The following is a 71,406-nucleotide window of genomic DNA, read 5'->3' as shown; positions in this document are numbered from 1 at the left end:
GCTCTAGCTTCTTAAGGGCCCACACCATGGCCAGGCATTCCTTCTCGATGGCCGCGTAGCTTTGTTCCCGGGGTAGCAGCTTCTTACTCAGGTACACGATGGGGTGTCTCTCCCCCTTTTCATCCTCCTGCATTAACACCGCCCCCAGTCCCGTGTCTGAGGCATCGGTGAACACCATAAAGGGTTTGTCAAAATCTGGGTTTGCCAGAACTGGGTCGCTAACCAGAGCCTCCTTCAGCGCCCGGAAAGCCTCCTGGCACTGCTCAGTCCAGATCACCTTGTCTGGCTTCCCCTTTTTGCACAGTTCAGTGATGGGGCCGGCTATGGCACTGAAGTGGGGCACGAACCTTCGATAGTACCCCGCCATCCCAATAAAGGCCTGGACCTGCTTTTTGGTTTGGGGAGCAGGCCAGTCTCTGATCACCTCCACCTTGGCTGGTTCCGGCTTCAGGCAGCCGCTCCCCACCCGATGGCCCAGGTAAGATACTTCAGCCATCCCCACCTTGCACTTCTCAGCCTTTACTGTTAACCCAGCCTTTCGGAGTCGGTCCAGGACTTGTTTAACCTGGGACACGTGGTCCTCCCAGGTCTGGCTGAAGACGCAGATGTCGTCAATATACGCCACGGCAAAACTCTCCATCCCCCTCAGTAGCTGATCCACCAGGCGCTGGAAGGTGGCCGGCGCTCCCTTGAGGCCGAAGGGCAGGGTCAAAAACTCATAGAGCCCCAGAGGGGTGATAAAGGCCGATTTCAGCCTGGCATCTGCGTCCAGCGGCACTTGCCAGTAGCCTTTGGTAAGATCCATAGTGGTGAGGTACCGTGCACCTCCCAGCTTGTCTAGGAGCTCGTCAGGCCTGGGCATAGGGTAGGCATCAGATACGGTGATGGCATTGAGCTTTCGATAGTCCACACAGAACCGGATTGACCCATCCTTCTTGGGAACCAGCACTACTGGCGAGGCCCAAGGGCTGGAAGACGGCTGGATCACCCCCAAAGCCAGCATGTCCCTGACCTCTCTTTCAAGATCCTGGGCAGTTTTACCAGTGACCCGAAAAGGGGAGCATCTTATAGGGGGGTGTGACCCGGTCTCCACCCGGTGGACAGTCAAATTAGTGCGTCCAGGCTGGTTGGAAAACAGCTGTCTGTACAGATGCAGCACCCCTCTGATCTCAGCGTGCTGGCCCGGGGTCAGCTGATCAGAGAGGGGAATCGCCTCCAGGGGGGAACCAGTTTTTGTCCCAGGGAATAGATCCACTAAGGGGTCATCTCCCTGCCCCTCCCAATGTCCACACACGGCCAACACCACATTCCCCCTGTCATAGTATGGTTTCATCATGTTCACATGGTACACCCGACGGTGATGTGCCCGGTTTGACAGCTCCACCACATAGTTTACCTCATTCAGTTGCTTGATAACCTTGAAGGGCCCTTCCCAGGCGGCCTGGAGTTTGTTTCTCCTCATGGGGATGAGAACCATCACCTGATCCCCGGTGGCGAAGGCACGGGCTCGGGCTGTGCGGTCATACCAGACCTTCTGCCTCCTCTGGGCTCGGGCCAGATTCTCCCTGGCCAGGCCCATGAGCTCGGCCAGTCTTTCCCGGAAGGTCAGGACATACTCCACCACTGACTCTCCCTCGGGAGAGGCCTTCCCCTCCCATTCGTCCCTCATCAGGTCTAGGGGCCCCCTCACCCGCCTTCCATACAACAGTTCGAAAGGTGAAAACCCAGTAGATTCCTGGGGTACCTCCCTGTACGCAAACAGCAGGTGAGGTAAGTACTTGTCCCAATCTTGCGGATGCTGGTTCATAAATGTTTTTAGCATCATCTTCAGCGTCCCGTTGAACCTTTCTACCAGCCCGTTGGACTGGGGGTGATACGCTGAGGCCCAGTTGTGCTGGACCCCACATTTCTGCCATAAGGACCGGAGCAGGGCCGACATGAAGTTGGACCCCTGGTCCGTTAAGACCTCCTTGGGGAACCCCACCCGGCTGAAAATTGTCAGCAGCGCATCTGCCACTGTGTCTGCTTCGATAGAGGACAAGGCCACCGCCTCGGGGTAGCGAGTGGCAAAATCCACCACCACCAGGATGTATTTCTTCCCTGACCGGGTCATCTTGCTGAGAGGTCCCACTATGTCCATGGCCACCTTCTGGAAAGGTTCTTCTATGATGGGTAAAGGCCTCAAAGCTGCTTTCCCCTTGTCCCGGGCCTTCCCCACCCTCTGGCAGGGATCACAGGATTGGCAGTACTGTCGGACATGGGTAAAGACCCCAGGCCAGTAAAAGTTCTGTAGCAGCCTCTGCCTGGTGCGCCGGATTCCCTGGTGCCCTGCGAGAGGGATGTCATGGGCCAGGTACAACAGCTTGTGACGGAACTTCTGGGGAACCACCAACTGCCTCCTGATCCCCCATGACTCTACTTCCCCTGGGGGAGCCCATTCTCGGTACAGGAACCCCTTCTCCCACAGGAACCTCTCCTTGCAACCTCTCCTCATGGTCTGTACCGCACTAAGGTCAGCCCGGTCCCGGTGCTTCCACAAGGAGGGATCTTTCTGCAACTCGGCCTGGAACTCAGCAGCTGGGACAGGAATGGGGACCGGCTCTCCCTTGCTGGCTGGGTCTGAGGCCGCAGCCTCTCTGCACCGTGCCCCTGGGCGTTCCCCGCTCCCTGAGTTAGGGTCCTGCACCTCAGGTCGAGTACCTTCCCCGTTTTCGGGGTGCAGTGCCATTTGCCGACTCTGACTACGAGTCACGACCAGGGCACTCTGGGTGTTAGTAGGCCAGTCCTCAAGGTCCCCTCCCATTAACACGTCAGTGGGCAAATATTGGTGTACCCCCACATCCTTGGGGCCCTCCTTGGCCCCCCATTTCAGGTGTACCCTTGCCACGGGTACCTTGAATGGGGTCCCGCCCACGCCCATCAGGGTCAGGTAGGTGTCGGGCACCATCCGATCTGAGGCCACCACCTCGGGCCGGGCCAGCGTCACCTCTGCGCCCGTGTCCCAGTACCCAGTGACCTTCCTCCCATCCACTTCCAGGGAAACAATGCACTCTTTCCGGAGGGGCAGCCCCGCGCCCACCCGGTAAACCAAAAACCCGGAACCGGGAGCATCCATAGGTGGTATGTTGCCAACCCCCCTTTCCTGGGAATGTAGCCCCTCCTCCGATTGGGTTTTTACCCAGTCCACCCTCTGCGGGTTGGGTCTGCTTGGTCTGTCCCTGAGCTTGGGGCACTGGGCCCGTATGTGACCTCGTTGGCCACAGCGATAGCAGCCCATATCTCGTGGGTCCCCTTGAGTGGGTCGGAGGGACCTGCCACTGGATGTTCCCCTTTTGGGGGGGTTCTCCATAGGCCCCCTTTGGGAGGTCCCATGTTGACTCTCTCTCTGCGTTGAGGCAGGCCTGCTCCTTCGAGACTCCTCCCTGCCATCCCCTGCCCGACTGTCCACAAATTGGTCGGCCAGCTGGCCTGCATGCTGCGGGTTCTCCGGCTTCTGGTCCATCAACCACAGCCTCAGGTCGGACGGGCACTGCTCGTACAGGTGCTCCAGTATGAATAGGTCAAGCAGGTCCTCTTTAGTTTGGGCCCCAGCTGTCCACTTGCGGGCATACCCCTGCGCCCGGTTGACCAGTTGTAGGTATGTAACCTCACGGGTTTTACGCTGGCTCCGGAACTTTTTCCGGTACATCTCAGGAGTCAGCCCAAACTCGCGGAGCAGGGCCTGTTTGAACAGTTCGTAGTCCCCTGCCTCCGCCCCTTTCAGTCGGCTGTACACCTCCACGGCTGTGGAGTCCAGTAAGGGGGTGAGAACTGCGATCCTGTCTGCAGGGTCAACCCTGTGCAGCTCGCAGGCATTCTCAAAGGCCGTCAGGAAGGTATCTATGTCCTCCCCCTCCTTACGCCGGGGCAGCAAGTGCTTATCAAAGCTCTTTGTAGGCTTGGGTCCCCCCTCACTCACCGCAGCTGGGGCCTCACTGCTCCTCAGCTGGGCCAGGTCCAGCTCATGTTTACGCTGTTTCTCCTTCTCCTCCCGCTCATGTTTACGCTGGTTCTCCTTCTCCTCCTGCTCACGCTGGCGCTGGTTCTCCTCATGTTCACGCTGTTTCGCCTTCTCCTCCAGCTCTCGCCTCTTTAACTCGAGCTCCTCCCGTCTCAGCTCCCTTTCATATTCCAGCCGCATCCGCTCCACGGATGCCGAGCGTTGCCGGGAGGATCCCCTGCTGGGGGGTGGGCTTCGCCGGGCAGATCCCCTGCTGGCCGGGGGTGTCACGGTGCCCTCGGTATACACTGGGCTCCTCCCCGCCCTTCCTCTACGCCTAGGAAGGGGGGGTCTCGGGAAGCCCTCGTCCGCCGGCTGACCACTCCCAGCGGGGACAGACACTGGTGCCTGCGCTGCATCTGCTCGGCTGCTTCCCTCAGCGACAGGGCTCCGTTCATTCATGCGGTCTCCCTCCTCCAGCTGGGCAATCAGCTGGTCCTTGGTGCGTCTCCCTGGGTGCAGCCCCCTCTGCTTGCACAGCTCCACCAGGTCACACTTGCGCCGCTTGGCATACATCTTCCTGCTGACCACTCACAGGCCGGGGTGCTCGCCGCTCCCCACGGTTTCCAGGGGACCCCTAGTGCACCAGCCCTTCTTGAGGTCACCACCTCTCTGCCAGGGTCGAGCTGCAGACTCCTCCGCCCCTGGGACCGCTCGCTGCAATCCCCCGGGGGACCCTGTTACTGCAAAGTCCTTCTCACTGGGCACACACTCCCAGGGGTTAACCACCCCTTCGTTTTACTGCTCCCCAGTCACTTACTGCAGGAAGCGCCGTCCACGGGGTGCAGTATCTCCCGCCGCTGCCACCAGTTGTCACGGAGTGTGGGGGAGTCCGGCCCTGCACCCCTCTTCCTGGGACCCACAGTGACTCTCAGCCAGTCAGTAAAACAGAAGGTTTATTGGACAACAGGAACACAGGTTACAGCAGAGCTTGCAGGCACAGTCAGGACCCCTCCACCGAGTCCTTCTGGGCTTTCAGGGTGCTTGGATCCCAGCTAGGATACCCTGAATTCCGCCCACACAGCCCCAAGCCCAAACTCAAACTGCTTCCCTCCTGCCACTCCCTTCCTTTGTCCCCTTCCCGGGCAAAGGTGTTGACCTTTCCCCTCCCTTACCTAGCTCAGGTTACAGGCTCTGGCATCGTCCATCTCCTAAAGTCCTCCCCTGCTCTCCCACTCCCCACACAGACAGTCCCTACTGCATCACACCTTGAAACAGCACTGCTGGGTTCAGGCTCCCTTCTCCTCCCCCACTTGGCACAGACCTGCCTCTGCCCCTATGTCCTGCTGGCTTGTAAACCCCAGTGGGCTTTCCTCAGTACCACCTGGCAGCCTAAGGATGGCCAGGCATCTGTATTTGTGTTGGGCAGGCTCAACCTCGCAGCCACGCCGTCCTCCTAGGTGACCCGCGCCACACTCCTGAGGAGGAGTCAGCGGAGATGAGCATTCGTCCCCGCTTTGTGCCTCCTGCAAGTGCTGGGCCTGATCCTTCGCCCAGTGGCTTCAGTCCACATCCAGTTCTCAGTAGGTTCTCATGCAGCCGGAACCGAGTTTGGCTATTCACGTCAGTGGGTGCAGGACTGCGCTTGTAACCCAGGACCACACTGCCCCCCACTGGCAATGAGGAGGCTCAGATTTTGCAGGAGCCTCCAGCTGAGCGGAAGGGGGGTGTCCTTTCAGAGGGGTTTTGCTAACGAATCTCAGGCTACCCACTTCTTTTCTTCCCTGCCTGAATCAGCATTGTCTGCTGTGCCCCTTTGAACCCACTTCTCCTGCCCCTTCCAGATGCGCGCGCGCACACACACACACACACACACACACACACAGCTGCCACGCATCACCCTCCTTTCCATGCCCATCACTGCTCTCCAGGCTACCAGGTCCCATAGGGAGACACGGCTTCCCACTTGCTCTTCATTCCTTCAGCACCCAGAGAACAGACTGCTCCGGACGGGTGGATGGTGCTACCTAGCGCTGCGCTGCATCCCAGCTGCTTCCCCTTTGCTGTAGCTGTCACAGTGCCAGCCCGCTATCGATCCAGTGCCTGAGAGAGAGGAGCGGCTGGATTTACATGGCAGCTGCCGGGTGTTTACACAGCAATTACATGCCCTACAAGGCAGGAGGCTCAGCATATCGCCAAGGAGCTTGTCAATTGCACTTTATACCATCCCAGGGTAAGGCTTGGTCTCCTCAGCCCAGAACAGGGTGACCAGATGTCACAATTTTATAGAGAGAGTCCCGATTTTGGGGTCTTTTTCTTATATAGGCTCCTATTACCCTCCACCCCGTCCCAATTTTTCACACTCGCTGTCTGGTCACCCTAGCCCAGAATGGAAAAGCAAATGGGCTGAATCTTTGTCAGGGAAGAACCAGTGCTGGCAGGTAGAACCAGCCTGAATAAAGCATGCAAGGCTACTCTGCAGGGATCCACCCCACACAGCCAGGAGCTGGGCTAAACCTCATAATCCCCTAGGCCTTTTCCATCTCCAACCTGCGTCTATGAAGATTTCCCCTCCTCCCCGCCACGTACACAAAGCGGGTGGAATATTAGACCGATAGGGAGCTAAATACCAGGCCCTCGCCTCAAGGCTGGGATTGCACAATTGCCAGCGTAAAGCCGGTTTTATATTCTAAGCCATAAAATTGGAGCTTCGAGTCACTAGAGCTTCATTAGAGCAGCGATCGCTCCCTTTCAGGAGCTTCTGACGCAGCACGCAGGTCCTGTTCCTGAGGGCCCAGCCACGAATTACAGAGGCTGCGGAAGCGGCATGTTCTATAGATGAAATGCTGTTGGATAACTAGGTGATAAAACTGTCTGAGCCTTGTGTGCACAAGCATTTTCACCAGTGTGCACCCCCCCATGTTGGTGAATTGTTAGTGTCAATGCACAGCCGGTAGCTCTGCATAATTTGATGCATCTTCTTTGCAGAGGCACTAAGAGATCTGTTGCCTGTCTCAGCATTGTGCCTGGCCTTGGATCGTGTAACGAGTCCAGCTGGAAAATGATGGCATGGCAGCAGCCATCTATAGTCTGTGACTCTACAGAAATAAAGAGTTTGGCTGCTGACCTGGTGCAACCGCTGATCTATCTGAGAATCTACAGAAGGGCCCCACATAGCAATGGCTTCCATGTTCAGATAGAGCAATAGCCACATTGTTTGGTGAGTGCACCTAACACAGCCTGGGTTACACTGCAATCGGGCACCTGCTGTGGGGGTCACAACGCAGCTCAGGGCTCCTGCTGGAGCAGTTGGCTAAACCAATTTTGCAGTAGAGCTGGATGCCTGGCTGGGAAAGGCGCGTGCAGGCCAGCGCTGTGAGGTCACTTCAGAGCCCAGTTCTGCTGACGGCATGGCCGGGAGTGAGATCAACCAGGCAACGACCACTTAGAGAGGGTCTGGGATCAGAGAGGAAGGGGGCACGCTCACCAAGCAGTTACTGAAAGGGTGCAGTCCTGTGTCATAGCCAGGGCACCTGTAAAGCGACTGAACTCCTGCCACAGCCTCCAGAGGCAGCACCAAATGGAACACGTCAGCTGTGACATAACAAGCACTAGCTCTGAGATAGCATTTCCCATCAGTAGATCTCAGCGTGCTTTACCAACGAAGGCAGTAGCATTATCCCCATTTTACAGATGGGGAGAGTGAGGCACAGAACGGTGACGTGACTAGTCCGATGTTACTCAGCAGGCTAGTAGCAGAGCCAGGAACGGAAGCCAGGTATCCTGAGGCCCCGGTTAGATCATCATCCATTAGGTCATACTCCTTCCCCTAGCAGAGCTACCTGCAGGCAGCCTGCTAACACTGGCCACATTCAGTGATTATAGGGGTGCCAAAGGGAAATGGCCGACCTTGTCACGCTATCCAGCAGAGATAACCAGAGGTGGCGAGGGAGTGGGTGGAACGCTCCCCATTTGCCCTTAGCCGCACCAACATCAGGGTTTCCATAGGCCAAGATCGTTTGGGTCTGCCTTCACTGACAGTTCGTAGCTGTAGACATGCGGACTCACCCCTGCGGCGCCTCCTGCTGGTCACTTCTGGGAATTAGCTTATTCCAGCTAGGAGCCCCTTCTGCAGGCCAGTGATCCGCCTGTCCTCTTGGCCCCTCGTGTCCCTCCCTGGACCCTGGTGCCCTTTTAACTGGGGTGCTGCCCCCTGGCAGTACCCCACCAATCTGGGTCTCCCCTCCCTGGGGAACCCCCAACCCACTATCCCCACTTTGCCTCAGTTTTGGCTACTGCCCAGTCTCCATCTAGGCCCTGTTCACTGGGGCAGGCTGCAGTATCAGCCACTCATCATAGGCAAAGGGGTTTGGACCTGCTGCCTTGGCCTACCCCTGGGCTGCCCTCTGCAACCCCCAGTACCTGCTGGCCTTGTGCTAGGTCACAGCCTGGGGCTTTCCAAGCAGGAGCTCCCTGTGTCGAGCTCCCTGCAGCCAGGCTCATCTCCCTCTGCCTGCAGAAAGAAACTGTTTGCTCCTGGCGTCCCTGGCCTTTTTATACAGGCCAGCTGTGGCCTGATTAGGGTGTGGCCCAGCTGTGGCCACTTCCCCAATCAGGCCAGCTTTTAGAGCTCCAGCTTTCAAGCCCTCCCAAGCCACTTTTTAAACCCCTCAGGGCAGGAGTGGGTAACCACCTCGCTACGGTAGCCATCAATCAAACCCAAACCAGAGTGGGTTGCCTGCACAGACAGTCTGGCCACTGTAGTTACCAGGGTCTGGAAATAAACAGCTCGTTCAAACGTTGCTTGAAATGGCCGTGGCATTTCAAGAAAGGTTAACACAGCATGTGTAGCTATTCATGGAGCTGGAAAGCCACCAGGCAGGCATGCCGGAGTACTCAATCCTCCTTCATAGGGGACGAGCTCTCCTAGCCCTGAGCAGCTCCTAATATAGCTCCGGCCCTCCCAGAATCAGAGCAAAGAGGTCCCAGCTCAACAGGCCTCAGCACCAGGTATTTCAGGCGACTCACCTAAAAGTAGCTCCCCCTCTCGGGGCTCAAACCAAGCAAAGGAAAACGGAGAAAGTGAGGGCTGTGACTTAGCTGGAGAGCCGCAGGGCTAAGGGGAAGCAGGAGCCATAGAATTCTAATCCTACCTCTAACACTCCCCTGCTTCCATGACCTTGGTCAAGCCCCCTGTCATTGTTCTCATTTACTGCACTTGCTGCTGTCTTTGCTTCACCTACGTAGAGTCACTCACGGCAGAGGAGAAACACAAATTTCCCCATCGTGTGTACTATAAAAGCCTCTTGATTGAAGCTGCTAGACACAGCTAGGCCTGGTGGTTTCCTCTGGCTCACAGCCTGTGCGGCCTGGTGGTTCCCCCTGGCTCACAGCCGGTGCTGTTTAGCATCAACACACCTTAAGTCTTAGCCTAGTAAGCAGTCATGGACTGTTAACTGCACCACAATTTGCCCATCTGTAGATTAGGAACAACAGAACCTGCCTCCTCAGGGAGAGGCCAGAGTCAGGGCTTGTAACACATAGCAAAATAAAATGCTCCTTTCCAGGCTTGTCAGAGGGGCTTTTAGAAGTAGGGCAAAATAGAGTTTAGCCAGGAAACTGACCACTAAAGGTCACTGTACAGTGCTGGTATGGCCACTTCTCACCGTTTTATTTTTTGGTGTGTTTCTTAAAGCTCCAACTTCAGGAATCATGTGATTGCATCAGACGTTGAGCTTTCGTTGAGGGAAAAAAAAATAAGAAGTAGTTTCTAGCCCACCTGGCTGCAGAGGAAAGCTTGAAAACAGGATCCCTAAGGGCTCAAAGACGATAAGAATACCACATCTATTATTGGTTTAAATCTCACAGACTTTGGGGTGGCAGAGGGTTCTGGCCATCATGACTTATCGTAAGGCCTAGTGCAAACATGCTGTGGAATTTTCAGAGTAGCAGCCGTGTTAGTCTGTATCCGCAAAAAGGACAGGAGTACTTGTGGCACCTTAGAGACTAACACATTTGAGCATAAGCTTTCGTGGGCTACAGCCCACTTCATTGGACACATAGAATGGAACATATAGTGAGGAGATATATATACATACAGAGACCATGAAAAGGTGGGAGTTGCCCAACCAACTCTAAGAGGCTAATTAATTAAGATGAACTGTTGTCAGTAGAAGAAAAAAAAACTTTTGTAGTGATAATTAAGATAGCCCATTTAAGAGAGTTTGACGAGATATTTAACATGGGGGAAATAGATTCAATGTGTGTAATGGCTCAGCCATTCCCAGTCTCTATTTAAGCTTAGGTTGGTAGTATCTAGTGTGCATATCAATTCAAGTTCAGCAGTTTTTCATTGGAGTCTGTTTTAGAAGCTTTTCTGTTGCAAAATTGCCACCTTTAAATCTGTTACTGAATGGCCAGAGAGCTTGAAGTGTTCTCCATCTGGCTTTTGAATGTTATGGTTCCTGATGTCAGATTTGTGTCCATTTATTCTTTTGCATAAAGACTGTCCGGTTTGGCCAATGTACATGGCAGAGGGGCATTGCTGGCACATGATAGCATCTATCACATTGGGAGATGTGCAGGTGAATGAGCCCCTGATGGTGTGGCAGATGTGACTAAGTCCTATGATGGAATTGTGAGACTAATCCATGGGGCTGAAATCTTGTTATTCGGCATTGTCCACTCACTAGCACCTAGTGCTACAATGGAGGAGTGTGTTGGAAGTCTCTAGGCTAGATAGCGATTGGAGAGCAGCAGAATGATAATTGCACAAATAGGATAAATCTCTGGCCTGTGTGAACGCTCTAATTCAGAGCAGTTACTGAAAAGCTGCCTAAAGGCCCTGTAGAGTGAACATACCCTGAAACTGGACTCTGCAGCCTTCCTATAAACAAACCAGGACACCACAACGTCCCCCTCTTTGTGAACTCAACTAGTTAGCTAGATCCCTAAGCAAGATGCTATTCAAGAGCTACACCATGTGGGCATTTGTACAGCACCTCATGAATAAGGCTCTGATCTCAGCAGAGGCTCCTACGGGGGCTACTACCACAGCAATAAACCATAACAGCCAGATACAAGAGACAGAAAACCAGCCCCCTTTGTAGTATTTGTATCAGACTAATGCTAACACCAGCTACAGCAAAGTGAGACCCCTTTGTAATGCAGTCAGCATGGTCAACACAGAAGCAACCCCTTCCTTATTGATAGTCCCTGTTAGCTCAGCTCCACTGCAGCGCTGCCTCTTTACAGAAACTTTTGTTCCCAGCATGCCTTTCTGGTGGGGCGGGGCTGGCCCTTTAAATCTAGTACAGTCTGCTAGCTGCAACCTTAATAGTACTGTTCTCCTTTCCTCTGGGTTGGGAGATGTTCTTCTCTTCTCTTCTTATTTTTGAGGGAAGGGCATGTTCTCTCATCCTTCTAGAAGGGGTTGGTTTGAGGGAATTTTGCCCATTAAAGTCCATGGCTATCAAAAAGGCACTAGCAATATGGCTGTCTTGGCTGACTCAGCAGGCCTGGGATAATGTAGCAAGTGAGGAAGCAACAGATGGCACAGGGGTGGAAGGAAATAGCCGGCTGTTGCTAAGGAAAGCAAGAAAACTTTGTCCCAATAAGGTAACTTTAAGTGATAAATTTTGACTTTGGCTGAAAGCCTTTTCCTTAGAGGCGCTAATACATTTTTAATGCTCCTTGATATAGCTATTAAGGGTGTAATTGAAACAGAAAGTCCTCCCTGGTCTGGGACCCAGAAGATTTATGATTCTCCCTTTGGCCCAGTGTAACCCTTTCTTCCTGAGTTCTCCCTTGGAAGATGCTGTGGGCCCTGTCCACTTGGTATTTGTTGCTAATGTTGTTTCAACCCCTGTTGGGAAAGCATTGTCTTCCCATGAGGCTTGTGTTGTCTTCTCTCCCTTCATTCTGACCACTGGTAGTGAGACTGCTGCCCAAAGATGACCATCCCCTGCTAAATGGTGCACGTGGATGTGGGAAGCCAGGATTAGAACCCTGCTCCTTCCTTTCTGCAAAATACACAGCCCCAGCAGTGAGTAGAGCAGTAGATTCTGTAGGCTGCCTAGGAGTCAGCTGCTAGAGGGCAGCATTATTCTCACCCAAGCACACCCAAAGCCTGCTCAGTGTAATGGGGTGCTGGAGATGGACAGTCTCTCTGGGGGTTTTCCTGACCCCTGGCCAACCTGTCTAGCCTGTCATGGGCCTGGGGCCATTTGCCACACACATGCGGGTGCTCCTCTGGCTCCTTGGAGCAGAGGGAAGGCTAGTAAGCCAGCTGCATGTTCTTTATCCATTGACCTGACAGTGCTGCTCCCTCCTTTGACTGTGTTTGGGGCTGACTCAAAAGCAAAACATCCATCCCCAGAAGCAAACCCATGGGTGAGACTCCCTATCTAGAGTGGAGCTGGCTGCATGTGTTTTGGGGGCTCCCACTTTTCCTGCCTTCCTCTGGCCCTACAAAGGCAGAGAGCAGCAGAGGGAGGAAGGTGAGACAGCTGGATGGACAGCCAGCCTTTTTCTGCCTGGTCATTCTGATTACTAAGCAGCCTAATGATCACTTCCAGCAAAGCATGCACTGTCCTGCCTATTGGAGGGGTCCCTTGGTGCCCCACCTCCAGTAATTAGGGCCTGGCAGCTCATTGAAGTTGAGTGCTTCCAGCTAAGGGGATAGTGGAGGCTGGTTCAGGGAGAGCATGAGGCCTGCTCCAGGCACATGGGAGACAGCCCTGTGGCTAGCAATGTTAAAGCTCATCTGGGCAAAGTGCTGATACTTGACCTTTCTCTACTGCTACAACTTAGGATTCTGCTGGTGAAACAGGCATCAATTCTACAGCTGAAATGCAGCTGCCTCTGGGGTGCAGCCCTGCAGCTCTCTAACAGCACACAGCAGTTGAGGGCAGGAAGTGAAGAATGCTGTGGGGGAAGGTACTAGGCAGAGTGTATTTTGGTCAGGATGCTGGGGGTAGCATCCTTCTCATGTGCATGGCCTACTGGACAGGGCACTGCACTAGACCTGGGTTCTTTTCCTGCCTCTGCCAGTGGCCTGCTGAGTGACCTTGGGTGAGTCACTGCCCCTCAGTTTTCCCACCTGTAAAATGCAGGGAATGATAGTGACCTCCTGTGCGAAGTGTCTTGTGATCTACTGCTGAGAAGGAACTAGATGCTATTCTACAAAGGGACCTTTCAATGCCCACTTGCGGTCAGGACCTGTTCCCCTAACCCCAAGTCTATACTGACACAGAGATGAACCACATCACCTGACTCTCTAATACTACTTCCTGCAGCACCTGATTTGTCTTCCACTGCCCTCTACCTCCCATCCAAGCACTGACCAGGCCCCCTGGGCTTAGCTTTAGAGCAAACCAGCTCCCTATCAGAGTGGCACAGCTGCATGTTAAGAAGCCCCTTGTAGGCACCAATCCTAGGTGGACTCCAGAAGCCATGAGGTCCTTTCCAGCTTGACTTCCCACTGAAAAAATTCTAGGGCTGAGTTTGCAGGTGGGACTAGGAGGGTTGAGCTAGCCACACTTCTACGACCTGGGCCGTTCCTGCTGGAGTTTTGCAGAGCTCCCACCTCCCTATGCCAGACTTTCCAAGCAGATGTATGAGCATCTGCCATCCCAGTCCAACCTGGTGCTCGGTCACCCCCACCCTTGTAAGAGGGATGATGGGGTAGCACCGGCCATTCACTGATGGGAAGGATCTCAGCAGATAAGGCCTCAAGTGTGGGGCCCACCTGTCCCTGAGCAAGCAGATTGGGGGATGAGAGGGCTGAAGGCAGCAGAACTTCAGGTGCTCTGCAGGGGGTGGAGGCAGGAAGTGAACCAGATAGTGGGGGAGACATTCTTCTCCCCTCCCACCAAAATGCAGGCAGGAGACTGGACAGGGGAAATTGTCTCCCCGCAACTCAGCCTTTGCCCTAACCCCAAAGCTCCTTCACCTTTAATCTCAGATAAAGGGAGCAGGGCAGGCAGAGCTGACCCCAGCCCCTGCTCCCAGCTGGCTGTCCCCTGGGGGTTATTGGGCCTCCTCTCACTGCAACTTCAATCACTTAGACAATGAGAAAGTCTCGCTCTAATTACACGGTCTGGGGGCTGCAGGGCAGCCCCTCTCCTAGATCTGTGAATGCCAATCCTTGGGCTAGAAAACAATGGTGGATTCCCCCCACACACACACCCACGGCCTGATACTGACATGAAATGACCTGAATGAAAACAAACTCCCCTATGCCCAAAGCGCAGTTGGGGCCACTCCTTTGACATTACCCCACGCTGCTCTTCTGCTCTATCCCCGAGAGATGGATCAGGCCTTTCCTACTGCTGACAGAGGTGCTGGGCCCAGAGCCAGGTGGTGAGGGACAGGCTGGGGGTACTGGGTGCTCCAGGGCACAAGAGCCTAGGAGGGCTGGTAAGTTTCAGACAGATGCCTGATTTTAAAGGCAAGAGAGTGGCAAAGCAGCTAACACCCAGCCCTGGGAGTCAGGACTGCTGGGTTCCGTTGTTGGCTCTGCTCTGCTGACCCCCTGCAAGATCTCTGCCAACTTCTCAAAAGCAGCCACTGCAGTGGGTGCCCAGCTGGAGACACAATGGGCCTGATCCTGCAGAGGTCCCAAGCACCTGCGGGCAGGGTGGCTGTTCAGCATCTCTTGACCAGAGCCCCAAACTAAGCAGCAGCTTTGGGCCCTTTGTGCCATTGGCCTGTGGGGCCAGGACCACTGGCATCCCAGGGCGGGAGGCAGCATGTCTGTAAAATACAGTGAGCTCCTGGGTAGGAAGGCAGACAGGAGCAAGGCTGCAAAATAGCCTGATCACGGCTCTTGCCAGCTCCTTTGGGGGCCACGAGGAGTCAGCCCAGTCTCTGATCAGCAGCGCCTCCTAGGTGGCCCATTGCTTGGGGAAGAGAGGGATGCTGCCACTGAAGGCTGGCCTGCACCCTCACGCTGAGTCAGCGGATCTGTCTTCTTGCCCTCTCTGCTGGCAGTAACACTAGCTATTTGGGACAGGAGGGCTCCTTGCATCATCTTGGCTTCCTCTGACCCAGTTTCTGTGGGCACGCCAGTCACCCGTTTCCTGGGGCTGCCCCGAGCAGAGCCCCGAGGATCGCCGCTGCACTTCTCACCCCTTCGGTGCACAACAGCAAGGCAGTGTCGGGAAGCCCTACCCAGGCACACTGTCCTGCAGCGCCAAGGGCGTGTGGGTGGGTCAGATACAAATACAGGCAGCAGGTGGCAAAGGAGTGAACGATTCTGCCCTGCGATGGGGCCGCTTTGCCATCTGTTCCTCCCTCTGCTGTGCTAGGTGTGCTCATTAAACCAGGTAACGATCACACCTGCTGGAGGTTTCAAACGGCTGGATGTGGATTCAGTGCTGCTGCAAGAGGCAACTCGCTGAGTTCTTGCTCCATGCAGAATATTGGGGCCCAAGCCCCCCGCTTTGTAATAGCTCAAAGCCGGGCCTTGCAGGAGATGAAGGAGGCATTGCTACAGGGGAAAGCAATGAAAACGCACAGGCCTACAGAGAGCCAGCCTCGCAAACACTAGCCACTACTTCCATCTAGTGGCTATTTGGGAGGATAGTCTCATCCCTCAAGAGCTGGGCAGGGTCAAATCCAAACCATTGCTAGGAGCCCAGCATGTAGGCAAGGGTCATCTGTGAGCTCCACCCCAAACCTTCCCAAAAAGATCAGGTTAGGGTTTCCCCAACCGTTTATAGACTGTGCCTCTCCCCCCTCACATTAGAATTTCAGCAATGTTTGCCTGAGCTGCTACATCTCCCTGTGAAATGAGAGAAGGCCCCTGCAGCATGGGATTGGCTGAGGACTCTCCAGGGATGTTGCAACAACAATCATAAACTTGGCTTTGTGGGGCATGAGAGGCAGAGTCGGGTAGCAGACAGGGCAGTGGAGCGGGAGTCAAGAGACCAGGGGGGAGGGGGTTTATTCCCCACTCTGCCACTGTTGGGCTGTGTCACCTTTGGCAAGTCACTTCACCTCTCTGTCCTGACTAGTTAGCCCCTGCTCTAAGGAGCTTGCAAACTGTTAGTAGGCATCTGTGCCTAGCACAATAATGTCCTGGTCTTGTTTAGGCCCTCTCCCTGCTATTGTCATACAAATAAGGAACCAGTTATTTTACAGCTGCCTTAGATTTAAAGAAAAAATGCTGCACAGCAGTGAATGTTCCAACAGGACATCTTGATAGAGCTCCTGTTAGTGCTAGAGTGTGAAATAAGCCCTGTGGCTTGTGATACAGCATGGCCAGAGGGCAGCAGGAGAGTGCTAGCAGGGAGCCTTATTCCCTGCAAGGGGAGGAAGGTTTGCTATAGATTAACTAGAGCACCAGCCGTCAGGCATGTGATAAAAACCCCTGCTTCAGTCAGACAGTGTGGGAGTTGGAGCAGAGAACAGTTTTGAAGAGAGACCAAAAGGAAAGTTTGAAGGAGTGCTGTGGTGGGCTGAGAAATCCAGAAAAAAACCCTAGGTAAGGGGCACCTGGCTTGTGTAGAAGGAGGGCAGGAAGCCCCTTCTCAAGCTGAAGGGCAGGAGAGGGAAGTAGCCCAGGGGAAGGAACCGCTAGTTCAAGTGGTTCACCACAAACCTCAGGGCCCCTGGGTTGGGACCTGGAGAAGAGGGCGGGCCCAGGTCCCTCCCTCTCCACTCCCCTCCTCAAGGACAATAGTGGGGTAATTAAAATACCGATTCAGAGGCAAGCAATGGTGCCCTGAACCTTCCCCAAAGAAGAGAAAGTGTGAGACCCAGCATAACAGTACTGGCAATTTGCCACATGCTGCTCCTTTTAATAACCTCCAGCGCACGCCGCATCTTGTGGGACGTTGTCAGGTCAGGGATCCGTTCCATGAACTGGCCCTATTTCACAAATGGGTAAACAGACACAATGGGCTCCCAGAGCTAGAATCCTGTCCTCCTGCCTTTGGCCAGCTTTAAACTGAAGCCCATCCTTCCTCACTGGCGAGGGGAGGTTTGATGAAAGCAGGAGAAGATCTGCACTAGAGGGCCAAGGAAGGACATTGGCTGGAGATGGGAGGGAGGCCCTGTGAGAAGCGATAAAAACAAATCTTGGGTGGGGAGTATAATAGGCCAGGGGAAGCTAAGCCTCCCCAAACCCAAGCCATGGCTCTGCCTTGCTCCACCTCTCCCCTAAAGCTGCCGGGGGCTTGACTCGGGCTGGCAACCCAGAGCTCAGGGTGGCTAATGCCCAGGAGCAACTTGTGCTGTGATGGAGGGCTTGGGGCTACTCTGGCTCCAGTGGGCCGGCAGGGCAGGGCCTCAGGCAGGGGTGCAGGGTAGGGGACTAGCCTCCTTGAACAGGGGGTGCACCTGCCACCCATGAAACAAACCCCAAATTTAAGTCAACATCAGCAGAACACTCATCCCACAAGGCAACGGGAAAACTCCAACAACATTCCCACTAGAGAAGGGCAAGTTAGAAAGTGGGTGATTAGTCCCAGAGCTGCTATACAGTTGTTCAAGGGCAGCCAAGGGGATCAGGCAGGAGTCCTATTCTCACAGCCTATTGAAAAAAACCAAGCCTCTTAGATCTGTGTTCTAATGACCAATCCCTGCCGCGGAGCAGCTCACGGGCTGGAAGGGGGTGAATCCTCCTCCACTGCCTAAGAGTTAAATGACAAAGTTAAGTACAGCATTTGCTCCTGGCTTCCTCCAAAGCCTACTGTGTCCATCTTCTTTGTCAACTTGAGCTCACCCCAAGGGTGCTTTTCAGAAGATTCGGCACATTAAGCTCCATCCACTACTGATTTTTTTTTTTTATTCATAGCCATGCTGGCTCACTACGTTAAAACTAAACACGCTCCGGCGCTGTTTCCGCACAGCGTCTGCAGTGCTGATATGGGTGGCCAGAGACTAAGTGCATGGACGGGTGTTGACAGTAGGTGTCTGATACAGAGCATTTGGGGGATGCAATGACCCTGGGCCAGTGGAGGTATTAAAACCCATTATACCTTGAACTAACAGGTGTTTGGATAGCTACAGAACTGAAACACACAGATGCCCTCGGCTCTGGAGGACAGAATTTAGGCTTCCCTGCCCTGAAGAGCAGGCCTGTGCGATGTTGGTACAGCAGTTGCTGGTAGTTGCCCCAGGCCCTACCACAATACCAATCAAAAGCCATGAGAATCCCTGCTAGCTGGTGTAGGGCCGCACTCTGCTAGAAACAATTTAACCTCCGTCCTACTCCAAGCGCCTTAAAATTCCATTCTGCCAGGCTGGGGCGGGGCTGGGACTCTGGTTACCAAGCAACAATAGCTGCTAGCTCTTACATAGTGCTTGTTAGCCATTGTTCTCAGAGCGCTTTCTGCAGGTCAGTGTCACTATCCTCACTGCATAGGTGGGGAAACCGAGGCAAGGAATGGCAAACTGATCTGCCCATAGTCCCTCAGCAGGCCAGGAACAGAACAGCGGTCTCCTGGATCTTTTAGTGTTCTATCCACTAGGCAACACTGCTTATACCAGTACCTCTACACACCGTGTACACGGCTGTTGCCCAGACCTTCCCCATTTGTTGCCTGGCTATGTTGTCATGTGTTACTAAGGCTGCAATGTCTGGGGCAGAAGCTCTCTTTGGGCATATGTCTGTACAGCACCTAGCACCACGGGGCCCGGCTCCAACAGGAGGGGACATTACTGTAATACACTTCATTTGTTTCAATACCAATTCCAACACTGAAAACAGACAAGTGTTAGGGGGAGCTGGAATGAGCAAGTGTTGATGTTCCAAGAAAAGCTCTTGAGAAGTTGGTTTGGGGGCTTATTTTATTGAAAACAATGACCAAGTTAATGGTTACAGACCATTCTCGTAAGCACAAGGTGAGAGGGCCTTCTCCCTCGGCAACAATTCTCTCTCTCTCCAAGCTCACTGGGTTCCAAGCAGTTACTTGGAGTTCTTCCACCAATCCTCGGAGGGAAAGCAACAGAGCCAGAAGAATAAAGGCCTTTGAGCGGATGAAAACAAGGGCACATACCGGAACGGTAAAGCCGAAATAACCCAGAGCGAGATTTACTCCCGGTGCAGGCAGGCAGAACAATACTTAGGCATTATGTCAGTCACAGGTTGCGAGATTTGCTCCCCCGAGGGGATTCCCCCATACAGAGGCAGAAGGAAAGTCCTTCCCATGCCATCAGGAGGAGAGTTGGAATCCAACCAGAGCCAGGGCTTTATCAGGCCAGGTGAAAGGCATCCAAAACCCACACAATAAACGATAACCAATCCCCAACACACCCGGGGGTGGGGGGAGAGCAATAAAGGAGGGAAAAGAACTCAAAGTCAAAATAAAACAATCCCAATTAACCAACAAGGAAAAATACAATTGTACAGCTCGGCAGCAAAGCTGCCGTCCCAAGCCTGTAGAGTTGCATCTACAACAAGTCTCATTAGCGTTCCAGGTGGTTTGCAGAGTGGGTGAGGAAGGAGCAGCTGAAAGCGTTAAATCACTTTCTTTCTTGAACCACAGAATGGAGCAGGGCTTAGTCATCTCCAGTCAATAAACGGCGCTGGTTGTGGAAGGGCTGGTCTAAAATGTGACATTACCCAGAATAGGTATTGCAGAATAAGCAGTTCTGCAATAAAACCACCGCTGTGGACACTATTCCAGGACAGTCAACTTACCCTGGAATAATTGCTCTGCTCTGGAAGTGCACTAATTATTAGTAAATAAAAAGTGGCTCATTCCAGCATAGAGTCTCCACAAGGGGAACTACTCCCATCAATTCCCCCTTCTAGAGAAGCCCTTAGATTGACTATGCAGCAAAACTACAAGAGCCATGAACTCAGGGCACCTGATTTATAAAGGGGCAGAGCACAAGTCAATGGAGCTGCACCCTGAAAGCCAGATCTCCCATGTACAAAATTCCAAGAGGGGTCTTTAAAGAGGTTCCGTTAAAAAGATGCAATTTTACCAACAAAACCCAAATCACCCCACAATTCTTAGGCCTTGTTATGACCCATCCCGGCCACCCCAAATGTAAGCAGAAAGTTGCTGGCATTCACCAACCACATATACATTTGTACGTTCATCAGTGATTTAAAAATATATATATATATACACACATACAAACACACACACACAAAATATGTATTGGAAAGAAAAAAAAATCAGAAAATTCATTCCATTTTAAAAACGTCATCCACATATGGCATGTGCATTCTGTGATCACATACAGCAGAAGTCAGGTAACTCCTCCGTTCCCTGGCCGGTTCAAAGGCCTCTATGGCTGTCGGAGCAGGGACCCATCATCCGGTTTTCACAGTGGATTTGTTAAGGAAGGGGGAGCCCGCTTCCTCCCACAAGGAAAGGGTTTAATTTATAGCTAGTTCGATTAAAACTAGGAAATGAGTTACAAAGTCCATTATATATACACACATCAAATGTACAATTACCGACACCACCTCTACACATCATTGGCTTTACATCGGTTTGTTTGTCTGTTTTTGGTTAACACAGGACCGAGTAGGTATTAAAGCAACCTCAGAAACCAACAAGAGTCACAGTGCTGGGTGAGTTCTTGAGCTCCAGGTGGGAGGGCCCAGCCCCAGGGGGCAGAGGGGAAGGGGGACAAGTCATAGCCTCTATGAACATCTGAAACATCCCTGAGGGTGGGATTTTGGCACCTAACTCACTGATTGCCAATGGGAGCTGCCACCTAACTGCCTAGCCAATCCCAGCCTGGTTTATTGGGGGAGGGGAAGGGTGCACGTGGAATCCTCTCCCCAAATGCCATGGGCCTGTGTCCGTTTGGACAGGGGTGCACTAGCTGGTGTGTGTGGGGAAGCTGGTCACTAATCCGAGGCAGGAACGCAGACACCCAGGTAGCGTGGGTGCAGGAGCTTAGAACAACCTGGGATTGTCTGAACAGGCTTTTGAGTGGGGGCGAGAGGGGTCATTGTAACAGTCTAGGGTGACCTGACCTGTTTGTGAGTTTGCCTCAAGAGAGCTCTGGGAAGGGAGGGGCACCTCAGCCATGGAGCAGCCTTGGAGAGCCACACACTTTGATCCTGGAGCCAGGACACCCCCAGCCACCTCTTCCACAAGCAGCAGCAAACTGCAGCTGTGCACAGATTTCCACAGACCCCTTTCTGAACAGAGCCCTGTGGGATCCCTGCTGCCAGGGTACTGGGCGGGGAGGGCAGGGCTTGAGGGAAGGCAGAATAAGACTGAACTCTGATGGAGGTAGCCCATGCACCCTCTGGCCCTCCCAGTGGCTCAGGAAGAGACCCCTCCCCACCTCTCCAGGCCTCGGAAAGGCAGGGACAGGAGACTGGAGAGTGCAAGAATCTCTTGGCTCTGCTGCACAATGGAGAGAGCAAGTGCAAATATTCTCTGGACCCTTCACTGCCGCACCAGAATGGTATTGGGGGAGGGCACTTTCACACTCCCCCCGCCCCATTCTCAGGCATAGCAGATTCCTCAACTCAGATACCAGGAGTCTGGTTCCCCTGTCACAGCTGAGGAGGAATATCTGGCCCCAGCAGATCATCTCCTGAGCCCACTCGGTCCCATGGGTTAGTCGGTAACGGCACTGATCACTGTGTGTGTCAATTTCCAAGGTCCTTCCTGTGTAACTTTCAGCGTACAGATGATAAAAACCAGAGTGCCCCCACGCTTGGCTGGCTTGGAGATGAACACAGGCAGGGGAGATGCAATTTGTGCAAACCACCGTGAACATGAGTCCTCATTCTCTCTTGTGCAGGGAAGCCAGGACGTTGGTTTGAAGTGACCGTACGTGGCAGCGAGGCTGGTGAGTTAGGAGTCTTCCCCGAGGATCTCTGTCACAAAGGAGACCATGTCAGTCTCTTTGGTGTTGTGCAAGGTAAAGAAAGGATGTTCCTGCCAATGAGAACCATGATGGGGTCAGCTTGGGCATGAGGAAGGACAGCACTGAACACAATTGTGGCAGGGGTCACAAAGTCAGCAATACATTGTGGTTGCTCTCTTCCCACACAACTACACCCCTAGGCAAATACAACAAGAATGCCCAAGGCTGGTACGGTGATCCTTTTAGACAGCATGTTTGAGGCCCTGGTCTGAATCTCAGTAGTACACTGAGCTGAACAGATTCATTTCACACTTTGTGACCTCTGCTTTCAAAGTACATGCAAGATTCTAAGAGAAAAGTCAGACACCGGGGATGACTCAACCCCACAGCACCACAGGTAGCAGAAGCCAGTGTAACCAGCTGATGGGTGAGAGTTACAGGTCCTCCTCTGTGCCAGTCAGCAGATTATCCGGGTTATTACAGCCCCTATTCATTTAGCTTTAGTTACAGGCCAAGATTGTGTGAAATCAAAGAATAAAAATCCACGCTCACCATAAGTTCTAAATAGTTCATTCGTTCGGCAGGGTTCTTCCTTAAGCTGGAACAGAAAAAAAAAATGTCCATGATACAGTGACTTCATCCCAGGAGTCAGAGGCTGCCAGCCAGCATCCCCTTCTTTCTATTAGGCAACTACCAGTTCTTAACCACCCCCTTGGTTACACAAGTATTGGCTTTGAACCAAAGAGCCTAGCAAATCAATTAGGCAGGCAAATAGGAAAGCACTGTCGGAAAGCAAACACAAATTTGTTGGTCTCTAAGGTGCCACAAGTACTCCTTGTTCTTATTCCTGGCCTGGTAATCAGTCACATGAAAACCTCACTCTTCACTTTGTAGAGCCAGAGCACATGCAAGCTATGCCCAAGATGAGAGGGTCTGGTACAGTAACTCCTCACTTAAAGTTGTCCTGGTTAACACTGTTTTGTTATTAAGTTGCTGATCTATTAGAGAATATACTCGTTTAAAGTCATGCAATGTTCCGTTATAAGATTGTTTGGCTTGCCTCGTTCCACCTGCCCAGCTCTCCTGCCGGGGAGAGGGGTCGGGGTGCGCGGGCTTGCCCTGCTCTGCCCGCCCAGCGTTCCAGCCGGGGAGTGGGGTCGGGGAGTTGGAGCTTACCCCATTCTGCCCACCTGGCATTCCAGCTGGGGAGCATGCAAGCCCCGACCCCACTCCCCAGCAGGAGTGCCGGACAGGCAGAGTGGGGCAAGCCCCCACGCTCTGACCCCACTATGCCCCACCTCAACCAAGCTTCACAATCATCATTGGTGAATACAGTATTAAATAGTTTGTTTTGTTTAAACTTATTTAAAACTTATACTGTATATGTATATAATGTCTTTTGTTTGGAGAAAAAAAATTTCCGTGGAACTTAACCCCGCCATTTACAGTAATTCTTATGGGGAAATTGGATTCGCGTAACATCATTTTGCTTTAAGTGGCACTTTTCAGGAACAGAACTGCAACCTTAAGCGGGGAGTTACTGTACCACCCAACAGGACAGATACCGCATGCCAGTACCTAGTCCAGAATCATAGGCCCAGCTACGAGCTGAAGGCTACTACAGTGCAGATCCTAGTTGTGCTTAAAATGGTGAGTGAAGCACAGCCCAGCTGAGATGTGCTTTATCCTCTTAAAGTCCCAATCAACCTTCACCCAATTCTAAGTGGCAGCCAAAGGCAGCGTCGGGCCACAGATGTACCAGGATGCTCTGGGTTGAGTTTCTGCAACTGAACAAGTCATCACAGAAATTCCAACAGCGTGAACCACACAGAGCAGAAGAGAAATCTGCTTCTTTTCAGCCAGCCCAGCTGAATCGGGGCAGGAAACCAAACCAATCTGTGGAGCGTTTGCAGCACAGATTGCAGGAGGGTGGTGATTCGGGACGAGGGGACAGGAAAGAAAGATTTACAGGGGGTCCCGAGGCAAAGTAAAGGTAAGTTTTGTGCTTTGATACAGGAGACCAGCACTTGACATTGGGAAGCCTCTGTAGGCTCAGACAGGAGACTGATGGGGTTCAGTTCAGACACTCACCACTGTGCCGTGAAGTCCACAAACTCCTTTGAGAAGCGATCCGCAGGGAGCTGGGGCGAAGGCTCCTCTACTACTTGCTTGAGTTGCTGGAAGGGGGTGCCCCAGGACTCGTAGGGGAAGCGGAGAATGGCCATCTCGATCTAGGGGGAAGGGAGGAAAAAAAGGCAGCCATGATGAATTGGCTATACTGCATGTCCCTGTCCTCAGACTGCTCTGCAGCATCATAGTACTTAGATAATTCTCTGGGGTAGGGACCGTCTTTGTACTGCACCTAACACAAAGGGGCCTGGGCCATGACTCAGGTTCCAAGACATGGCAGCAATACAGCATATACCAGCTTCAGGCCGGCAGCCCCCAACTCGGCGCTGGCAGTTAATACGGTTTCAGTGAAAAAACGGTGACGTTTTTAAATGAACTCTCTGACCAAAATGAATGTTTCCTTCCAAAACGTTCCAGTTTTTCATTAAAAAAAAATGAAACCAGAAGCTAAAATGCTTTTCCACAACTCCAATTTTTTTCCCAGTTTTTGGCTTCTCACCTACATATTATATATTCCCCTAGGAAATTCTGAAAAAAAGGCTTTTTTTTTTTTAAACAAAAAATGTTCTCCATGAAAAATAAGAGGCATTTCTGAGTTGCTTTGCAGGTGTCCTTTCAGTATTACTCTGCCTTTTTTCAACATGTCCATCACATGGGCATCTTTTAAGATTTCTAACAACCTCCTGAGTTTCCACTAATCCCCACAGGGAATATTACTACACAAAAAGACATGCCCATGGAATAGGAAAGCCGGTGGAAGAGAATTAGTTAGCAGAGAATTGGCTATGCCAGCTTGGACCATGATTCCACCAAACCCGCTATCTTTATTCTACCAGCAGCCTTTGCTGCACGTTTCAGAGGCAGGCAAAATCCTGCTGTGTACCCAGAGGCATCATGTAATGCTGGCCACGTAGAGAAACGATGTTTATTTAGGGATTGGCTTATGCCCAGAATCAGAAGATTCAACCACCTCTATCCTGGCCTGCATAATTTCCAAGGTTCTTGGTCAAAGTCAGGCTGCCTCGTCAAATCCAACAAAAATCTCCCACCTCCTGCGGGGGCATGTTCCAGAGGCTTCTTTTCTTTTAAGTCTGATGGTAACTTGGAGCTCGTGCAAAGGAGGGACAATAGGAACAGAAGGGATTGATCAGCGCCGAGTACTCCTCACATGCTTACTGCCCTCCAGCTCTTCTTTCAGACCTAAGCACTCAGCCTTCCTCCTCTCCCTCGACTGCAAGTTCTCCCACATCTCTGGACAGCTTCGCTGCTCCTTCTCCGGGTCCACGGCCGCAGCTGTATCTTTAAGGTACATCACCACACACCCTGTCTCGGTAGCTAAGATCAGTTAGGGGGCTCGTGTGGTTGGCTCCTGAGGGAGAACTCTGCAGGCCAGTGGCACAGCAAGCTCTGGAAGGGCTTGGAATGCGTAGATGCCAGAGTCTAGCCAGCTTCTCGGCCTGACGCAAACTGTGCTAAGTTCAGCTTCTGCTGTTTATGCCCTTAACTACTACCATGGGAGTTGCCCCATAAAAATTCTAAGTAGTGCTGCAAGGGGCAGCGAGGGATGGCACCGTGTTACAGGGGATTCATTCCTGCCCTCAGACATGCACTGTTACCTGCTGGCAGAGTCACTGACTGCCTGGCACCTGCCAGGACGGGAAGGCAGGAAGGAGCTCTCAATGAGATCTCTGACACCCCGCAGGGACACTGGGCACACAATGCAGCAGCCCCAGGAGGCTTTTGTCTCGTGATTGGTGACCAGTCTGGATTTGGATTCTAGCTGCCGGAAAACTGTGTGCAACCCACCCACGAAAAGACCCTATTTGGTACTAGCCAGCAGTCCTGAAAACATGCTGGGCTGAAGTCATCAAGCCCCACTAGGTTACAAAAACAGGAAGCCAGCCCAGAGGAAGACATTAGTAAGAATCACACAGGTTGGGGTGAAAATCAGCTGCCTGCTGGCAGCATTTCAGTGGAGCCCTCCCTCAGGCTTTTAAATAAGCTGATCGATTTCCTCATTCACACAATCGCTCATCACACGGCTTCCTGCATTTTGGGAGGAAAACTGAAGCATGATCACATTTCCAGGCTGCTGCGCAGGTGTCCAATCAGCTCAGCTCAGCTCCAGGCTGGATGCAAATTCAAACAGGAAGAACGGGCAAGTGTTGGAGATTGCTTTTGCAGGGGTAGAGAGACAGGCGGCTGGGGGAGAGAACATTTGCGAAGGCAGTTCTTTGCAGCATGCACAAACCAACTTCACGAATGTCTCAGTTAAAAGCTTAGGGAAAATCCTAAAAAAAATTCTACCCACTCAGCCTCTCCATCTCTTGGAGGAGGAGAAAACATTTCCCAGGCTTTAACTTCTTTGAGCCAAGAACCGGGATTTCCTTTGTCCATTGGTGCCAGAAGGCTCTGGATGCTCACTGAAACAGCAGCTTCTTACTCTTGGTAGATAAGCTACCCTAAGCCACCACTGACTCAGATGTTAGCAGCGTAGCCAGAGGCAGCTCTAGCTTTTTTGCCGCTCCAAGCATGGCAGGCAGGCTGCCTTCGGCGGGTTGCCTGTGGGAGGTCCCTGGTCCTGCAGATTTGGCGGCTTGCCTGCGGGAGGTCCACCAGTCCTGCGGCTTCGGCGTACCCACCGCCGAATTGCCGCCGAATCCGTGGGACCAGGGACTTCCCGCAAGCGCGCCGCTGAAGGCAGCCTGACTGCCGCCCTTGTAGGGACCAGCAGGCCGCCCCTCACGGCTTGCTGCTCCAGGCACGCGATTGGAGCGCTGGTGCCTGGAGCCGTCACTGAGTGTAGCTGGCTTGAAACATTCCCTGTGTCCACATATCATGAGAGCGGTGTATTCCCCACCCTCCCCAGCTAGTGCAACTCACTTCTTGCAACACCCAGATCCCAAAAGCTGTGCTTTCTGTAACTGGTTCGGCTGGCCCTCCTTCTCCCAGCTCTCTGTGCAGTTGGGATATCCCACATCGCATTGACCCACCTGCTGCTCTGCATGCATGTTCTCCAGGCACTATGGCATGACTTGCCCAGATATTCCCAGAATGCACTGCTACACAGGTCAGGCACATGGTACAAACAGCTGTGCTGGCAGAAAGGTTGCTGCTTAGGTACAAACTGAACCATATTCCTTGTAACCAGCTACAGAGACCATGCCCCCAACTGGCACAAGAGAGAAGCTGGAGGGTCGGCAGGGCCGTAAATGCAGTGTTAAAAGCCTGGACTCCTGGGTTTCCCACAAGAAGCATGAGCACCCTCTTCATCGGCAGAGCCAGTCTGGACCCAACACCCCAGGAAGCCAACAGCCCAGCCTGATATTTTCATTTGCTTGCCAAGGGATTTAAGCCCCTCTGGAGCAGGGAGTGGCTTGAAGTGAACCTGATACTGTGAAAACCACAGCCCCAGGCAGCAGAACAGCTGTCCCGGGGAACGCAAGGAGAACAGCAGTAAGTTGAGGGACAGACCCCGAGGCCCTTACTGTGTCTTTATCCTGTCATGCTCCCACAGATGTGAACAGGAACTGGCCTTAAGATTTGGCCTCTGCTGAAATGTATCCTCCTGGGGTGGCCGTTCCCAAACCGCTCAAAGCCTGACCAGAAGTTAGGCCCACCCGGTCCTTCCCAGCCTGGTCGCACAGACCACAGAGCGTGAGCACCATTACCATTGTGATTCCAAGACTCCACACATCGGACTTCACGTTGTAGCCCTTCTGGTTCAGTTCCGGGTTTATCCTCTCGGGCTGTAACCACAAGATGGAAGTTACTGCAACTCAATCTCATTTGCCCAACATCAAACACTGACAGACGGAGAGACACCTGCCAGCGTATATCCTGGACTACGAAACCAGCCTGGGTGGGCTCCCCATGGGCTGACGTTAGTGTATAGGCTCCTCCGAGAAAAGGTTACCTCTAAACATGACTGATCACAGCAATGTCTTGATCAGCCTGACCCATGTTAATTCTGTTCTTCTTTCCTCACATTCCAACTCCCAGAAATGGCTGCTACTGCAATTGCCACTATTATTAGTTATGGTGGCCCTCCTGGTGCTAGCACCCATCTGAGAAAAGGACAATTCCTGCCCCCAGGAATGTACAGTCTGCACAGATAACAGGACAGCAACAGGTGGATAATGCTGGGCGGGGCACTGGGAGGACAAGGCAAGCAGTGGAACAATCCTGATTAGCTCAGTAAGTAGAAATGTCAGCACACTAAGTGTCTCGCCAATGAGGAGGCAGCCAGCCAGCAGGTATCTTCTGCCAACAGTCAGGCTGGTAAGACGATTCCCTGTGCTATTTTGAGGACAGAGGATGGCAGGGGAGCAGCCTGGGTTACAGTGACAACGCTTGGTGCCCAATCCAACAAAGCCCATGCTTAACTACGCGAGTAACCGGGCTGACTCCGTTATACAGATATGCAGTGACTTGAGCAGGGCCAATTACATGCTTCAAGTTAAAGCAAGTGCTTTGCTGAAGCGGGGCCCCCAGAGAACATTCGATTTCAAGACAGGCCAAGGGGAGTGCGCGGGTGGTTCGTTTTCAAACTACCCCGTTCTGTTCCGACTTAAAATTAGGAGCTCGGGAGGGGACAAACCCACCCCCAGGTGATCCAAGGCAGAATGCAGGCTCAAGATGTCAGACCAGATTACGCATCCACACACACTTACAGCCATGTAGGGTTTACAGCCTGCGTCCATAGTCTTAGCAACGGAGTCCACCAAGTAGCCACTGATTCCAAAGTCGCACATTTTCACATGCCCCTCCTTGTTAATGAGAACGTTGGAAGGCTTCACATCTAACAGGATTACAGAGAGGAAGCGGATTACGCCTTCAATTCAGAAAGCACAGAGAGGTGGACTACAGAGTTAAGGAGGCTTAAAACCAGGAAATCAATGTTCCTATCTGGTAGAGACTTTGCAGGGAATCCTGGCTGACTCAAGGGAGAGAGGATAAGCCAAAGGAAACAAGACCAGAAGCCAAAAGCCCCACTGATCCTGGATTTTAATATTATATGCTCTTAACTTCTAAGGCACCTTAACAATGAGCTAAGCCTCTACCTCCTTGGGCAGCAGACAGATCTCCTCTGATGCAGAACCTGAAATGCAGATGGATTAAGTGACTTCCCCAAGGTTATACCTCTGCTACAGCAGAGCAAGGAAGAGGACCTAAGTCTCCTGACTGCCGGTCCCTGAGTTTTAGCCATGAGTTCATCCTTCAGCCCCCGGCCAGCTGCAAGGAATTTGAGGGGATTTTTCTAACAGTCTGCAAGTTATGCTCATTATTCAGGAGCTGAGGTTATGAGAGTGGGAAGTATGTGGAAATGAAATTATTACACATTCAAGCTGGAAAGGAGAAAAGGCCCAGAATCACGCAGTGGGTTAGAAGTAAGGCTACATTTTAGTCATGGGTATTTTGAGTAAAAGTCACGGACAGGTCACGGGCAGTAAACAAAAATTCACAGCCCGTGACAAGTCCATGGCTTTTAGTATATACTCCTAACGAAAATGTGGGCCAAGGGGTGGTCTGAGGGCACCAGGGATGCTGGGGAGGAGGGGGGTGGCCTTGGACCCCTGCTGGTGCTGGAGGGGGCAAGGTGGCAGCGCACAGCTCAGGACCCCTACTGGTGTTGGAGTGTGTGTGGGGGGGGCAGCACGTGGCCCAGGACCCCTGCTGGTGCTGGGGTAGGGGAGGAAGCAGCACGTGGCCCAGGACCCCTGCTGGTGCTGGGGTGGAGGAGGAAGCAGCACGTGGCCCAGGACCCCTGCTGGGGCTAGGGGCTCAAGCAGCCCCTGAGCTAGCACCAGCTGTTGCAGAAGTCACAGAGGTCACAGAATCCATGCCTTCCATGACAGACCCACAGCCTTAGTTATAAGGAACAACTTCAATGATTCATGGATGCCAAACATCCCTCAGGGTCAGGCCCTTAGGTTTGAAGCATGTCTCAAGATTCTGCAAAATGAATCCAGGAGCCAGACACACCCAGCATCCTACAGGATTTGTGCCCTTCTAAGATGGATTGAGAGAATCGTGCAGGCAGGTCATTCTAGTCACCCAGCACTTACCTCTGTGAATCACTGACAGTTTACTGTGCAAATGCTCCAGTGCTCGCACAATCTAGAGATCAGAAAAGAAAGAGCTAGTTAGACACACTGAACCTCACACTGTCAGCCTTTCCTAGCAAAACCGCCACCTGCTTCTAAACGGGTATGTGTTCGAACAGGTGGCTTGTGCCATTAGCTTCAGGGCAACAGCGCCAGCAACACGTGGTCTCCATGCGTACATATGCACGTCACAATGCTTAGAACCTGTGCAGCATGCGTCACTGCCAAGCCCTGGGGCAGTGCAAGCTTCCAGAGTCAAAGGTGGAATCGGCAGAGGGATGGGACTGAAGGACACCACACGGCATTTTCCGATCAAAAGTCAACCACTCACAGACACAGCGATCTTTCCGAGGATATCCTCAGGGATCGTCTTCTTCTTCTCCAGCACCTTCTTGTAGAATTTATCCAGAGAGGTGTCCATCAGCTCCATGCAGATCCACACGTCACCCTAATGAGGAGAGAAGCAGTTCATGAGGAAGGAGGAGGAGGAATTTCCTTGCACAGAATCATCCTGAGATCAAATGAAGGTGCCAGTCCCTACCCTTTTGATGCGTGCAAACCTGTAAGCTGTTGTGTACGCAGCACCTCCTTCTGTATCAGAGCATCAAGTCTGCCTGGGGCGTGGGCGGGATGAAGACATATGGGCCAAAGCTGCACTTAGATACCTTTAGGGCCTGGTCCAAAGTACAGCGAGGTTGATGGAAAGATCCCCATGGATGCAATGGGCTTTGAATCAGAGCCTCAGTCTGGAGGTGGGACAGTGGAGGAGAGAGAGAGAGAGAGAGAGAGAGAGACTACCCCTCCACCCAGTCTCCTTGGCACTTTGTGGATGTAGTATGGTGGCCTAGGACCTACTCCTTCTGGAAAATTGATGGATCTGTGCCACGCTGGAGTCTAACCATCCACGGAAACAGCCCATGCAGAATGGCGAGGGGAGGCTGGATATGAGTTTCTTCAAGAAACCATTTCACCCTATACCATAAGCAGGTTAAGACCTGAGCTGCCTGAGCGCGCCAGACCTAATAATGCCCTGTTACCTCTCGGAAGAGGGCTCCATAGAAGGTGACTGTATAGAAGCAGTCTACTGTCCTCATGGAGATGTCCAAGTCCATTAGTAACCTCTTCTGCTCCTGAGTGTTCACGGTCGCTCGGATTCTCTGAGAAAGAAAAAAAGTCATTAGCCAACGGTTATGCTCTTGGGCCCACACGTGACACTGTAAAGCTCCAAGCACTTAACGGGAAGTCTAAGGACCCCATTGTTAACCTAACCTTCACTAGGCCTCTCATCTTGCATCTACAGTGCTGACAAGGGACAGAATTGCACCCACACCTTACGTCATTTAGATACGTAGGTCCCAGATTTCCAGGTGGTGTACGTGGGTACCACTGAGGGATAGGAGTCTCCAGTACCATTAGTTGACTCCGTGGCAGGCACTGAAGCATGGCAGCCCCTGAACGGGCAATTAAGACATCCAAGTGGCCTACGCAGCAGGTCCAAGTGACCGAGGACATGAACGAAGTGGCTGGAATATCATGCACTGAGCTTTGAAATGCTTCAGAGCTTCATGCCCTGCAGGAAGGGGGGTTCTGCTCATGCTTTCCTACTTGCCTAGAAAGTGCCTCCTCAAATCATAGATTCATAGAAGTGTAGGACTGGAAGGGACCTTGAAAGGTCATCGAGTCCAGTCCCCTGCCTTCACAGCAGGACCAAATACCATCCCTGACAGATTCCCCCCCCCCATTCCTAAATGGTCCCCTCAAGGATTGAACTCACAATCCTAGGTTTAGCAGGCCAATGCTCAAACCACTGAGCTATTTCTCAAATCCATGGAATGCTGGAGTCACAGATGGAGCTAGGCAGGGTCTCATTAACATCCAGGTACTCAAGGAGACGGGGGCTCAATCCAACAGCCAGTGGAGTCGCTCAGGTTCTCTCCATCAGCTCCAACAGGAGCTAGACTGGGTTACTAGAGGAGCTTCTCCCTAGGTCCTCACGCTCCCCTGCAGGAGAACCCAGTGTGCTGTTCTCACCTTGACAGCCATGATGGTGCCACTCTGGGCATGCCGTACTTTCTCCACCACTCCATAGGCCCCACGGCCCAGCTCCGAAATGGTCACCAAATCATCGGCCTCCACTTCAAAGTTCTGTAGGAGAGAGGACACATTACAGTCTACAACAGCACCAACAGGAGATGGACGAAACACGACTAAGAGCGGAGGAGCTACAATCCCCTCCCTGCACCGCCACACACGAAAATGGACACCAACCACAGAACCAAGCCTTGACCTGAAGCATCCACCTCAGACATTCACTTTGATGAGACCGTAACACACTGTGTAGTTCAGTCATGACTCCTACTAGAGGTGGCCCACAGGACTGTAACAGCCTGCTGAATACGCACAGCTAGTGAAGTTACTTCTTTGGCTCACTATAAATTTTGGTCCCATGTTTCATCCCCACTGACTGCTGTGTCTGTAAGTAGGTCAGACGAACAACTTCACATCCCCCGGGCAAGGGTGAGGGAGGTTAATTAGCCCACCTTTCATTTGTCCCACAACTTTCCTAGCGAATAAGAGAAGAAACCCTGTGGAGCTTCCACTGGACATGCCCAACCATGCTGGAAACGCAGCACCATCCTGTTTAGATCTGTTCCGTACCTGTTGCCACTGCACAGGAGATGCTATCATGCAAAGAGAAGACCGGCTTAGGACTAACAGCACCCAGTGGGCTGAACTGAAGTCTGAATTCAGGGCTTCAGAGCGCCTCCTCCCACCAGACCCCTGTGAAGTTGGCCAAGTCCTAAGTTATTGAAACGTATCCACATTTGGCAATCTCCTAGCACGAATCCATAGTCACACTAGATGCTAGCTGCAATCAATGAAGTGGTGGCCTAGGCTGGGTCACACTTCACCTCCACCAAGTGCTTCCACACCATGGTCTCACTAAGTGGCTTTGCTCAAGCATGTGAAATCAATTAAACACATACTGGCGCCACCTCAGGTGAACTCTGCAGCCGCCCTGAGGCAGGGAGACACATACTGTGTCTGACTAACAAAGTCATATGCTGGTTGTTACAGAAGCCTGGGTACTGCATATTTTCCCAGCCTCATGTCTGAGATAACTGCTAAGATGCGAAAGCAGATTCCTTGCTGCCTTCCTCCTTAGGACCTGTATGAAGCCCAATGCTCCACAAACACTTGGCCGTCAGAGCCCAGTATTTTATCCCTTAAGCCACAGCAAACTGCAGCTAATGCTGTCGGTTTCTCCACACACACTTCTCAGTATCAGAATTACTGGTGCAAGGCTATTTCTATAGTGGCTGAATAAGCAGCAAACCTGAGATGAATGCTGGGCCCGCTCTATCCTGTACCATCTTGCATTCCACAGGAAATATGGGGAAGCCAGATGTCACCCTTGGGTGCAGCTGTGACCCAAGTGTGACCTCCAGCAACACTGGGAACTATGGAACTCTCTAAGCCTGTCCATCCCCTGCTCCATTCTGCTTTGCAAACTTTTCAGACTCCAGCCAGGCAGCAAATGTGCTGCTGCAGAAGCTCAAATCAATAGACCTTTAGGGAACCTTATCAATGGGCACGTGCATCACAGCTATCCAAGAGATCTTCCACTTTCTGCCGCTTTAAACTGACATGTACCTAGGGACGTGGTAGGAATGTCATTCGGTGCTGATCGTGGACCCAAGTTTTTCTAGTTGGGTGAACCGATGGGAGAGAGAAAATGTTGCCTCTCCGGCCCTAAGACATACCAAAGTCCCTTGTTTTAAAGGAACAATGCATTGTTATCTGTGTATAACCCCATATATTCAAGGCAACTGGAACTGGGGAAAAGGGACTTCTGCCTTATTTACACTTCTTAGGCAGGACAGCCTGAAAGGTGATTCTTCCCTCACCGCCTCAAAAAAAACATTAATAGTCATCTTGTTGTTGATACCTCGGAAACTGCAATCTTGTCTACCCTAGGAGACTCTGGAAAGCTGGAGAACTAGCAAGATTGTCAGGAATCAAAAGAAGATTGGAGATGGATAACAAGAGCACACAGATAGAACAATACGGATTAAGAAACCTATGAGGGCTAGAAGGATCCAAACAGATTTCAGGGCATAAACCAACCTCTAACTAATTGGGGTTAGGGACAGACTTCCCTGGGGGCAAGTTATCCCACCATTGCCTCCTGTACCTTCCTCTGAAACGACTGCTACTGGCTATTGTTGGATCCAAGTTCCTGGATCAGATGGTCTGATCCAGTCTAGCAATTCCTGTAATGTCCCTCATACCAATGAAGTGAAAGCTGGTTAATCAAGGAGGGGATTTTAATTGAGACTGTTTAACTTCGTTGCATTTAACATCTAAAAGAAAGTCAACTCCACTCATCCCTTCTGTCCCGGGCTGGGATAGCTTCCCGCAGATCTGAGAGTCACTCAACAGTGCTTCCTGCAAAGAGATGAAGGCTAGAATTGATGTTCCTGATATTTCTAAGGGTTGAGATTTTTTAACACACACCTTTCCAGCCACCTTCATACACAGTGAGGAACAGAAAGGGCTGATGCCCCCTTCTGCTCTTTGCATCATCAAGTTTGTTACATTACAGCTCTTGCTACAAGGCAAAGTGGAATTTAAACAGGGGAACATAGCTGGTGAAGGAGGACACTTGCATGGCTTCTGGCGACGGCAGAGTACCGTCTTCACTCACTCCAGGGTTCTCCCTACTTTCCGTCTAGATATTATACAGTCATCGTCCCCTGGCATCTGTGCACCAGACAACCGTGAATGGATTTTATCCTTGTGACACCCCAGTGAGGTAGGGATGTGCAAGCCCCATTTAACAGACAGGGAACGGAGAGACTCAGGGTAGAATAAGTGACTCGCCCAAGGTCACACAGGGAGCATGTGCCCATGCTGATCCCATCTCGAGCCCAACCCACAGCTCCATCCACTACATTATCCTTCTCCTACGTAATCATGGGCTACTCCCCCAAGATTTATTCACACCCCCATTCAGCACAACAAAGACCAATCTGTGCCTCACCCCAAGAATCGTGCAAGGAAGCAACAAGCACTCTGCCCAGCCAGCTGCAGCCCTCCCTTTGCAAGGCAAGATTGGAATGGCCCCTGGTTTTGCTTTGGTCTTCAGGAAATCAACTATTTACACAGGAGTCAAAGCTAAGTTGTGAGGAAGGGTGGGTAAGGTAAGACATTTGTTGCCCAAGAGAGGACTCTGCTCCAGAAACTACGCCAGCAGGTTACACCCAGAATGGAGGGGGAACAGTGCTGTGTGCTGAAGACAGGCAGCCAGTGGACATCTGGCCCTAAAGATCCCTCTCTGCATTAGCCACCAGGCCGTGTAATGGTCAGGGGAGAACTCTGCCACAGGTTGCCTTTTAACTCTCAACACCGTCCACTAAAGCCAGATGTCTCTGGACCCCATATGGTCCAGCAAGCAGGGGAGTTCCACGCCTGAGCTCAGCCATAAGGCATGCACTGCCCAGCACAGGAAGATGCCAGCCGCTTCCCCTGCAATACAGCACATCCTGGAAGGAGCTGGCTAGGGCAGGGGGCAGGCCAGCAAGCAGAGTTAGGCTGACCAGAGACCCGTGCAAATCATTACCCAAAGGGGCTGCCTCCCGTCGATGCCAGCAGACGAAGAGTGCAGCAGCAGGCTCTCAGCTCCCAAGAGGGCATCTGCGCTGCCTCCAGAACAGATATTCAGCGAGCGCTCCAGTTTATTCTTTTATTTGGGCATTTGCATGAACCACTTCCAAAAGGCAACAACTCCTGCCCCATGAAAGGTCGATGGAGTTCCCAGGATCACCCTTCCCACTGCTTGCCATGATCGGAGTTCCCACCCGCCCGGGTGCAGGGGCACTAATCCCCTCCACACTGCTGTGCCAATGCCTGACAGGGCTGGTTTGCGGTTCACGCAGGGGCCACAATGCACATATTTATGGGTTGCAAAGATACAGTGGACTATGGCTGGGTTTCAAGGCACAATTGCAGGTTCCTCAATGCTCCCTCTCTGCCTAGGCTGCCTCCCTGCCCCATGCTGCTCCAGTCTGATGTGCAGGGAGCACAAAAGCCAGAGCAAGACTCCTGCACACAAAGGGGAAGTCAAGGGCCTGTGGAGAGACACACACCACAGCACAGCAGCCTGACGGGAAAGAGGCTGCATGCACCTGCTGGAGAGGGAGGAGACGTTTCTGGCCAGCCAGTTCTGTCACTTGTTTAATTAAAATGAGGTGGCAAGCGGCATGTATGCTGCAAGCTCAGCGGCATCTAGTATCCCGCAAGGTAGGGAGGCAACGTGCAGCTCCGCACTGGGATGGCTTGGAGAGCCACAGGGCAAGGAAACGGACCAGCGGGCAGAGCGTCCTTCCTCTGAGTTCCATCCCCCATAGAGCACCGCAATGCCAGGCTGCTACAAAGCGTCACTTTCTCCTCCCGCCCCTCAAAAACTACTAATATGCCCATTACCAAACGGCCACTCAAACAAAGGCAATTGGGCCATTTTGCAGGAATGAGCGCAGGCTTCCCCTTCCCCCTGCATGGAGGGCTGAAGAGCCAGATCTTATCTGATTTGCCACCTGCCCAGGATGGAAGGTAAGCGGCTAGTTACAGCTCTCCTCCAAGGGACTATTTTTAGCCCCACTGCAAACAGCCTGACACGGTCCCAGGAGGGCCCGTAACAAGAGACCGAACAAGCAGAGGCAACAGCTATTTCCAGCTGGTGTTTTTCATTAGATCGCTAGGCATCGCAGGGTAAATCCAAGGGAGACGGGGGAGGAAAGGCATGGAGTCACAGAAGGGTTATGGCGCTGTCCAAGACCCAGGTATGGCTTCTCTTTAGAGACCTGCAATGAACAGCCCTGGGAATTAACAACACAAGCGGGTTTTTGTTAGTGAGAGTGCATGGACCTCACTGACTCACTGGAGCTCTGCACACTGAAGGAAGGGTCCTTCACCTCTCGGCGAGGTCACCTTCTGCCCTTCAGCTGCACAGTGCTTCACAGAGCTAGGGAAGCTCATTCCCTCACACAAGGCTTCAGTGCAGTCCTTGGCCCTGTGATCAGGCAGGCACTGAAGCAAGCCACATGACATGCCACTTTGCCCTGTAGCCACAGAGAGGATAAGGGCCCTGCTACTATTACCAAAGGAGGGAGATTTCTGCTTGCTCAAGCAGCAGCCCATGCCTGCAGCGTGGGGGCCAAGAGATCAGGGTTGTAACCCCAGCCCTGCACCTGGGGGATTGTGCCCATTCTCTGCAGCGCATGGATTTGTTCCAGAAGCACAATAGCTTTGCACACCCACCACAAGACTTTCTATCCTGCAAGGATCCTAAAGTGATCTAATCAAGGAAGGCCACGCCTACACAACAAACTTTGGTCAACGCAAGTGACGTCAGCATTCAGCCACCGCAGCTGGTACGTCGCTTGCATCAATACAAGGTGCAACGTCCTCTGGGAAAGTTTTGCAGCGTGTTGTGTGATAGACACGACTCGCCCAGAGATCTCTGGAAGCTAAGGGTCAAGTTCCAAGCATGCAACTTTCTCTATCCCATAATGCTATCCATAGCCCATTTTAAAAAGAGACATGAAAATTAAGTCCCTCGAACCCGCGCGGTTCATTACACTGTCTGCCGTCTGGGACAGAAGCAGGGAACCCGCAGAGCTATGTTCTATTCTCATGAGCATTGCTGGGCCAGTGGCCTAAAGGAGACAGACTGGGGCTCAGAAGACGCAGTTCTGCCACAGGTTTTCTATGTGACCTTGACCAAGTCTCTTGTCTTCTCTGTCTCGCAGCTTCTCCATGTAGAAAACAGAGACAATGCTGCCCTACAGGACAGAGTGCATTTCGAGACCCTGACGTAGAAGGTGCCAGAGACCTATTTGCTACACAGCCCTGGTGACAGCCCCCACCTCTGAAGCAGAGGGTGTCACTAGGTTGACAGTGGATGCACAGGACCGTGAGATGGGGGGAGGTATTTTGGGCAAGCCTCCATCTCTTACAATAAGAGGCCAGGGGATCCCCTCACGTCCATGCACAGAAGAGAGCCTCTCTTCTTAAAGGTGCCATCTTGACAAGCCCCACAAGTGGTGCAAGGAATGCTGCATGCTATCTGCCTCTGAAGAACAATGGGTTGTGTCAGCCCAATCTGGATTCCAACCAACACGTCCAAAGAGCATAGGTTTTGCAGTCCTGGTGCTCAGATCCCTTACTCACCTCCTGCTAGAATCACAGCAGGTCTTGTTCCTTTCTGCACTGCAGGGCCTGCCCAGGGAGCCAAGGACTCCACTCCAGAAGACCTCTGAGCTGCATCATTCCATTACTCTCTCCGGCACCTATCATGACTTGGGTGGAGTTCTCTGGCCTGTGCCATGCAGGGGGTCAGGCTGGAGGATCAGAATGGTCCCTTCTGGCCTTAATCAATTCACTGCTAAGCAGAACTTATGACAGTGTTTCAAATTTCACCAATTCCTCACCCCAGCTCCATCAGCTGTACCATCTGGCCATTCACCTTCTAGACCCTGGTGCAGATACTTGTCACTGAATGTGGGGAAGGTTTTGCAGACTGAAATATCAACCCATTGTAGAAACCCCAAGGGAGGCAGCAGGTGTGCACAATGCCACCAGGTTGAGCTCAATGCTCTTTGAAATGTAAGACTGCTCTTGTAGATGTTTGACAATTGGTGAGATGGACAGACAGACAGATCTGACACATGTTTAAATATGGGGGTGGAAAGGTACGAGCAAGGACCAGAAGGAGGAAAAACCGTTAAAACATACTTTATCTCCAATCGTAATGAAGGTTCTGGAGTCCAAGTTCCTTGGGGGCCTGCACGGAAAAAAGAAAAGTTAGCAAGGAGGAGATCAGTGACTGTGCATGTCTCAAACCCATAAAGCGCTTGCATTGCCCACATCCCCATCCTTAGGGTCCCATTTACAAATACAGGCCTATATCCTGCCAGCACTGGAGTACATACGTAGCCTTCCCCACGCACGGAGCCTCCGCTGCCTACTCGCACAATTCAAGCGATGCACATAAGACTGTGTTTGTTGAGTCCGGGCCATAGTCAACCCGAAGGAGTCAAATACATCCAGCCAATGGGCCAGTGGAGATTCTCTCACTTCAGGAGATCAGCCAGAGACACTGATTTATGACATTCAATGATTTCATGGTGGACTAGCCCAGCCAGTCACATCATGATATCCACCGTCAACACAACATGACTGCCAAGTAGCATGAAAAACCCAGCAATAGAAGACAGAAGCTATTTCCTAGATGCGGCATTTTGTTTACTTAAGGGCCTGTTTCACTCACCTCTGACACTTCATGCATCTGATGAAGTGGGTTTTAGCCCACGAAAGCTTAGGCTCAAATAAGTGTGTTAGTCTCTAAGGTACCACAAGGACTCCTCATTGGTTTTGAGGATACAGACTAACACAGCTACCCCTCTGAAACCTGTCACAAGTAGACCTAATATTTTAGTGGCACTGTGCTGCAATGAACACTCTGGTTGGATTACCTGTTACTATCTACCACCTTCAATTATTATTAAAATATATCTTAAAATCTAGGTTTACTTCCCATCGCTCAAGCATGGTTGCTTCCCCCCTCGCCGCCACTCCTACTTAGCTTGGAGAATGAGAACAGCCAGCTAAGTTTAGCCTCTGGGTTCTCGCATGCTAGCACAACGTTGCAACGTCTGCCTTCCAGGAATGGTTTCGTTCCAAAGCAAAAGCTCTGCACTGCTCTCTGAGGTCACGGAAATATTTCTGTTACACTTTGTAAAGCTCAGAAAAACCAGGGTTTGGGGCCTAAGCTATTGTATAGCATCCCTTTTACGAGGAGCCCTCTGGGAGTGAGGACAAGGACAGGGAGATTAAACAGGGCGTTCACAAATTAAGCTTTCCCCTTTGGAGACTTGCATTCAAATGTTGAGAGGAGCATAACTGAATGAGCCTGATGGTTCGCCAACTGGTGGCCTCTGCTAGGATCAGTTTAGGAATAAACCAGGTGCGGTGTTGCAGGTCAGGACAAAGGGGCAGGCAGGGCCTTGTACCTGTCTGCATGCTGCAAAACTCTGATCACTGCTACCAATGGCTCTCCATCCCATGTGCAGCAAGGAATGACTTCCACAGTATACAGGAGAGAGACACACTCCAGTGAGCTGAGATACAAGTGGGCACCTAACACAGGCATCGGATTGCGGCAACAAAAACAAGATATTCTGTGCCCTCCTTGTACCAAGGCATTAGAGTGTTAATGATTGAAATTAACTCTAATGCAGCAAGATTCCAGCAGCCCGTTAAATAACATTTCCCAGCTCTGACGCCCACAGCCAGCTCACAGGTCACATGGTGCTTCTAATCCTAACACAAACAACACTGTAGCACGTCAGTGAGATCAATGGCTCGCTGTGTGGATTGGTCAACACCACTGCGAGCCGGGCACCTAGGCACCACAATACCATGAAAAAAAGGTTTAAACATTAAATTTACACCAAAAAAAAAAATAGAAATCAAAGAAAGCTGGATTTCTGAAATTGAAATGGAATATTCCTCTTGCGTTGGCAAATCGTTAAATCTTTAGCCTGAAATCTCAAGGCAGACTTGCAGGAGCATGGAAAGTCAGCACTCAGCAGCAGCGACTTACGTTGGGTTCACGACAGGTTGCTTGATGGGGGGACATGTTATTTTCAGATCTCGTTTTTTCTTGCCTTTCACTGAAAGAGAAGAGACACCGGACAGCTACAGACACATTTGCTAATTCTCTCCCCACCCTGCACGTATAGACCGGCTACAGCAAAGTTACCAGCCAGTTCCATGGCCACTTGAACCCCGGGGCTGGCTGGCTGCTTTTCATTATAACTTGATTTAAGCAGAACAGGAAGTAACTCGGGGGTTCAGAAATGGTTCTTAGCCAGATATCACAGCCCCGTCTTAACCTGCCTGTGCCAGATCGTTCGGCCCATAAGGGAAACCTAGCTACCTTGGGCTTCCCCACTGCTGCTCCTTGGTCTAGTCTTTTGTTCCTCCTCTCTCCAAGTGCTTTGGTGGTTTCTTTCTCCCCCTCTCGAGAACAGTCTATGTCACAGCAGAACGTAGCCAGCAAGAGACGCAGAAGCGCAAGCTGGCGGGGAATGCTCTCTTCCTGACTGTCCCATTATGTACAAGCCTAAGAAACAGGGCAACTCCAGCACAACTGGGCTTGCAAGGGCTTTAGAAACAGGCCAGTGGTGCAAGGAACCAGATGCACCAGCCTTTCATTTCTGGGGAGACCAGAGGCCTGATTCTCTTCTATCCTGCACCTTGTCATCAACACCTCTCGGAGGTGAGTGTAGTGCTGCCAGCTGTAGGTGATAACAGGGCAGGGGAGGATTGAGCCATTGGCTTTAAATTTTGTGTCAGTCACAGTGAAAACAGGCTGCGGGTCTCGTCACAGCCATTAACGGATATTTGTCCACATCACAGAAGCCCAGGCTAGGACACCATTGTCCAAGAACAGCAGGACAAAAAGGGGTCTGGCAAAGCACCTTGGCCAAGCTGTGTGTGATACACTGCTCTTACGATCCCTGATGCACTTTTCATTACGCAGATCAGCTTAAATAAATCATTTTGCTGGGCACCTACCTGGCTTGGGTGGCTCTAAAGATCCTTTGGGATCTAAAAAGAAAAAAAATAGAGAAAGATTAGATCAGTTTTAATGGAGTAAGACCAGGCTTGGTACAAATCAAGCCTCCATGCTAGTGGGTAACAAAATTCACTCCAGTGCTCCACACACATCTGAAAAGGAAAGAGACCCTGCTTGTGAGCTTCTCCTACCTTTGCAGAAAATACGAAATGGAGCTGCAGCAAAATTGGAGATAATATCCTGCAATGAAGTTGTTCTGCCAAATTCAGCAGAATGCATTAGGCATGGAAGTTGCAGCCTACAGTGGAGACTGCAAAAGATCACATTCAATAAGCCAAGCTCCCCTCTCATTTTATGCATTAACTGCGCTGAGTTGATAGGAGATCTTTTGGCCACACGAGGTCGCCGCACCATTAACGTTACATGACAGAAGCCCAAGCCACCAGATCCTACAAGATTCACTCAGCACAAGAATATCACAGATTTCATCCGGAAAGAGCTAGTAGGCAGCTGTTAAGAGGTTTAAAACTGCATTTTACAGACACCAACCAACCAGCATTGTGAAAGTACCAAAAGGAAGATGGAGTTTGCTGCCAACAGCTCTTTTAGCACATTGTCCTAGAAGACACTTGAAGAGAGGGGTCTTCTAGTGACCTGATCGCAGGAACTCCCCGGTTCTAGCAGCTAAATACCCTTGAGCAAGTTACCACCTCCCTGCGAAGTGGGAATGGTACCTACCCATCTGCCTCATGGGGGCATAGTCAAAGTGTGTCCAGGTCTCTGAACCCAACAGAGGGGGAGCACAGCTTAGATTGAGATCTCAGAGCGGAAACAGCAGGACATCAGTGCTGAATGGCAGCAAGGCTGCTGTGCATACAGGAGAGGAGAATTCCTGCAGTACCATTAATGGACCCAGAGAGGCAGCAATTGCCACGGCCCTCTGTGTCCTGATCAGACAGACGAGACATACATAACGTTCCCAACAAACTGTTGCTGTGCATGTCACCAGATGCCCCTGACAATAAGAGCTCCTGAAATACACTTCTCATCCTCCCCTCCTCCCACAAACTGCAGCCTTGCTAATGGCTCAGAACATGGAAGGGGGACAAGGTGGAAAATGCAGATCTGAAGGTTTCTGCTAGGAGGCCGTGCTGGATTCCAGCCCCTGGCACCCCAGTCAAAGAGCTTAATAATGCCACCTGCTTTCATACCACGCTGTAGGATGGCTCAGAACAAATGCCAGGAGGGAAACTTTATGCAGATCACCAGATCAGAGCAGCCACTGGATATCAGAGGCCCTTCCTCCACCACCCACTGCCTTTCATCTTCCCTGCTCCAGAGTTCAATGGAGCAGCCCCTCATGTCGCAGGCAATCCCTGTGATCTGGTGAACGTACACAACAGTGCTGAGCTAGAGCACTGGGCAAGCCATCCATCTTTGGTCACCCAACAGCCGACTACGCCAGGGCCTCTGGCTGGCCAAGGTTCACCCCGGGAAGATTCGCTGGCAGCAGCTACACCATGAGTTGCCCCGTAGGGCATGCTCGGTTAATGACCATTGGTACCACTCCGTGCAATGGAAAGGTTAATCCAGGGGTAGGCAATCTATGGCACAGGTGCCAAAGGAGGCACATGAGCTGATTTTCAGTGGCACTCACACTGCCTGGGACCTGGCCACCAGTCCAGGGGGCTCTGCATTTTGATTTAATTTTAAATGAATCTTCTTAAACATTTTAAAAACCTTATTTACTTTATATAACTAAACTATTGTACATATTTTAGACTTAAAGAAAGAGACCTTCTAAAAACATTAAAATGTATTACCGGCACACGAAACTTTAAATTAGAGTGACTAAATGAAGCCTCGGCACAGCACTTCTGAAAGGTTGCCGACTCCTGGGTTAATCGCTCCAGGGTGTTCTCTACCCCTGTCCAAGCCCAGAAGAGATCTGGTGGAGACCCTCTTTGGAGCCTGTCAGTTCTGCTCCTAGACCAACCAGGACGCTGCTGAGCAAGGCAACCCCCTTCCCCCTCCCCAGGCCCAGTACCAAAGCACCCTGCACCAGCAGCACTCCCCTCCTGTCCCATTGAGGGAGGTGGGCTCAGTGAGAACCCCCTTATTAGCCTCATCTTCCCCATCATGCACCAACAAAACCAGCTCCCATATTTATTCCCATTGTGCAGCTGCAACACTGGAGATAAGGAAAAGGATCATAACTTGTGTCACAACGAAATCCCCACCACCCTGACCAACAAGAGTCCTACACTGTTGGGGGGCAGAGGTGCAAGCTCTCTGACTAGCCTCTACTCCTAACGGAGCAAGCTCTGCTGGAGAGTCTGCCTTCTGTTTAGCGAGCTGTCAACGCTGCATGCTAGCAAACCTGAAACTGTGAGTGCTGCAGTTTTTCCTCACCAAGCCCAGCTTCCCTCACCCAGCTATAAATAACCCTGGAAGATTTACACTCTGATGATACTTCTCTGAATACTTGCTTGAGTACTATAGGAGCAAACACGAAACAAAGCACAAATCCATTCACCAGCTCGGAAATTCCCCCGCCCCCAGAAGCCAGGCGTTTCCAGGTGCGGAGAGCTCACCTCAGAGCCACAGATTAGATCCCACTGACGCCAGCTCAGATCACGTCTCTGCTCTGCCCAATTCACTTGCAGCAGCAGCACAGAGCATGCACCAAGACTCACTGGCTTCTCCTGCACTTCATTTTGGCCCTGAATCAGCGAAACTCTTTAGCACATGCTTAACTTTAAGCGCATCCTTGAATCCACCCCTACTTTGCACTTAGGGGGGATTTTTCCAAATGGGCTTAAGTGACTTGGGAGCACATTCACTTGCAGGGGTGAATTCCCTTTCAATGGGCCAAAAGTCAACAAGTCCGGAAAATCCCACCCATAAGCACATACTTGAATTCCATTAAAACAAAAGGATTTCAGTGCTTTGCTCAGTCAGGGCCTTTTAAGAGAACTCCGCCTCCTGCCCAAACCCCCAGGCCCAACAACAGAATGCAGCCTTGTCCAAAAGGAAAGCCCTTTGCTCCCGCACTTCCTGCTGGGTGCATTCACTCAGTCCAGTGCACTGATAAAGGCCGTGCAAGCCTCTTAGGGCTAACTCAGATGGAGTGAGATTCTAGGTCTCAAATTGCCATCCGGCCATGCAGCATACACGGTCCAGCTCCAGCTACCCACTCAGAGAAGCGGTTCGAGGTGTGTGGGAGGGTGTGCGGAGGACGGACGACACGTGTCATTCTAAGAGGGTCCTGTTGCATCTGTATCCAGCATGAGTCTGGGCTGGCTTTATAAAACACCAGCTTCCCTGTTTTTGTGCCTGCAAATGAGAATGAGTCAACATCTGCCTGCATGCCCCCTCCACCCCACATGCCTTTGTCTGCACCTGCAAATCATTATGCCCATAAAACTGCATCTGTACTCGTTTGCGGGCACAAAAAGGGAGGCTGGTTTAAGGCCTCCATTGGGAGCCAGTGCTGAAGGTGGCTGTTAAAAAGCCTCTGTCTCTGCTGGAAACTGAAATGAGCTGGATCTGGTTTAAAGGAAGCTATTTTGCTTAATCCTTCTGCTGCCCATTTACCCACTATTGCTCTGAAGTTACCATAGTAACTACCAGCAGCATACACAATGCCGCTTCTATGCCACAGGCTTCAATGAGGCTTGCAGCACAGTGATAAGTGACGCATTCAGCCGGTGCCTAGGCAGGCTCCAGGTACCGTTCTGACTCGCTGTAGGCTCCCATCTTGGCCCTGAACATAGGGGTCAGTCCACAGGTAGCTGGGGCCAAGTCAAACATCTCTGCACTATGTTACTTAATAGATTGCATGTCGGCAGAAAACAGTCCCCTTGCAGAGAGGGAGGATGGTGCAGAGCTTTGGATGTTAGCCTGGGACTCAGACCTGAGACTGATACCCTGCTCTGCCACAGACTTCCCGTGTGACCTTAGGTAAGTCACTTAGTCTCCCTGGGTACAGCTACATGGCAGTTAGACACCGGCAGCTGGCCGTGTCAGCTGCTCCGGGCCAAGAGGCTCAGGCTAAGGGGTTATTTAACTGCAGAGTAGAGATTCAGGCCCAGGCTGGAGCCCGGGCTCTAGGACCCTGTGAGGTGGGAGGGTCCTAGAGCTCAGGCTGCAGCTTGAAGCCAGAAGCCAGAATCTACTCTTCAATTAAACAGCTCCGTGAGCCCGAGTCAGCCAGCACGGGCCAGCTGCAGGTGTGTAATTGCAGCGCAGACATACCCTCTGTGCCTCAGCTTCCCATCTGTAAAGCAGAGATTACAGCACAGGGGTTTTGCAAGGACAAAAACACACTGAAGACTGATGCACCCCACTATACGGTCCATGGCAGAGGGGACTCAGCTATAGACTGAAAAGGCAGCTCTCAGGAATGGTTTCAGAGCTCCTGGTGAAAACCCCAAATGGAAGCATCCTTGCTGCTCACTCTTCTAGAAGACAAGCACAGGACCTGTCTCTGCTGGTGAGCATGAGAGCTTTGATGTTTCTTTTACACACACTCCAGCCCCTTCCCCCAAACACAGCTATCTGGTGCAGACCAGAAGAACAGCTGCGCTACCTCAGTGTCAAAGGAGGCACGCACAGGAATGACCTACTCCAGCAAGTTACTGAGTTAGCTGCTGCAGCACAATATCCCTACAAGGTGTGACTCTCCCCCTCCGCTAGGCACACCCTGAAGGCACTTCCTAGCTCAGATCTATAAACCATGACTAAACCAAGGCATGGAGGAGAAACTGTCAGGCTCCGCACCCAACTCCCTTGCTCTGGCAGCGCCATTAACATCGATCAAAAGTACCCTCAGCGCTCACCGACAGTCACATGGATGACCACGTGCACAGCTGCTACAACGCACACACCGCTGGCGTGAGAGCGGTGACCTGCAGCTGATCCCGGCATTCTAGCTTGATCACTAGGGCTCTCCCCAGGAAGAGGAAAACAGTCATCTTCAATCTAAGGACTCCCTGTACTCTGGCAGCGGTCTCTTGCTCCAGAGGCACACGCATACTTAACAAGCCCAACACTGTGCCAAGATTGGCCAGCACAGCTCAGCTCCACCACTCTAGTGACCCCAGGGGTACATGTCACAGTAGAGCTGTGTCGTTCTTCAGAAGCACAAGAATTGACAAGGTCAGTGCCAGGCACTGCTCCTGGCAGGTAGGGAGGTGCACTGTGATTGCCTCCTGAAAAGCACACGGACACCCCATTTCAGGGCAAAGGAAGGGGTGGGGGATAGAGGACTTTTTAAAGAGCGTGGGATGAAAGTTATAAAACCCTGCAACTCAAGACCTTCCATCCTGACCAGCTCCTGGTAAAGCACCCATTTCCAGCCCCAGCAGGCAGCTACATACATGTGTCATCTTGATTACCATCTCTCCCACACACTTGAATTCCAACAAGGTTTCCGCTAGAGCTAGAAACAAATGCTTCCTGCTGCCTCAGAACCCTGGACTCATCCCAGCTCCCCAGTACATTGATCTCTAGCACGAGAAGCTTGAGGACTATGGGGCCAGATCCCCAGCTGTTGTAAACCTGGGTAGCCCCCCAGTTTTCAGCATAGATCCATCGATTCACGCTAGCCAAGGATCAGGCACATCCTGCAAGGATCATGTCAGAATTCAAATGAGGCGAAGAGATGGTAATCGGAATGACATGATTTCAGGGATGCAGAGCTCAAAAGGCTTGTGAGCCTCATCCAACTTTGTCAGGGATTCACCCATGAAAGCTTATGCTCCAATAAGTCTGTTAGTCTATAAGGTGCCATAGGACTCTTGTTTTTTTACAGATCCAGACTAACACAGCTACCCCTCTGATACTTCATCTAACTCAGTCAACTCCTCAGAGCCACAGAAACAGCACATGTGCATGAGAACATGAGAGCTGCCATACTGGGTCACAACAAAGGTCCGTCTAGCCCAGTATCCTGTCTTCCAACAGTGGCCAATGCCAGGTGCCCCAGAGGGAATGAACAGAACAGATAATCATCAAGTGATCCATCCCATGTCACCCATTCCCAGTCCAACAGCAAGTACTCAGCTGCCTTAGCGTACATTTACACTGGGACCAATAGTATGGTATTCTCTGCACTGGTGCAGCTCTCCTAATGTGATGCTACCAATAGAGGAAACTGTCAATGCAGACAAGGAACGGGCACACTGACTACCGTGTCCTCGAACACTGCTGAGTAGAGCCGCCATTGGTCGCACCAGCGTAGGGGAAAAGTTGGCAGGCATTCCTTGCGTAGGCAGGATTCCAGTCCCCAGCATGCCACCACAGGCACATCTCTGCATCCTTTATGCGGCAAGAGGAACTATTTCCCTCTCAAGAGAAAGCCACCGACTGAATTTCTCATGCCACAACCTTGATAAAAGTTAAAAAATAGCCAATTATATTTCCTGGAGCTGTTTAATTTCACTTCTGTGTATGCATGTGTGTGGTACCTCTCCCTACTGGCTGACGTGGGTGGAAACTAGCAGGACAAATCTTAAGAACGGTAAATAAAGCTATTTGACTGAGCTGACCTTTGAAATGCAACCTCTGCTGCCTCATGGCCTATCTACTCCCATGTACCAGCCTCAGGAAAGGCATGGTGCAGAGGAAAGCCAGGGTGCAGAGGAAAGCCAGAAGCGCTACAGAATCTACCATACAGAGGAAACTGGGAGGATATTGGGAGCGTTAACAAGACTGTTAACAAGGCTTGAGGGTGGAGGAAAGGAAGTTAGCAACACCTCTCTAGAGGGTTTGCTTTTGTATCCAACAAGTTCTGTTCGCCCTTGGACAGGACAGTCCGATCACTGATTTGGGGATGAAGAAACGCAAATGAAGGAGGCGGCTAGATGGGATACCCAGTGTTTCATCCGAGCCACAGAATAACAGTCAGAATAGTCAGCTTTAAGGGCAAGATAACAGATCAGGTGTCAATCTCCTTAGCTAAAGGCACAGCCAGCTGAAGCAAAGAGGGGAGCTGGCTCCCAGCAGAGAGCCATGGCAATATTTGCACCACTCTGCAGCCTGGAAAAAGCAATCAAAGCAGTGGGGAGGAAATGCTAAGCGCAGTCCCCCACCCCACTGGGCACTTTTTATGAGAAGCCGTCTTTGTAGAATTTTTGCAGAAGTTGAAAACAAAAGCGCGACAAGTGAACCAGGAGGAGAAAAAAAGCAGTTCATAAAAAGCCCCTTCTAGTTAGAGCTGCCTGCAGACGAACAAAAAAAAGTCACCTGTTAACCTCTGCTGAATCACAGCTCTGAACTGCAGCTGGCTGGTTCCCTGTTGGGCACTCAATTCTAGTGCAACGGGACTTTTGTGCAAAAAACAAACAGCCTGTTGTGCATGGCAAATGCTTTAAAAAGAGAGAAGATTAGCTGCACACCCTGCAGATTTTTCCATACTCATGCCGGCCTGTACACCTACAGCTGGCATTTCAACCCAACGCCTGCAAGCTTCCAGTATCTTTAAAAATAGCTAACTGGCCGCAAATACAGACCCCTCCGAGCAAGGTTACAAAGCAAAACCGCACGCCATGAACTGACAAAGTTCTACAGCCCCTTTTACCATCTCAACTGCTCTTCAGATCTTCCCGCCACGTGTTTTGGAAATTGCAACATATACCTTGTTTTTTGTCCATGGTTTCCCAGAAATGAAGAACAGAAACGGCACGCCTTGAAGCAGCTGGGAGGGGGGGTAGGGGGAGAGAAGGGAGAGATGTCTGCAGGATCCGGTGTATAGAGCTTGCTGCAAATAGCACCACTTATTTTAAAAAAGCACGCATGGTCCAAAGTACTCAACAGCCCTTTCCGATGATCTCTCTTTCCTGCCCTCCACACCCCATGCACAAACTAGAAGCAGTTAGATCATTCTACGTTTTCTGTCTTGAGTGTGCTGGAGGAAAGAGGAAAAGATAGAGATGGCAGAGTGCAGTGTTCCTACACAGGCAGCTGCTGAAGTTGGCCAGCTTCAGCTCAGATTACACTTTGAAAGCTCAACAGTTGTAAAAACTGCAAGCACATGACGTCAAACAGGAAACTGGACCAAGGCCAATTATGGAGGCCATTGAAGTACAGGATTTCTTAAAATGCATCCCATCGGGACACATTTCTGGACAAAGTGGGTTGTTAAACCCAAGCTGGATTTTAAAAGGCAGCTTTTACCGACACACCCCTTCCAACCAAATGCAGGCAATTTTAGATCAAGGGCAATAATGAAACAGTTAAACATGACAGCTGTGCAGACAGGCTAATACCAGGGCTCTCTGTTAGTTTTTTATGTCACCACACACAACCAAGGAACACAAACCGAAAACAGAGTATTAGAATGCTATCCTGCTTTCCGCAAAGCTGCAGGGCTCCGAAACCACACAGCATGGCCCATTACTGAAACGGTGTGTGCTTCACTTGAAAGGAGGACTGGCCCCTGCCCCTGGCCCAGTGAGCTTGCATCTTGCTTTATTTAGAGTGCAAACAGTGAGACCTAATCAAAAAAAGAAGGAAAATGTAAGACAAGGACAAGGTTTATAAACAAAGCTGTGTGCTTGCTTATGCCTCCACTTCTGTCTTCTTAAATTAAATTAAATTGAATTAAAGACTTACTGCAATAGAACCTGAGAATGCACCAAACTTTTTTTTTTTAAACCAAAAACGTAGCATGCAGGGTTGTGTGTTTTAACATACACACTATTGTGCAACTATAACATTTCTGTTCATGGAAAATGCCTTGCCCTCCTTGTGATTCACCTCACCTATCGGAGCTTCGCATACCAGCCTGCAGTCCGTCCCACACTGTAACCTGTGTCAGCAATACAACAGAAGCTCCTTGGAGCAGGCAGATGCCAGCTGTTGTAGGAAAGAACTGCAACTGACTGCCATGACAGAAAGTCTGCAGGGGGGAAGGGGAACAAAGGGCTTGTTTAAAGTTAATAATATGAAGATGCACCAAGTCATGCAGTCGAAGCAAACAGCAAGAGCATTGCTTATGGTCCGGGTGCATGTGCACTGAGAAGAAAGATGCTTGTATTTATTTATAGAGCAGGTGACATCCAATTGCTGTGCTTTTGACAACTATTACCACAACAAATAGTGCAAACATTGTTCCATTACAATTCCAGGCTCACAGCCATTCCAGGAGGACAGCCGTGGTGGCGTCTCAGACGTAAAAATCACTGTATGGACGGTACTTGTAAATAAAGAGTTGGAGGTTACAGGATAAATCTCAATATTTTTGCACAAGTGTATGAAAGAAAAAAAAAAAAAGGAGCGGGGCAAAGCACGTTTATCCTCTCCCATCCCTCAAATCAGGCCAACCAAAGACAGCTTTGTATTTACGCTTCAGCTTCAAGCTTTAATAGGGACATGCTTTTGTTTGTTTCCATCAGGAGTCACCCTGGGAAAGATATTACATCAAGTTCCTTCTTTACCTTACACTAATAATAGAAACACCTGTGCCTGATTCACTCATGAAATATTTGCTAATTGTGTAGGCCAGGCTGGACCATGTGCACTGGAAGGAAGAAAGGTCAGAGATGGAGATAACTGTGCATACTTAACAAGGATGCTCTAATTTTAAGTAGTGTTTATAACATGGCCCAGAAGGACCGTCAAGGATGTTTTCGGGCGGGGGGAAGAGGATTTACACCCCTAGGCTATAGATTCGGGCTGAGATTTTCAAAAAGTTTCTTAAAACAGGAACTGCCAAACTAGATGAGACCAGAGATCCATCTAATTCAGTCTCTTCTTTGAGATCATTCAGCACTGGATGATTGAAGAGAAAGATGTGGGATAATTTGCCGCTCATACTTGCTCTCATCCTGATCTTTAACATGGAGAATGACGTAAGCCCCTGAAGCCTGGGGTTTAGTATCCCTTCTCCAATTTTTAGCAATAACTACAGTATAACAACTCTGGATGTTCTTGTTATCCATATTAACATCCCATTCATCTTTTAATCTTATTAAGTTCTTGGCCTCAACAACTTCCTGTGGCAATGAGTTCCACCGTCTATTTACACTTAGTGTGAAAAAACATTTCCTTTCATCAGTTTTGAATTTAACACTTTCAATTTCATTGAATGTCCCCTTGTTTGTGTTATTAGACAATGAACAAACTCCAAATCTACCTTCTCATGTCTCATTCCTGAAGCCGTGAAAATGTCAACCTTAGTGGATGTGAGGAACTTGAGAAGAGTCTCAGTCAGTGTTTTAGTTAGTAAGACTGATAATATTGACACAAAAACTCTCAGTCCAAAGGTTCGAATGCTCCGCAGACTCCTGCACCACAAAGAATGCGAAGTAACTTGACATGCATCATCCAACATTTAGTACTCTGCAGTTAGACCCTTGAACAAAAGTTTTTGTAAGTGTTTTACTAACATGAATTTAGCCACACGACATCCCCATGTGGTGGATGGCGAAATTGTGGCATGGGTGGGTTAAAGGGACTTGCCCAACTGAATCCATGGGAGAGCTGGGAATACAAAGCAGGGGTCCTGACTCAATCTGCTCTAACCAGTAGGCAACACTGCAGTCTTCTTGGCTTTCAGAGCCCATGCTCTCTTCTGTACATGAGCAACCCTCATTAAGTGGAAGAGCACACCCTAAACACAGCAGTGATCTAAACAGAGTCCTCCCAACAAAGGCCTGTTCCACCACCTTTCCCCTCTAACCGGTTGCAAACAAATATGCTTTTGAAAATACTGAGTCAGGGTTAATACTTAATCAAGGATAACTGAAGACATATATGGAAGATGCAGGGGCTTTTGAAAGAAATCAGAAAGACTAGTAATAACTGGCCCCTTACTACCAATGGTAAAAACGGTCTCTTTCCTACCTCTTAAATGTTTGGGAGGGGAAAGGATTAAGAGTCCCTTAAAATAAGAAGCATAAGGCAATGCTATACAGATCTGCCAACTGGAGCTGTGCAAATAACCAATATTTCAGTTCACTAAGCAAAAAGTTAAAAATAATTAGCTTGGAGTTGAACTAAACATTAATTTCAAACCAAAACATTTTTTCCCCCCTGACTTAGGGGTAGGAGAGGGAGAGAGAGACTGTTTTATCTTTGATTTTTTTAATTTTAAACAACCTTTTTATTTGGAATATTAATTGTTTTACTTAAAAAAGTAAAAAGCTTTGGTTTCAGAAATGTCAAAACTATGTCAAAATGTCCCATTTTCAAGTGGAATAATTTGACAAATTTGACGGAGAGATTCAGGAAATCTTTCGGTCGACCCAAATCTGCATTTTTTGACCAAAAATTTCATCCAGTTCTATCTCCAAACACAGGAATTTTTAGACTAAACTGACAAGGACACTGTCTTTGTTCTGTGTGTCTCCAGGGGCTAGCACAGTGACTGGAGCTGCTAGGTGCTATCACAATAGAAGTAGGAATTGATTATACAGGAGGCTGGAGGCAGGGTGAGGGTTAAACAGCCAAGCAGAGTTGAGCAACAGAAGAAACCAACATCATACAGACTCCTTAAAATCTTGAGGGGATACAGACTTTACAGTTAAAATACAATGAAAGTTCCACTTGGTCACAGAGACTGTAGCAGAAAATTCAGCTTCTATAGCACGTCTACATCTACACCAAGCGGGCTGCATTCAAGAACCCATAACTGCACAGAAAGGTTTCATAGAAAGGACCATAATCCAGCCCCCCAAAAATTGCTTTAGTTATGGAAGGAGGTCTGGTTTTAATAGAACCTCTTCACATTTCTCTATCCTACAACAAAAATGCCGTGTTATAGCTTGATGCAGTCACATTCCTCTTAGCAGACATATCTGTGTCTCCCTACAGCCAAATAATCAGAGCGAACAGTCTAGTCCCAGCAACAGACAATCCCAGTGTTACAAGATGCTGTACTGTGCTGGGTTTCTACCAGTCTACAGTAATACACACTTTGCGCAGTCTGTTAGGCAGCTACAGTTTCCTCTGTACATATGCAACACTGATGCCCCCTAGGGTCTGAGCGTGCCCCATGCAGAGGAAATCCAACGATCCATGTGTCACAGTCGAAGTCTCATGTGCTCTGGCAAACTGCACCTCAATCCCACAGCAAGGCCTACGGATTCTGCTGCACGCTAGTGTGGCGGAGTAGAAGTTCTGCGGCAGCTCTATTTATATGCAGGCTTTCAAATGAATCCAATATGAAAATACAGTCACCTCTGGGTTAGTTATTTGGATATTAAAATCAATGCTATGCCATGCCCAAATTGCCAGTTTTCAATACAACCGATCACTGCACTGACGAAGCCTGACTGCAATGCAGGGGCTGGAAGTCAAGGGAAACCTGGGGGCTTTGGCAGATGCAGCTGGAGCTTTGGGGTCCTGGAAGCAGCACTGGATTTGTGAGAGAAGCACATTAGCTGCTCCTCCTGCTGAATGTGACAAGCAGCAAAGTAGTTCACAATACTGACATTTAAAATTGCCTGCTTCAGGTCTCAGAGTTAATCCCCCATCAAGATGCATGGAGCAGATAATACCTGTCTGAGCTACTGGTTTGGTCCATCTGCATTTCCAGGTAGACACCACTGCACTGGTTACATTCTCACGGCGTCCAGGTTACCTGCACAACCACAAGCACTGGGAAAAAAGAGGTTGTGGTTCTGTTTGTTTTTTAAATGCAAGCCGAGATTCTCAAGCACAGGGTTGGTTCTGCAGCTGCAGGACTACGACCTACACATGGCTGTGATCATACCACTAGGATCAGACCCAGAGCTGTGAGGAAGCTTCCCACTTATAATGAAGATCGATCACCCCTCTAGGAGGAGATGAAATGAGGAACCACTAGCGGGTGTTTGTACAATGCCTTAAATATGCAACATTGCTATATATGTGCTAAGAATTTGCAACAACGGCTTATACGAAAGCTCAATAAGATGACCAGATGTTTTGGGTGCACCAAGGCAGAGGGCCAAGCACAGCTCACGGCGCAACCTGCCCCACAACACACAGGACAGCCACGCCCATCCGCATCCTCGGCTCTTTCCATGACTCCTTACATCAACGCCCTTTTCCATGGCCAGATTTTCAAGCTAGTTCTCTGTCCTTAAGAGGAAGGCACTCACTCGCAGGAGATCCCTTTCCCAAAGAGCCTGCTCAGAGCAGCAGCGTTGGCCACGCTTCCTCCCACAAACAGAAGTGCTCTGACTCAGAGTCAAGCGGACGTCGGTGACCGCTCTACAGCGGCGCACAGCACTAAACCACCTGCCCACCTCTCCTATTCATACCGCTCCCCATCCAGCTGGGCACAGTCCCCCTGCTTGAAGCTTGCACACAGACCTAGTTAAGCATCTTGCTATGCAGACCCATCCATGGTAAACGTGCCCCTTGCTGACACGCTGACTCCAGAACCCAACCCCTCAGCTCCGCAGTGCAAGGTTTAGTCAGGCAATACAGAGCCCCAGACTCCTTATCCTCATGCAACCTCTAGTCTGCACACTTGCACTGAACAGCTAACCCTAAAGCCTAGTCTGCACACTTGGCTGCACTGACCCAGCTGCGTGCACACTTGTGGGGGGAGGGAAGCAGAAAGGGGGGTGGCATGCAGCCACAAGACAAAGATCTAGAAAGCAACCCCAACCCAAATGCATCTTAATTATTAAGCGAAGGCAAACAAGACTAAGAGAAAAGCAAGTTCTATGCATCCTCTCTCTTTCTCTCCCTGCCTCGCACCTTGCTCCAAGACCAGAAAGGTACACAAGCACAGAAGTGCTTTCCATGGAGGGTCCGAAAATCCAGCAGCTCATTTATATTTTGAATCCTTCCAGAGAGAGATTTTCATCTTTGCTGCAAGTTTAAGGCTGACTGGACACCTGCCGTAGCAAATGGAGCTGGGTGAAAAATAAGCAAAAACTTTTCCCATCTGCAGTTGTGTTCCCTGAACGCAGGTCAGAGGCATAGTGAAAACAAACACAGGTGTTCTGTCTGGCCCACAGACCACAGTCAGGCCCTTCTTCGGAAAAAGCAATTTCCAGCCTAAGAACAAGGCGGGCAGCTGCGTGGAGCATTTAGAGGGAAGTTCCCCCTCTGGGGTCATAACTGTGGCGTCACTAGGCTCTGTGGTTATTGCTTCTCAGCACTCCAGCTCAAACACAGAGTTTACACGTTTTGGATTGTTTATCCAACTCCTGGCTTTGCAAACGCCTCTTGGGATCCGAGAGTCCAGCTCTCTCTCACAGGCATACGGGTCCTGCAGCAAAAGAAAGCATGTCAGAAGCAACAAGTATATTTGTGCATGAAACTCCAAAGATTCAAGGAGGTGCCACTTGTACGATCAGTTGTCTGATTCGGTTCTCACTAAGGCAACCTTCTCCAACCAGGAGAGGCTGAGAAGAAACACAAGCCTGATAGAGCTCACCACAAGTGAAAGTCATTTTGTTAACGGTGGTACAGAGGATTTTTTCCTGCTTCCAGTGACGATCTACCAAATGAATCGCTGCTACTTTTTTTTTGGACATAACCCCAAGTTAAGTACATCTTCAGAGGAGAAACTATATTCATTTGCACCTGGCTGCATCATCATTTCAATCCAGTGGGAGGCTTTGATTATATATTATAGAGAAAAAGAATCCAAACTGGGATGTTGAACTGACAGTCCATTGAAGATGACAGACCAATGCAGCATTACATTTCTCTTTAATTTATAATGGACAATATCTTGTGTAACTCCTCTCCTCATTTACACTAGTAGTTATAGCTTAGACACTGTACTTCCTCCATTCCTGCATCAACCAACTGTGACTAAATTTCCTGTCCCCGCTATATTCCAATTAGGTTTTATGCACAGGTACTTCAATAGGCTCTGTCAAGTCTTATACACTAAGCTCTATTTGGCTCTATGCATAATGGAGGGAAAAAAAGTTTGTTTTAATTTCTGCTTTGGCCCCAAGTTCCCCACAAACCTTTCAAGAGGGAATTCTCTACCCCGCTGTCAGCTGGATGCAGTCGGAGTCTGGAGGATTCCCATATCATTGAGATTAGTGGGGGTGCAGGGAAAAAAGAAAAAACAGATGATTTTGGTCCAGTTCTCCATAAGCAGCCACTGGCCTTCACCTTAGGATATTGGCATCTCCATTCTCACATGTTGAATGCAGAGCTTTTGCAACTGCCAGGTTATGGACATTAATCCTAACCACTGACAAGTAATGCTGCCAGGTCATAATGAAAGAAGTAGGTGACCAGCTTGGCCCATGGACCCCACCAGCAATGCGGCAACAAGACTTAAGAGAACTAGTCCTCAATTCAGCAAGGTACTTAGGCACAGGCTTGACTTTAAGGACAGCAGTAGTCTCATCAAAGTCAATGGCGCTGCTCATGTGCTTGAAGGTGGACACATGCTTCAAGTCCTTGGTCAATCAGGGTCTAAGTACGTCAGTGAAAAGATACTTCAGCCCTCAAACAGCGCATTTCCAAATGCCAACATCACAGTCTGCGCTGCAGAGCCGGGTCACGCTAGGTTATCCTAAATAGGGGAAGAGGACAGACAGCAACGCAATTCACTGTGTCAGTATCAAGATTTTCTGCACCTATCGATTCCGTCTCTCAAATCAATTTATTTTAATTGCACAGAGTTTTTCCCAGCGTGAAGTGGAAATAAGCTATAAGCTTTGCAGATGTTTTTGTGTAAAATCCCATCTAAATAACTATCACTCTGCTCTGTGGAAACAGTTTTTGCCAGGCAGACAGACTAGTCCCAACATGTCAGCTCATATCCTGGGTCAAGGTCTAGCAGGCTGTGAGTCAACACAGCTTTCTTGGCTGCAGTCTACAACCACCGGGAAGCCCTAAGCAGTCCCTACATGAGGCATTTAAAAAAAAAAAAAAAAAGCCTCCGGTCTGAAGGAAGCCCTGAATTAGCAGTGCCACGGGGGGCCATTCTGCAGGGAGGAATGTGAAAGTGGAGTAAAGAATGGAATGGAATGTACAGAAGTCAAAGTTTTAAAGATTAAAAAGGGAAAAACATGTTGGTTTTCTTCCATGTAATTGTTACAGGCAGAGCTCACTGAGGGGAAGCCACGTGTAAAATCCCAAGCGGGAAAACCCACAATTACTGCACAAGAAACTCCTTGTGAAGCCAAAACTCAAGTGCAAACTTTCCTCGCGACTTGGGCTCCATATAGAAAAAAGGAGTCAGATGCACATGACAACTGCCTGGAGGCAGTAGGACAACCAATGCGAGAAGGAATGTGGTAGGTGTCTAAATGAGGAATATGTTGAGGCCAATACAGTTTGGATTCATACAAAATTCACTTACAACTTTCTCCTACAGTAGAACCTCAGTTATGAACCCCTCGGGAATGGAGATTGTTCCTAACTCGGAAATCTTCCTAACTATGAACAAAAGGTTATGGTTGTTCTTTCAAAAGTTTACAGCTGAACATTGACTTAATACAACTTTGAAACTTCACTATGCAGAAGAAGAATGCTGCTTTCCCTTTACTTTTTAGTAGTTTACATTTAACAGTACTGCACTGGATTTGGTTTTTTGGGTCTCTGCTGCTGCCTGATTGTGTACTTCTCGTTCCAACTGAGGTGTGTGGTTGACTGGTCAGTTTATAATTCTGGTGTTCGTCATGCTGCAGTTCTACTGTACTTGTATTAAGATACCTTCTGTCATAACATCTTTATTCTCGAGTCATCTGCCCACGTTTACAACTACTGACCCAAGACTTCAGATGCCCACAGAAGGCGGTGGCTGAGATCTATTTAGTAAGCGTAGGGCCCTACCAAATTCACAGAGGATTTTTAAAATTGTAAATATCATGATTTCAGCTATTTAAATCTGAAATTTCATGGTGCTGTGGTTGTAGGAGTCCTGACCCAAAAAGGAGTTCAGGAAGGTTGTGGTACTGCTGCCTTACTTCTGTGCTGCTACTGGCGGCTGCGCTGCCTTCAGATCTGGGTGTCCGGCTAACAGCCACCGCTCTCCAGCCACCCAGCTCTGAATGCAGCACAGAACTAAGCGTGGCAACGCCATAACCCGCCTAAAATAACCTTGTGACACCCCACCCCCACAACCCTCTTTTGGGTTAGGACCTCCAATTCCAGAAATGCTGGTCTCCCCTGTGAAATTTGTATAGTACTGGGTAAAAGCACACTAAAGACCAGATTTCACAGGAGGACACCAGTTTTCACATTCCGTGATGCATTCTTCATGTCTGTGACTTTGGTAGGGCCCTAAGTATGTAACAGAAGCAAGAATGAAAGGGCCTGATTCTACTGCAACATGAGGGCAAAGAGACCAGAGCTATGTCTGGCCCTCCTTGGAACACCCTAGGCATTGAATTGGCAGTTCCAGTTCTCTCAGATCTAAAGTTGCCCCTCTCCAGCACGCAGCATGCTGAGAGGTAAGCAGCAACTTGCTCAAAGCCAGCTGTGGCATTCGACACCTCAATAATGCTGGAGACCATCAACCAGTGAAAAAAGGTAATAAAGAGTTAATGAAGGGAACGTGCAGGCCAGAGACCAGTAATCTCCCTTAACAGAGCACGGTATACTCGAGTAATTAAAACATAAGTAATTAAAGCACAGGAAGAGGTCAACCACCAGAATAGCAGCATGGCCCCAAGCTTTAAGAAATCCAAACACTGCCAGAGAGATAAAGCTAAAACTCCAGCAGAGGCTGTTACGCTCAGGCCTGCACGGGATCCCATTCACAGCACCTCCACCCACACACCACTCATCCCTGCAGCTTGCATCCTCTTTTATACTGTTGCTTTATTTGGTTTCTGTGACCACTGAGCTTGTCAACCAATAGGGAAGGGAGTCAACAGGAAGTGCAGGAAGGACAGCCTGCTGACAGAGTCCGATTTAAACAGGCAATGCCGGGTGCAAATGGTGGGCCAACTTTACTTCTAGCAAGGCCAAGGAGACCTAGTATGCCAGCCAATACACTTGGACGGGTTAAAAAATAGTGTCATTAAGATGCAACTTTTGCTAATGGAAATGATTTTTTGGATGCAGTCAAACAGCTGAATTTGTGCTGAGGCAGGGTGGAGGGGGCAAGCACTCACAGCTATGCATTTCTAGGACACCTTACAAAGGATCTCAAAGGGTTTCAAATATTAGTTGAGCACTAGGTAGACAAGGGATTTTGTAACGACCACTTCAACCACTGCTGCACTGCAATTCGCAACAGCACTCCAGGACAGGAACTGACCGCCACCACAGCCTGAAGGGGAAATTTAATTAGCCAGACTGTGCTTTTTCAAGAGACTGCGGGGTTAGCATATTGGTCTCTTGCGGAAAGAGTCACGGCATCTTTGGTAGTAAGTAGTAAGAAACACTCTCGTTGCCTTTCATCACAGCTCCCTGCAGAAGCACAGGATGCTAGGGCACTGGTATCGTAACAGCTCAGAAGAAATGCCCTTAATCAACAACATCTCCTGCTTTGATCCCTGCAGGTCTGCCATCCGAGTACTGCCTGAGTGAGCCTTCTCCGCTCGCAAGATCTGACAACCACTACGGCTCCAGGGAGGACACCTAGCTCCAAAAGACAAAGGAGCCATTTAACCAAATGGAAGAATTCCTCTTCAATGACAGAATAATCACACTAGCTTTAAGTGCACAGAGAAACCCTGCATGGAAAGATGTGGACAGTAAGAGCAGATACCTACTTGACTGCATTGAGGTATGTAGAGAGACAAATGCCTGCGTAGGGGAAATACGGGTGTTCTGCTCTTGAACAATTATCATCAGCAGACACAGCAAGGGAGCCCAGAGCACATCCCTGACAGGCAGTTGCACCTGTTGCAGAATCTGCTGAAATTCATTTTCTTGACCCATGCAGGAAAACTGCTTCTTCAGCCGTCCCCATTAAGTCCACAGAAAAACAGTGTTTATACACATGCATCATGAAGGGATATTTATCGGGCCAGCTAGTTCAGACTCGCAGATATTTCCCAGACAACCCCATGGCTGACTCATGCAATTACCTGACTCAGCACATTTATGATTTGTCAGACGTATTACGACCACCTGCCAGTTCTTGCAGCAGAACATTTCCCACTTATAACATCACCTCCCCAGCCTTTGGTTCGTACTTTGAATTGCCATTGTGCATTATATTTACCAATCACACAAGGCCGTGACCACCTTTATAATAAACTTCAGAGACTTCCAACTGGCCCAGAGGAGCCCCCAGATGTGCTGCTCTGGGCTGGTCTACACATGCTTTTGGTGCAGAAGTAGAACTAGTTAAAGTAGTACAATCAATGAGTGGGGTCTGCAGTTGTACCAGTAAATAAGTGCTTATATTGGTGTAACTTATTCATAAATTGACTGGACTACAAGCACCTTTCCCTCGGGATAGGTATGCCCACACTAGGGGATTGAACTGCCTTAGCTTTATCATTATATTAAAAAAATCAATCCCTACCCAAAATATGTTCAAATCAGTATGAATGTAGAGTGTAGACCAGGGCTCAGTACAAGCACACACGGCATTTTATCCACTCACATCTTAGCACTCATGGAAAGGAAGATATAGGCAAAATCTCTTACAAATTCACTCCTCTACCCCAAGACTAAGATACCACGATCCTATGTTGGATCCCAATGAGAAAATACAGTATTTGTAGCTCAATTCCCAGTGTTAAGAGACCTTCACCTGCATGTCACTCACGCAGCGTCCATTTCCCTGCAAAATAAAGAAGCAGTAGTAGATTTTACCTGATGCTTTACCCTAATTTAGTGCCCCGGACTCAATATCAACCTGTCCTTCCCCCCGCCCCCCCGATTAGATATTCATCCTCATGATCTGCTAGTACCAAAAAGAGCTCCTGAAAAATCAAAAGCTGTGTTACTGTTTTTATATCCCTAGAAGGTGCCAAAACCCTCAAAGTCAACGTGACGAACAAGAGTACATTAGCCTTGTATACAAACAGGACATACATCACTAGTTGCCTTAACCTCCCTCTACTCCTAGCAGCTCCTTGGGCAAGGAGAGCTATGGCATTGTTAGAAACAGACAACTGTGACATCACACTCCTGGAACTTGGCACCAGCAGCTGGGCTCGGTTCTGACAGACACTGGTGCCAAACCACAGCCTATGGTTAAGCCACCTCTTCTGGGAAATTACTTGTATTGTGCACTGTGGAGGTTTACTCCTTTCCAGCATTAGAATTTTTTGGGGGGGGAGTAAGGTTACTTTGTGGTAAGTTTTGTTTCCTCCCCTCCTGCCTTCTGTTGGTCTATACTAGACTTTTTTAAATCTGGAGTGAACATGATTGTAAAATACATCCAGTTAACTGGCAAACTTGTTAAAGCTTTACGATATGTGGCCTGGATCAAATATTTGGGGAGTGTCTACACACTAACCTCTACCAAAAGTATTATCAGGGCACTCAATTAAATAAAAGGCCTAGTGTACATGAATCCTTGGAGGGAAGGAGGGAGGTTATAGTGCGTCTAACTAATTCAGTTATTTTATGCACCCTGCATTGTCTTGTTTCACTCTGGAAGTTTCTACCAGAGCAGGCGCCAGCTGGGCAATCATCTTTATGCTGTACATCATCGACAGAGTTTCTTCTCCTTGATTCCTGGTAGGTGGAGCCATGATGCCATCCCATAACGGGGTGGGAGGGAAAGCAGGAAAAGCAGTGTCATCTTCTCCCCAGTCTGCTGCTGCCATACCCCAGAGTAGAGACAGCACAAATCAGACAACTCCTTGAGTCTGCGGTGTTTAATTTTGGCAGTGGAAGGAATGTTTTGGATTAAGATAATTTCAAAAAAAAAGAGTCTAAACTCCATCACTGAATCCCATTAAACAGGTAGGAGGGTCCAGTGGTTATGTCACTAACCTATGACACGGGACACCCAGGTTCAACACTCTGCTCCGCCACAGATTTCCTGGGTGACCTTGGGCAAGTCACTTAGCCTCAGTTTCCCACCTGTAAAAATAGGGAAAATAGCACTTCCATACCTCATGGGGTGTTGTAAGAATAAGTATTGAGACCTACTGATGAAGAGCTATATAAGAGACCTAGCTATTATTACCAGGAATCTTTAAAATCAAGATCAGGTGTCTTTCTATGTCAGGGGTCCCCAATGCAGTGCCCACAGGCGCCATGACGCCCACTGGGGTGTCTAAGTGTGCCCGCGTACTGGCCAGCAGATGAGCATCCACTGAAATGCCACCAACAAGCAGCGTCATCCAGAGGTGTTGCCACCAAAATTCCGCCGATTTTCAGCAGCATTTCGGCGGAGACACCTCTGGATGACGCTGCTTGTCGGCAGCGATGCCTATTGATGTTGCCGCTTGTCGGCAGAAATTCGGCGGATGCTCATCCGCCGCCATGGTCCTCCATGGCTCGCCAGTCGAAAAAGGTTGGGGACCACTGTTCTATGTGATATGCCCTAGTTCAACCACAAGCCACTGGGCTTCATGCAGGAATTCCAGCCTAGGCAATGCAGGAGGTGAGACCAGGTGATCTTGTGCCTTAAAACCTATGAATCAAAAATGTTTTCATGTGTCTCATTAAGAAAGTTTTATGAAGGCGGCCACAGGCAAAGCAGCGAGATTGTACTGAATGTTTGCCTTTCTCAAGGGCTTCAAAAGGATATGTTTTGACACGCTGTATGACTGTACTGTTTTAGGGCTTGTCTTCATTGCTGCGGTTTTTACCATGAGTGTTATCCCGAGGTAAAAAGCAGAGTGAAGACACAGCACAAGGTCAGCATTATACCCCTGCCTGGGGTTGATCTGAGTGAGTTTACCTTGAGGAAAAAGTAACATGTCTGGTCTTTCCTCATGCGTATTAGTTACCCTGAGGTAAAAAATACGTTTTTAGCAGCGAAGACCAGGCCTTCACGTCTAGCATGCTCCAGATGCAAAGGAAGACTGATGGGGAGGAAAGGGAGCTGTTTTCTGAGCTGACATGGTGGGAAGAGAATAGGAGTATCTAATGGTCAGCATAACAGATTCCTTCCCCGGGGATGGCACCTTGAATTGGAAGGTACGTGCATTCCAATCACCTAAGAACTCTACTGGCAGGAGCTTTTAATTCCTGGAAGGACCACCCAAGCCAGACAAAAAGCAGCCCACTGGTCCTCCAGAGTGGGGTTGAACGACAGGCCGACAACCTGGCCTCCTTTAAAAAAAAAAAAAAAAAGGTTCCACTCTAGAGACACAAGGCAGCCATTCCAGTAAACAGCATGATGGACAAGGACAGCACAGTCCTGTTCATGCCCTAAACAATGTCAGAAGGCACTGGAAGGATTCAGATCCAAACAGATGCTTAAGACAGTCTTCTTACCTTCACCTGTATCACGGTCAAAATCCCGGGCTAAGTTTGGCCCTTATGAACATTAAGCAGAATCCAGCCAGCAAAACAGAACATCAACACGCAATTAGAAATACAGGGATGACCAAGCAAAATATTTTACTGGCTCCAAAGGAGTTCTTCCTGTCTGTGAAATGGCAATAGACACAGTGCAACAGAGTTTCATCAGGAAGAGCGCAGAGAGAGCTTCTCTAGGCCTTATAATTGTTAAATGAATCACATATACACTACATTAAAATACAATCACACTGAAAATAGGGAATGCTCCTGCTTTTTGTAGGTTCAGAACTAAAATTCCTCATTGTGCCTCCATCCTAAAGCATTCACTATATATAAGGCGACCCACTGCAAAACCTGGATCAAGCCTCGAATAGAAAAGACTTATTTTTTGTCCTTTATTTTAACACAACTGGGTGTTATCAGGTGCAATAACTGTAGGAACAGTATGGACTGCACATGACAGCTCTGGAATCCAAGTCCACTGAATTGCATAACCATTTAACCAAGCTGCATTCCACATGGAAGACAGTGAATAATCAAACCAAAGGGTGCAGTGCCTAAAAACACAGGCTGGACTAGTCAATGCTAATTCACACTATCTATTTACCCACACCTGAGCAGAGCATATTGCTAGGAAAGCAGCAGATCATTCACAGATGATTTTTCTGCACCTCCTGAAATGCGGCTGCTCTTTAATAAAAGTCTAGTTTCAATTCAAGCCCCTCTGCAAAGAAAAATGTGCCACTTTTTTTTTTCTAGCCCTCTCTTTTAAAAATCTAATTTTGCAGCCACAATAACCGCAATCCAGACAGAGGGCCATTGCTCCAGAAAAGACAGATCCAGCACTTCACATAAGTGTGCATGAAAAGGGAAGTAAATGCAGATGGGTTTGAAAAGCAGATGCTCACATGCATGACACCTGACATTTCTCAGTCACTCATTCCTTCCTGTCTCAGAGGAGAATCTCAGACCACAAGAGAAGAATGTGCTTTTGCTACCTTGTTACTGAGGCTACAGAAACTCCCCCAAGTGCAGTTCTCATACAGATTCTCTTCCAGATGTCCTAGTTGCATTTCTCCTCATTTCAATGCTGTAACTTTCTACCTACCTTTTTGGGGGAAATCTACCAGGACCTTTGTTTCTCAGGACACATAAAAACACCTTTTTTGCTTCCCTCTCCACCTCCCCCCCACCCTCCGTTTTAGAACCCAAATGTCCCCTTAATTCTTTTAATTAAAGCACCTGCTTTTCTGAACAAAGAACAACACGGATTTCAAAAACAAAGCACAGTAAAAAGCAAGCCACATTCCGAGCCGTTTATCTGTGACAGCATCCCACTTAAATCTATGGAAGGGTGAATTATACACAATTGCAAAGCTGAAGGCACAGTTAGTTGCACTTTATATATGGTCCATGTAAGGTGTTTATGCTGGACAAACGGAGCTTCCCACCTATCATCATTCCAGTCAAAAGTCTTACATGCAACAGTTCGAAGTTACACAGCATCTAAAAAACTGCAAAAGTTAGAAGACAATGCTATGAATAAACAGAAATGACAGTCTAATTTTGAAAGCTGCAATGTGATATTTGTAGCTATTCCATTTGAGAGTTACAGAGAAACTGTCCCTGTTTCATATCCTGATCAGATTAAGACCAAGAAATGGAAGCAATAGATAAGAGGAAGCGACTCTGCCAGACTCCACGCAACAAGTTTCCCCCCAACAGAAGCCAACGCTGAACATTCAACCTAGCCAATAGGATGGCCACAGTGATCTAATGCCACGATGGTCAATGAATGGCAGCCTGTGCAGTCTAATCAAACTAAGCCTTTCTTGCAGAGCAAACATATGTCACCAGACAAAAGGCGAGCAGTGCTCACCCACCAATAAGTTCCCGTCCTGAAGGGCTTATGCTTCAAAGGTACAAAGCAAGTCAGAGGAGAACAGAATGGTGTGCAGTCACGGTAGCTGAGCACTCATGGGATGAGAGTAGAGCAGTGGTTCTCAAATTGTGGGTCACAACCCTGTTTTAATGGGAGTCACAAGGGCCGTCTTAAAAACTTGCTGGGGCCCAGGCCTGAAGCTGAAGCCTGAGCCCCATCGCCCAAGCCGAGGCTGAAGCCCGGGGGCCTGGGCTCCCCCATCCGGGGCAGCAGGGCTCAGGCTTTGATCCCCACTCCCGGGGCCATGTAGTAATTTTTGTTGTCAGAAGGGGGTCGAGGTACAATGAAGTTTGAGAACTCCAAGAGTAGAGGTTTCCAGAGGAGGTAGTTGCTTGGTCAATTAACTGGGCGGCTGATCCAAACATAGATCGCAGCATAAGAGGAGACAAAGGAAGCAGACAAGGAAAATGCTCAGGTCAGACAAAGGGTGGTAAAGGATATGGACAGAGATGGAGCTGTCAATCTCAGGCCAATATGAGAACCAGGTAATCATTATACTTGAATGGACTCAAAAATGTAACTATACATACTAGAAAGCAACAGGTCATGCATGTGTTAGATGACGCAGAAGGGCACCCAGAAAGACATTAGCAGCAATTGTATTTCAGGCAGGCACCAGCTCTTCTCAGAAGACTAGAAAGGTCAATCCATACAGCCAGCAGCTTTGAAGTGCAGATAATTTTAAAGTACCCGCTTTCCCCAAAGCAAGTATGGGCATGTTCTGAAGGAAGCATATTCCCTGCACTCAGTATCTGCCTACAGGCAAAGAACCTTGCAAATAAGTATATGATTCCTTGCAAATCCTTCCCCTGTATTAGGCTCATGCCCTAGTCTCATCCAGTTCCTCTGCAGAGGACAGACTCTCAGCACCATCATCAGACAGAAAGGCTGCTAAGGAAAGAGAGGGGCTCACCTCTCCTTTCCATCAGGCCAACTCACGATTGCCTCTTTAAGCAGCATAGCTGACCTCCTTCCATCCAGGAAGCTAGTTCTAGCATATGTTCCCTTGCATATGAGTCAGCAGCTCCATTCAGAACCATTATACCGCTGCTGATTCATACCACAGTTACACAGCAAACAGGAAACTCAAGTTCACATTCCCCCTGTTTCAGACACAACCATTTAAAACAAAGTCATATTTACGTGTTGTTCATCCACTCACATGAGCCTGATTTCAAGTTTCCTGTGCATCATCCTGGGAGAAGAAAAGTCCCCCAAAATCTAAATCCACTTTATTCCAGTAACAAACGAGAAGCAGTAATTAAATCTCATGCATTCCCTTCCTGCCTTCATCCCGCTGGCCATCACTAATCACAAATCTGCCCCCTCTTACCTTCTTCATCAGAATTATCAGGAATAATTATTCCTCTCCACCTCCACCTCCTCCCTTTCCTTTCCTCCTCAGCCCACCCCAATGTAATTTCTTATTATGTCAGCTGCCTAATTTAGGATTGCAAGTACCTCAGGGCAGAGAGCTTGTCTTCTTACTCATTGGTAAGGCACAAGACATACCACTGGACCTATACAAATAATAATGTCCATGACACATGCTCATGTTTGTTAGCTGCACATAACAAGGACACATGGGAAAATATGGCAAAGCCTGATAGACATGCACTCATCAAATCAGGCTGTGTCAGAACTCAGAATCAATGTCAGATACAGCGAAAGATCAAACACAGCTCTGCTCAAAAGCCAGGAGTACTAGAGGGACAGATGTTCCTGTGTATTTCCTTTACATGCAATTTTATCTAAAACTATTGAAGTTACATCACAGGCTACTGCTCTGTATCTGCACCACTCTCATCCACAGAAATTTACATTCACAGAACACTGTAAAGTTTACTAAGCTGCAAAAGTGATTTTCTTTTGGGAAAAAAAACTGTTGCTATTATCTTTCCCATAGATCTATTTAAGTAATGCAGTCATGAAGTCACAATAACACAATCTTATTGCACTTTTGCCTATGCTGTTCTTCGAGCGGACATTTCCTCCAGAAATTGCAACTAAATCTTTGGGATTGAATGGGAAACTGGCCTGACTCCCCATTTTATTTTTCTAAAAAGTACAAAATATACAAAAATAATGATTTTGCATCATGACAATGACACAGGTCATTACTCAGGTTGCATATGAAAATGCTGACCAAGCTTGGCTACAATCTGACATCAGAATGAAAGAGAGTGATAAGAACTGGTGTGTGTGCACTGCAATACAAACTCTAACTTTTGATATACCAGCGTGCACTTAAAACTAATATTTTGTTGTTTTTATTTCTCATATTGTCTCTAATAGACATTTATTCAGCTGAGCAGACTGTTTAACCAGTAGGTTTAGTTACCGTATTTTAGTCTAACGTTTTCAATGAAAGCCAGTCAGTCTTGCTCAGTTTTAGACTGTAACATACGCAACACCTCAACAGACAGACACAGTACACTGCCCCATTGATCCACCTATGGAAATCACTCATCTGTTTATTCAGCCACAAACTTACTGCAGTAATTGAGCCAAAGTAGTAACGTATTGCAGTAAAACCAAAGCACCGCGGCTTGTAATCAGCGTATTTCTCTTCATGAGCAACTTTAATTGTATGCAGCTTTCTAACATCATAGGCCACAATCCTGCAAACACCTGTGTGTGTGTGCACAGTCCCTTTGACTACTATGGAACTACTCACCTGCTTCAAGTTAAGCATCTATGTATGTGACAGCAAGATCAAGGCCTTAGATTGTAAATTCCTTGGAACAGGGAACCAGTCTTTCATATTTGTATATATAGAACCAAAGTCTTGCTAGGCTCTTTACAAACAACTTGATTACAAGAGTCGAACTTCAAAGATTCTATTCTACATAACCAAGGCAAAGTAAAAGAGCCATAACTATTGCTACCTATTAATTTCTGGCTGTAGAGCAAGCATGCAGCTAACAAGTGATGTACACATGAAAGATTAGGCAACAATCAGGTATCTTCCCAGCTTATGTAACTCTACTGAAGTAGTATACAGTCATCCAGTTCATATTTCAGTGCTGAGTCAGGACTGAGGAATATGCTTACAAAGGTTTTTTGTCTCTCTCAGTATACCCAGAAACAGACCAATGCAAAGCCCTCCATCTGAACGCTCTGACACCATATTCAACACTTTTGAAGCCCAAAGCTTCAGAAATGCCATAGCTCCTTCTCCAACCACCACCTCCAGATCCCTGGCTTTCAAACAGCATCCAAGCTGGAAAACATTTAGTCTGATCCAACTAGAATTACATAGGTTCACAGAGTCTGTTCCGATGTTGGACTCTCAGGTCGTCAAGCCTTTGCAGCTGCGCAGGAACGGACCAAATGGCGAACAATTGCTACAGCCGACTGGCTAAGCAGTGAAGAAGAACTGGAATTACAGAGATTTCACTCACAGTGACCAGGCTGCAACTCTGGTTGCTAATACCACAAATGTTTCCCCCAGTGGCATCCCCATCCATGAGCAAATAACACAAACACTACTGTGAATCCGCCTCGTATTAAAGGTCTCTTTTTATGGTATGTTCCTGTAAATCAGATTAGCAGCATCAAGACACAGGCAAATCTGATCTGTCATGCTGCTCAGTTCCCTTGTCCATGAACCAGCCCTGTCCCACCGACCCTCTTTCTTTGATTCATGGCTGCTCCTGTTGTGTTAATGCCATCCTCCACATACCCAGCAACAGACAGGTTGCCCCTTCCCAGTCTCAGCCAATCTCAGAGGGTCTCCTGCAGCAGCATTTGACCTGTAGGCAGCAAATACTCTTCCCCAGCTATACTGGAGGATGGGAGGGAAAAACAAGTGAGGAGAGACATCAAAACATGCACCTACCACCAGATGCAAGTGGTTGCCTGGCCGGTCACCCTGTTGACAGAGCACACACCAAAATCTGCCCTGCTGGATGGAGAACTGTAGCCAGTCAAGGAGCTCTGGAGCAGAGTCACTCTAAACTCCAGGTAGTTAGAGGGGAGAAGAATGAGAAGTTGGGCAGAAGATTTTAGGTGAACCAGGCGCATTCTGGGCAGCCCTGTAACCGAGGAGGAGAATCAGAGAGCATCCTGGCAGGGCAACAATGCAATGGATGCAGATGGGGCAGAGAGAGAGAGAGAGAGAAAGACAGAATATACCCAGCTCGGGATGCTGGCTAGCGGTATAGAACCAGCAAGGAGGACCCCCAGCCTATAACCCAGCACGGCAGGGGCACTTCCCAGCGAGCGCACTGGGGGGACCACCAGCCCGTAATCCGAAGGGGAGCACCCCGGATGGAGAGCAGGGGGACCCCGTAACTTGGAGGGGGCACCCCCAGCGCGGCAGGGCCACTCCCCGGGGAACACCCCGGATGGAGAGCAAGGGGGCCCCGTAACTTGGAGGGGGCACCCCCAGCGCTGCAGGGCCACTCCCCGGGGAACACCCCGGATGGAGAGCAAGGGGACCCCGTAACTTGGAGGGGGCACCCCCAGCGCGGCAGGGCTACTCCCCGGGGAACACCCCGGATGGAGAACAAGGGGGCCCCGTAACTTGGAGGGGGCACCCCCAGCGCGGCAGGGCCACTCCCCGGGGAGCGCATGGGGGGGACCCCCCGCTCCGTAGCCCAGAAGCGGAGCACCGCGCAGGGGGGACCCCGTTGCCCGGAGGGGAGACCGCCAGCCCGTAGCCCAGCGAGGAGGCTGCAGCTGGGGTGAAACCCCCCGATCTCTCCTACCTCTGGGGAGGGACATGGCTGGGGCGGCGGCGCAGGCCGGGCGCTGCGCTGGGCTGAGCGGAGCTAGGCGCTGGCGGAGGCCGGGGGCGCGGCGCGGGACCGGAGCATGTCCCCGGGGTGCACGAGCCCGGCTGCTGGAAGGCGAGACACTGAGCCCCGGGCAGGCGAGGCGCGCAGCTGAGCCCGGAACAGCCAGCCCCGCCCCCACCGCCGGAACTCTATGGCCATTGGGCCCTCGGAGGAAGGGGCGTGGTCATCGTAGCCACGCCCCGCTGCCCCACAAGGCTCTGAGCTCCAGCCTAGATGCTGAGATTTGGTGTAGGGGGGAAATTCCACCCTCCCCCCGGCAATGACCCACTTCCTGACCCAGGATAGTCACCCGTTCGCCTTTGGGAGGCTGGTCCACTGAGGCGAAACCAGCTGTGGCCACAAAACGTGGCCGCGTCACATTAAACCATAGTTGCCCTGTGGCAAGAGTGGACAATGTGGCCAAGGCCAAGTCCAAACATCGCCGGCCTGTCCAGTTATTACAGGCAAAATATGGCTGCACCAGGTCCAGGGCTGGCGCTTCCATTTAGGAGACCTAGGCAGTCGCCTAGGGCACCAGGATTTGGGAGAGCAGAATTTTGCCGCCCTCGGCAGCAATTCGGTGGCGGGGGGTCCTTCCGCGATATGGGGTGGCAGCGGCAATTCTGCAGCAGGTCCTTTACTCGCTCCGGGACCCGCTGCCGAAGTGTCCTGAAGACCGGGAGCACAGAAGGACCCCCCACACACAGCAGAATTGTCGCCAA

The 71,406-nt window shown here is 49.9% G+C and overlaps 1 protein-coding gene across 3 annotated transcripts; it reads right to left on the bottom strand.

The window, feature by feature from the left end:
• Nucleotides 1-20,077: 20,077 nt before the first annotated feature.
• On the bottom strand, nucleotides 20,078-70,766 carry MAP2K3 (mitogen-activated protein kinase kinase 3). Of its 3 annotated transcripts, none has more exons than XM_050966597.1 (13): nucleotides 70,616-70,766; nucleotides 41,656-41,688; nucleotides 40,679-40,748; nucleotides 38,809-38,857; nucleotides 32,044-32,157; nucleotides 31,050-31,169; nucleotides 30,344-30,460; nucleotides 29,974-30,025; nucleotides 28,579-28,706; nucleotides 27,577-27,654; nucleotides 23,867-24,006; nucleotides 22,328-22,373; nucleotides 20,078-21,846 (listed from the first exon to the last, which is right to left on the bottom strand). In XM_050966597.1, the coding sequence occupies exons 1-13, from the start codon at nucleotides 70,629-70,631 to the stop codon at nucleotides 21,763-21,765; spliced, it is 1,047 nt and encodes a 348-aa protein (XP_050822554.1). In that variant the 5' UTR covers nucleotides 70,632-70,766; the 3' UTR covers nucleotides 20,078-21,762. The 3 variants fall into 3 exon arrangements, with proteins under 3 accessions (XP_050822554.1, XP_050822553.1, XP_050822555.1); XM_050966596.1 differs by lacking the exon at nucleotides 70,616-70,766 and adding an exon at nucleotides 49,296-49,649; XM_050966598.1 differs by lacking the exon at nucleotides 70,616-70,766 and adding an exon at nucleotides 42,395-42,501.
• Nucleotides 70,767-71,406: the final 640 nt, after the last annotated feature.

Source organism: Gopherus flavomarginatus, chromosome 9 (assembly GCF_025201925.1).
Source record: "Gopherus flavomarginatus isolate rGopFla2 chromosome 9, rGopFla2.mat.asm, whole genome shotgun sequence".
In the NCBI taxonomy this organism is placed as follows: domain Eukaryota; kingdom Metazoa; phylum Chordata; order Testudines; family Testudinidae; genus Gopherus; species Gopherus flavomarginatus.
Note: the sequence above shows the minus strand (reverse complement) of the source record. Positions and strands in the feature narration are given on the sequence as shown.

What these genes read in the sequence shown, in the direction of transcription:
- MAP2K3 (XM_050966597.1), bottom strand. An exon ending in CAACCTGTCGTGAACCCAAC is followed by an intron (nt 38,858 to 40,678) that starts GTAAGTCGCTGC and finishes TTTTCCGTGCAG; the next exon opens with GCCCCCAAGGAACTTGGACT. An exon ending in TCATTACGATTGGAGATAAA is followed by an intron (nt 32,158 to 38,808) that starts GTATGTTTTAAC and finishes TCTCTCCTACAG; the next exon opens with AACTTTGAAGTGGAGGCCGA.